This window comes from Cavia porcellus, unplaced genomic scaffold (genome assembly GCF_034190915.1).
Source record: "Cavia porcellus strain 051 isolate PalLab524CR breed Dunkin Hartley unplaced genomic scaffold, mCavPor4.1 scaffold_10, whole genome shotgun sequence".
Lineage (NCBI taxonomy): Eukaryota > Metazoa > Chordata > Mammalia > Rodentia > Caviidae > Cavia > Cavia porcellus.
In genome coordinates, this window is record NW_026947493.1 from 88,695,699 (window position 1) to 88,767,787 (window position 72,089).

At 37.8% G+C, this 72,089-nt stretch overlaps 1 protein-coding gene across 2 annotated transcripts; it reads right to left on the reverse strand.

Moving 5' to 3' along the window:
• Positions 1-7,283: 7,283 nt before the first annotated feature.
• LOC100712982 (zinc finger protein 431-like) lies at positions 7,284-42,815 on the reverse strand. Of its 2 annotated transcripts, XM_023561729.2 has the most exons (4): positions 42,669-42,805; positions 12,382-12,508; positions 12,121-12,181; positions 7,284-10,737 (listed from the first exon to the last, which is right to left on the reverse strand). In XM_023561729.2, exons 1-4 carry the CDS (start codon positions 42,669-42,671, stop codon positions 8,418-8,420), a joined length of 2,511 nt encoding a protein of 836 aa, XP_023417497.2. In that variant the 5' UTR covers positions 42,672-42,805; the 3' UTR covers positions 7,284-8,417. The 2 variants fall into 2 exon arrangements, with proteins under 2 accessions (XP_023417497.2, XP_063113855.1); XM_063257785.1 differs by lacking the exon at positions 12,382-12,508 and having other exon boundaries at positions 42,669-42,815.
• Positions 42,816-72,089: the final 29,274 nt, after the last annotated feature.

Genomic DNA, 72,089 nt, shown 5'->3' on the forward strand with positions numbered 1-72,089 from the left:
TCTTTGCCTTTGAATGGGAATATCTCCAGACAGGACTTTGACAACAGTACACTTGGACAGTCTAACCAACAGACAGAACATTCCCACTTGCTCGCACACGCTTTAGCTCAACATCTGAGAAATTTCAAGTGCTAAAAGAGAGGCCTTTCATAGGTCATACACAATATTGAGGTATTATCCATAAAACACAAGACTTAATTTTCTATCAAAAATAGATTCCAAGGTATCCTGAAATATGGCACAGATTTCTCAACAAAAGATGACATATCTGGATAAATTTAGCTCCAGGAGAAAGACAAGTGTCACTGAGAACAGAGAGTTTATTATCAGGGCCCTCTAGAGTCTAAAAAGCAAATGAGGGCTATCTTGGAGTGATAGTCTTCTGCCACAGATACTGTTCTTTGGAGTGACACACAGGACCCTATATTGACCAACTCAAGGGCCAGAAAATAAAACCTCAAAATAGACAACAGCCATTCAAGAAGACTTTAAGGCATTAAAGTAGGCCCTGAGGCAAATCCAAGCATTAGGAACCCCAGACTTAACATTGTTTCAGTTATGGCTAAGAAATAAGGAATAGTTTTGGGAGTGGGACTAAACATCTAGGCCTAGAAAACTGACCAGTTGTCTACTTTTCCAGGTTACTACATAAGGTGACATTGGCCAGTCTAGATGCCTGTAATTTCCTTGGCACTCATAGTCAAGGAAGCTTCTAAGATAACAGAGGGACAAATGCTCTTAGTTCTAAACCCACACCAGGTTAAGGCTCTGTTAGGACTCAAAGGATCACTATGGATGACTGAAGAACAGCTAAATAAACCAGTTCATTGTTATGAAGGCCCAGATGTCTCTCTTCAGAACTGTACTGTTCTATGTCCATCCACTTTCCTCTGAAATAACCAACAGATAGAACATGAGTTTGAAAAAAAGTCACACATATTTGTGTCAGCTTCTTCAATTTGAGGGACTAGGCTTTGAGAGGGATGGTTAGCACATGATTCACTGATTATAGCAGTTTCTTAGAGGATAGAATATACTTTCATAAAGATGTATTGGGGGCAGGATATGCAATGGCACTCCTGCATAGGCTGTTGCATCAGACTAGGCCAGGTACTTGTGACTAAAACGTAGAGCTTATTACCCTCACTTGTGCTGTCCAACTTGGTCAGGGAACGAGAGTAAGTGTCTGACTCCAAATTTCCCTTTCTGTTCCTAATGCACATGCAAGCATATGGAAAAAAGAGGAATTTTTCCTAGTCATCAGTATCTCAAACACATGGGCTAGAAATCCTCAATTGCTCGGAGGCTGTAAATACCCAAGTGAGGTAGCTGATGCCATAGCTGGGGATATTAAGCCTCCCTATTTCTTTTCTCAGTCAATTTCTAAGGCATATTTCACTGAAAAATTTCCTTGCAAAAAAAATTCTGGCCCATTAGTAGTTCTACCCATGGTGCCATTCCAGGTTTTAGATTAGGGACAAGATTCACTACAAAAGAGCTCCACACTATTCCTAATAAAGGATTAGTTTAAAAGGGAAAATGTTGCTTTGTGAGACTCTGTTCTTGCAACAAGCACAGTGGAAAATCATTAAGTTTCTATATGATTCCTTTCACTTAGAGTGCCATGTAACCCCCTCGAGGGCACGCAGACTCTGTACTGCCTCAGTTCTGTAACACTGCTACCCAGGTCCTAAAGATATGTCCTGTGATGCCCATAATCAGACTCATCCTTCCTCATTGCCTGAACCAGTAAAAAGGCATGGGTCTCCCCTGGAGATTGGCAATTAGACTTTTCCCATAGGCCTATCTGAAAAGCATATACCCACCTCCTGGTATGAATTGATACCTTTAATAAGAGGACAGAGGCATTACCCGAGGTCGGAATACACCTTGGAGGTTGAAAAAGTTCTCTTTAAAGACAAGATCACCAGGGGCTGGGGATTTAGCTCAGCGGCATAAGCACCTGCCTTGCAAGCAGGCAGTCGTGAGTTCCATCCCTGGTACCGATAAAAAGGAAAAAGACCAAAAAAAAAAAAAAAAAAAAAAAAAAAAAAAAAAAAAAGACAAGATCACCAGGTTAGGACTGCCTAAGTCTTTCCAGAGCAATAATGGATTCGAGTCACCCAGAGTTTTCAAAGCTCTACAAATTAGTTGCCATTGGCATATTGTATGGAGATCCTGATCATCAGCATCTTCAATATTTTCATAAAAAGTGAGAGTAAATATAGATGTGGTGACTCGAGGAGTAAATATGGGCAAGATACCATGAAAATATACAAGAAGAGAGTGTGAAGATGACTGTGATCAGGGAAGGGTTGGTAATTTACCTGCAATTGTTGGAACTACATAGTTTATCTGGAAGTGGTCTGGTATTGATAATAGGGACTACAGTTTGAAGCAAAGGCATATGGGTATGCTAAGCACAGAGAGATGGCATACTTAAAATTTGCCTGCATATAGATTGTGAAGGGTCTGAGAGAATTATGAATCCTGTGCCTATAAAAGCCTAGGTAATCATTTATGTCATTGTGTAAATTAAACCCAGATTATAGGGGTGAAGAAGTGGTATACTTCAATCCTTTAAGTTTCAGGAAGCTCTCTATTGCACTAGTTTTTGGGGAAGGAAACATAATAATTTTTATGTATCTTTTTCAATTCAGCAGATGTGTGAAAAAAGCTTACAAGAATTCCAAATTGTTGGTTAACAAAATCTATCAGTGCATTCCTTATTGATGATTCTGTCACACAAATGTTGGACAGAACAACTATCAAAGTCTTTGGTCAGAAGTAAAGTGAAGATGGTCAAGAAGGTGGATCCTGGAGTCTACAAACATGGTGTTAGTGAACATGTAATACACAATTAATTATTTGATCATGGTGAAGGATGTATACATAATCATCCAAATCAAGGCACTGATAGTTTTTTCAGTCTTCTCTATCTATCAGATAACATTACGTGTTTGAATCAAGGACAGCACACTTGGCCTTGCCTTACCAATGTAAGGGTCTAGTTCCTTGACATTTAAGATTCCAAAGAACATTCTAGTATTACCTAACATGTCAGATTATTCACGTGGTCATCCTTACTCTAAAGAAGAAAAAGCTCAGGCTCAGAAAGAGGAAGTGATCAAGCACAGGTCCTAGATGCTACCTCTGACTGACTAGACTTTTGTGGTCCTTTTTCCTGTCTGTGTGTCACAGTCTTCTTCAATTTTTACTTCAATACATGAAGATATCAAGGCATTTGTATACACATTGGGTAATGTGGAAATTTTATGGTTTGTCACTGAAGTCATTTCCCACTGTATTCTCCAGTTCTATCACCTTTTTCTAGAGAATCAAACTTTTTTGCAATTCTTATATGGCAGGAAGCTTAGAGAGCTTCACAGAAGGCAGAAATAATCTAGAACTGTTCCTTTATTTTGAATTATTTCAGTTCAACCAGCAGAGGAGCATAGAATAAGACATCTCATAATAGGATCCAAAATAACATGAGTACATTTTGGACATGATGGGATCAAGTCACAAAAGATTCTCCTTAGCAGATTACATGGAGATAGGTGGAATGACCGGATGAGTGAACGACTCATGAGTCATGGCATATGAGTCATAGAAAGTCAAAATTAGGAAAGAAGAGAGTAGCCAAATGCTTCAGTGAAAATAGTACTGATGTATACATTAAAATTACACAGTATCCAATCCACCCATTTTCTATGCAATTATGCTCTTCATGATACTGCTTTTCCTATAATACTCTTGTTCAAAAAGTATATCAAGGGCTTCATAAGGATGTCTTAGCAATCAAAGAATGTATTCATCACAGTCACATCTTATATGACTGTGATGATATTCACATCAATCTATTAGACTCCACTGAGTCACTCAGTAGACAAACACTTTGAATATTTCCAGACTATTGATTTTTTTCACTCAAACATGTCATTATTATTTTGAATGTTTGATATGTTTGTGTGATATGAGAAAATTATTTTAAGTGAAGAAAATGTATAGCAAAAGATTAAATCTCATTGGATCACACTATGAAGTTGACAGAATAAAACAATAAATAGATACGACAACTGAGGTTTCAGTTCATACTAATGTGGAAATTCAGTATTAACTAGAGATATCATTATCCTGTTGATTTTCAGCAGTCTCAAATCTGATATTTCAAATCAATAACCCATTGTGAGATTTAATATGTTCCCTAAAGTTTCTGTATGGGAAACTGAGTATCTAATGATAACCCCGGAGCTAAGGGACCACTAAAATGTGAGGAACATCTGAATGCTTTTCCTTGAATAATAGAATGATGTTATCAACATGATAATGGGTTATAATTAGCATAACAGCTTTTTAATCTCACAATGCTTACTTGCACTTCAGCAATGTATGGTGTAGAAGACTTCACTACATTTGTATGTCAAACTCTTCAAATTTCTTATTTTAAAATGTGTAGAGATTATATTTACTCTTTTTAGTTATATTGAGATTCTTTTTAGTTACTTTATGACACTCTGATATAGGGACAGATAATATAGAAAAGTACTCTGATTCTTGATTGAAGGTCAAGAAGGTCAAGAAAGCAGCATCTTGGGAGGAAAACCTTGAGAGCATACTGAAGTTGAGTGCACAGAAGTTCTTTAAGAAAGGATGATATATAAAAGAATTAAATCTTCTGGGTGGCATAGACAGCCCACTACAGGGTTTAAGTATCATCCTGCAATATACACATACATTTTTGCTTCTCCACAGTACCCAAGCTATGAGAAATGGAGATATTTAAAAATTCTCTAGATTGAAGTTGTTCATTGGTAAAACCACAGTAAATCAGAACTGCACCTTGAAAGGTATTTAGAAAGAATCAAAACACAATGTAGGACAATGACATACATATTGGATGTACTCACTTTCTAAGTGTCTGTTTACAAGGTTTTGAAAGTAGACTTGAAATTTTGTAATTCTTGCTAAAGAAATAATTCTGGCCTTCAGCACACATTTACAAATTAGATCTAAAACATGTAAAAAGGTCACACTTGAGACATACTCCTTAAAAATCTAATTGGATGTTCTCATTTCTAAGATGAAGTAGTGTAGACATCACTGTATTAATTATTAGGTGGTAAGGGAAGATGCAAAATGACAATTGGGTTACAGTATTCAAGAATGGAGAACTGATTCATGGAGAAGTTAAGGGAGCTGGTTTAATATAAGCCAGGTATTTGGCCTGAGTGATGATGTGACCATGCTGAAACGTCTGTCCTTTTTGGAAAAGAAGTGGCAAATGGGGAAGCTATATGCATTTGGAAATGTATCACACCAGCCTGCATTTGTGAAACTGAAGCTTCCAATCATATTGCAGATTCTATGCTGATCCTCTGATGAACTCAGAAACTGCATCCTCAACATTTTTTTTTCTATCTTCTGTAACAATTTTTGGATGTTTGTACGAGCTTAATCTTCCCAGAAAGCAGCAGGAAATCTGCTGCTGTGGGAAATCATTTTTTGAGCCTTTCTAACATTTACTTTTAAATTCAGCTATATGATCTCAAAATAAGTGGTGATCAAAACTTTTCTTTCTGTCAGTAATATTCTGTGCCTAATTCAGTTCATGACCTGTATGATTGTATTTTATCTTCTAAATGTTAACTGAAAAGATTGCTTAAATTTGTCCTCAAAATACTTTTAGTACTGTGTATTATTTATCAACATACCTCCTGGAGAACACATGGAACCTTATGCAATCCATATGCTGCTCAATATACAATGCAACTTTACAATGTTTTCTGTGTTATGAATGTCTAGGTATCCCAAAATACATGTTTCAGAACCTCATTCCCATGGTAATGGTATATGCAAGTGGGGTATGGAAATTATTTTTGTCATGAGCTAAGAATTCTGAAATGTATATCTATAGATATATATTATAATTTATATTTACATGAATAAGACACCTTATTTACTTCTTTGCCTTGGGGAAACTGGGCTAGAAGTCATCACATAAACAATGTCTTATTAGATATTTCAGTTGTCAATGGCTTGATACTGGATCTTCTGTTTCACATCTCTAAGGAATAACTCACGAATGAAGAAAGCTATAGAATTTTGGAATGGTCAGCTACATGCACTAAGGCAAGGTCTATAAATTTGGGTGAACAGTATGGTATAACAACAGCCATGCCAGGATTCAGATACCAAAAACATACGCATTTGCATTTGCTAATGCAGCTTGATAGATGTACATGTCCAGGTGCATATGTATTCCTACTTTCTTTCCCTCAATCACTGCCATGTATAACCAATGAAAGTGCATGAAATGGACAACTGCTTACATTAGTCAGTGTCAAAGCATTTAGACAGAGTCTATGACAAAGATAAAAGTTTATGTGGAATTAAAAACTAAAGAATTGTGAAATATATAGGTTGGTTCTCAGAGACCCACAGACATCTTTACATATTTTCAACAAATCTGCTAATAGATATTTAGGAAGCACAATAAAGTATGAAGTATATCTAGTTATTTATGTATTAGGTATATGCTTGAAGTGTATCATCCAATTCATTTTAAGGAGCAGGCATATGCATTTAATATTTTGATTCTTCTGACTTTCCCGCATCTCCTCACCCATCACCTTTAACCAGCTCCAGATCTCCTTACCCATTTCATTCTCATTAATATTATTGTCATTATTTATTTCATGGTAGTGACATAGAAAGATAATATTCATTGTAGGTAGTTGGTATATGACATCAAATACCTCTACATTCTCTTCTTCCCATTCTTGGCTCCCTGATCCCATCTCATTTGCCACAAAACTCTCTCTCCATGTTCTCCTCTATCACCTTACCAGATGCAGGAAGAAAATATGGTATCTGTACATAATGGAACATGATATGGCTATAAATAAGGATAAATTCAAGACATTGGTAGGAAAATGGATATATATTAAAAACATATTGTTAAGTGAATTATTAAATCAGAAAAACAAGCTTAAGTACTTTTAAAATGTTGAGTGTTCTGAACATGTATATAATAACTTTGTCAAAATCAGATGAACTAATGATAATGCCAGTATTTTCAAAAGTATATGCTCAAACAACTATTTTACACTTTTAACAAATTAAGTGTTACTTTACCTAAAATATATAATACTTTTAGCTTAACATACCACAACTTTTGGACCAACCAATACTGAATATTTTTAGAAAAAGTACATTACAAACTAAATCGCATTTATAAAAATCAAAGAAAGGAAATTTCTTTGGACACATCATGAAACCAGTCGAATTGTTTTTCTGAAATTTAATTATTTTCATTTCATTAAACAGAAAATAACAAAAACATATTGACAGTGTATCTGCAGTGTGTTATTGTTTATATTGTGAAATGATCACATTCTTCATTAGTAGCATTTACATCACTTCAGATATTTACCTTTTGGGTGTATGGAGAAAATACTAAAAGACAATTGCTAGCAAACTGTAATGCTACTTTATCAATTACTGTAATCACCATAGGGCCTATGTTACTTAGTATTCTACAAAACAGTTTTCTCATTAACATCTCTCAACTTTCCCATTAACACATATGGCAACCATCACTAAACTCTCTGCTTCTCTAAGTTGTCAACTGTAGAAAAAAACAAATATAAAGTTTAATTACCTATATATTACCATTATATGCACACTTCATATAATGACCTCTTGGTTAATTTATATTGTCACAAACAAAAGTTTTTAAGACTCAGTAACATTTCATTATATGAATAAACTTAGCTTCCCCAATCTAAGTCAATTGTTTGCATGTAAAATGCTCATTGAAGACCATGTACTGAAGACTTGAATGCAAAGGGCATTGTATTGAACATAACATTATGCACTTTCCAACCTCATCAGTACATCAATCCATTAAAATACTGGAACAAGTCTGTCTCTGAATGTGTGCTTTGAAACAGTATATCTCGTTCCTAATATATCACTCTTGTGTCTCTGTCATTGATCCCTAGCTTTCTCTTAAATCTCATTTTCAGCTTGTGCATTTTTTTCTCATGACAATCATAAAAAGTTTTCACACATTATTAGGTTTTCTTTTCAGTGGAGATTTTCTGGTGATTTTCAAGGAAAGTAGAAAAATGAATTATCCAATATTTATTACATACATACAGCTGCCCTCTCATAAATTTTCATGAAAAAAAAACATTCTCCACATTGTTCAAGTTTCAGTTCTCTCAGGTATGTAATATCTGTGTGCTGAAAGATTTTTAATATTACACACAAAGAAAGGCTTTTTTGCACTCTGCTTTTGTATTAGTGCAAGTGATATATATTCAGTTATATATTCAGAGTTCATTTCTAACCTTAGAATATTTTACTGTCTATGATGATTGTTAGAATTACTGAAGGTTTTTTCATATTGCTTACATATACAAGGTTTCTACACTGTGATTCCTTTCATGTCTCTGACAATGATTGTGTCTGGTAAAAGCTTTCCCACATTTTTTGCATGAGTAAGGCTTCTCCCCAGTGTGAGTTCTTTCATGTCTTCGACAATAACTGTATGTGCTGAAAGTTTTCCCACATTGCTTACATGTGTAGGGTTTCTCCCCAGTATGAGTCCTTTCATGTTCTTGACAATATCTGTGTGTGGTGAAAGCCTTCCCACAATGTTTACAGACATAGGGCTTCTCTCCAGTGTGAATTCTCTCATGTATTTTACATTGATTATGCCTGCTGAAAGCTTTACCACATTGCTTACATACATAGGGCTTCTCCCCAGTGTGAGTCCTCTCATGTATTTTATATACACTTTGTGTGCCAAAAGCTTTTCCACATTGCTTACACAAATAGGGTTTCTCCCCAGTGTGGATCCTTTCATGTGTTTGACAAGAACTAAGTGTGCTGAAAGCTTTCCTACAATGTGAGCATGCATAGGGTTTCTCCCCACTGTGAGTTAGTTCATGTCTCTGACAATGACTATGTGTAATGAAAGCTTTCCCACATTGCTTACATACATAGGGTTTCCCTCCAGTATGAGTTTGTTCATGTCTTTGACAATAACTATGTGTGCTGAAAGCTTTCCCACATTGCTTACACGTGTAAGGTTTCTCCCAAGTGTGAGTCCTTTCATGTTTTTGACAATTACCATAGGTAGTGAAACCTTTCCCACATTGCTTACATATATAAGGCTTCTCTCCAGTATGAATTCTTTCATGTATTTTACATTGACTATGCCTACTGAAAGCTTTACCACACTGGCTACATATATAGGGTTTCTCCCCAGTGTGAGACCTTTCATGTATTTTATATACACTGCGTGTGCTGAAAGCTTTTCCACATTGGCTACATACATAGGGTTTTTGCCCAGTGTGGATCCTTTCATGTCTTTGGTAAGAACCATGTTTGTTAAAAGCTTTCCCACATTGCTTACATGCATAAGGTTTCTCCCCAGTATGAGTCCTTTTATGTTCTTGACAACATCTGTGGGTGGTGAAAGCTTTCCCACATTGCTTGCATACATAGGGTTTCTCCCCACTGTGAACTCTTTCATGTATTTTACATTGACTTTGCCTGCTGAAAGCTTTTCCACATTGTGTACATACATAGGGTTTCTCACCAGTGTGAATTCTTTCATGTATTTTGTATACACTGCATGTGCTGAAAGCTTTTCCACATTGGTTACATACATAGGGTTTCTCTCCACCATGAGTTAGTTCATGTATTTTATACACGCTGTGTGTGCCAAAAGCCTTCCCACACTGGTCACATACATAGGGTTTCTCCCCGGTGTGGGTCCTTTCATGTCTTTGACAAGAACTATATGTGCTGAAAGCTTTCTTACATTGCTTACATACATAAGGTTTCTCCCCACTGTGAGTCAGTTCATGTCTCTGACAATGACTCTTTGTGCCAAAAGCTTTCCCACATTGCTTACAAGTGTAGTATTTCTTCCCGAGGTGAGTTTGCTCATGTCTTTGACAAAGCCTCTGTTTGTTGAAAGCTTTCCCACAGTGCTTGCATATGTAAGATTTCTCCCCACTGTGAGTTTGTTCATGACTTTGACAATACTTCTGTGTGCTGAAACCTTTCCCACAATGATTACACACATAGGGCTGTCCCCCAGTATGAGTTATTTTATGATTGCCTAATGATGTGCTATTATTTAAGGATTTCCAATGGTGTTGATGTACATCAGATTTGGATTCAGTGTGAGTTCTTTCATGGTTCTGAACATCATGGTAAGAATTCAAACCTTTGCCACATTGTACATGTATAGAAGTGCTCACCCTATTATGATTTCCTGTCTGGATTTGAAAATAGTTGGGTGCACTGAAGGCTCTAGCCTCTTGGTTATATGCAAAGGATTTCTCTTCAGAATTATTTTCTTCACTGTAATCAGAGAAGGATTTTCCACATTGCTTGTATCCATAGGGTTTTTCTTCAGGATTTGTCTTTGCAAGTTTCTGAATGGACTGTAAGCCAGCGGAGGTATTCCCATGTCTGTTACAATTAGAGAGCTTCTGTTCAAATCCATGGACTTCGTATGATTTGAGTCCAGTGTTATGTATGATGGGCTTGGTTGGTGATGAGGAACGAAACACAGGCTTTCCACATTCAAGGCTTTCATCTGGTCTTGTACCAAGGAGTTTTGTGTGCACATTTATATCAGGAGTCCTAACATGCATTGCTTCATGCTGATACCATAATTTATATTTACAGCATTTATCTACAACTGCATTTCTGTCAAAGAAAAAAACCCCATCAGTCCCATTTAAAAGTATTTTTGTATTAATGGTTTACTAAAAGGAGACCTGATTTGATGCCTCCTACCCATATTTAATCATCAATTTACAATAAACTCTAGATGATGGCTTGGAAACAGTGTTTTCCAAAACAGAAGTCATTTGGGGGAGTTGGAAGTGATATGCTTGAAATGCATAATGCCTTATTTCACTTGGAACAATTGGTGTATGTATCTACCATATGCTAATTATTTTTCATATCTTTCTCTTCATGACTCTTCCCCTCCCTATTTCCTCTCTCTAAAATGTCTGCTTCTTTTTTCTACCATGTTTCCTCTATTTTTTTAAATCTCGTATCTTGCATTTTTTGTACAAAATACAGCATATAATATTGACCTTTTTATTTTCATCTTATTTAATGTAACATGGTCTCCAGGTCAATCCATTTTTTGGCAAATGACATCATTTCACCCCTTTTATGGCTGAGTACAATTCCACCGAGTGTACATTACACCAGGTTTACAGTGCTGGAGACTGAACACAGAAGCTTATCACTGAGCTACACTCCCAATTATCTTCTTCTACTGAATCTTATTAATTATAAAGTTGACCAAGGCTGAGCATGAATGTGGTTCAGATTCCCAGTATGCTCAGTCCTGCACAAGCTATCCCATTTTTTCTTTTCTATTCCTCTGTAACTGGACATCTAGGATGTTTCCAGAGTTTCAGTTTTATAAATTTGAGTACTAAAACAAGGAAATGCACGTATCAGTATAATATGATTACTTTAATTTTGGAAGAATACAGATGGTAAATGTATAGCACAATGAAATGGGATTTGTATATCTATGTAAACAGAGATCTTGCACTTGGCTCTCAACTAAATATAATTTTTTATATGTATCTAATGCCTAGAATTTCATGCAATAAATTTATGATCTTGTGCATCAAAAGTAATTTATTAATTATTATGCTTTACATAATCCCTTTTACGACATAATGTTCATATTAACTACATTTCAGATATTGAGATTCTTTAAGTGTTTTACTGTCACATTCTAGATACTAAACATGTATGTATCTTTTGAGAAATTTTATGGCATTAAAGAATTTTGAACATGGCTTCTTTTTATAAAAACAAACATTTTTGATACAAATTCTCTTTACATAGCCCAAGTCAGCCTCAGACTCATTAAATAGCTCAGACTTGTCTTCAACTCCTGGCAGTCCTCCTGCATCAGATGCCCCAGTGCTGGGATTAAAGACATATGCTACCATGACTGTCTCACCATGTAATTTTTTGAATATGGCCTTATTTGTACAGTCTGCTTGGTTTTCATATTTTTGACTTTTGAGGGACATGCTTGTCAGTGCACATTACCTTAGAATTTTCCTGTAATTTTTGTGCTCATCTTCAATTTGCTGGTCATCCCAGTTTCTTTCTGAAGTGTAGAAAAAGAAATGTAATGATGAGTTACTACATTAGATAGAAATTATTAGCTTATATTTAGATTCATGATCTAATGTGACAATGACCAGGGTATTCTTGAAAATATTTCCATATTCCAAATAAATAAACTGCACTGATGAGCAATAACCCATGCTCTCTGACTGTGTAAATGAGAAATGGTATCTTCATTACCTATAGCAGTCACATTCCTAAAGTTTTCCCACATCACATCTCTGTAGAGCTTCTTCTGAGATGGATCCAATAAAATCCACTCCTCCACAGTAAAATTCACAGTCACATCTTCAAAGGTCACTTTCATCTAAATCATCAGAGATATATTTCCAGGAAGAAGAGTGAGTCTCATAACACAGATATCGAATCCACTGATAAGTTCAAATGACACAGTTTCCCATAAATGGTTACTTCATGTCTTGGACATCAAACACTTAGTTTTTATCTACTGCATTTGTCACACATGAATTTTATGCTAGATGGGAAGTTACTGCTACAGAAATAGCAGAATGAGAATACTGACTGGCTCTCTTGCAATTTAGCAAGTTTCATTTCTACAATGTCTATAAAGCATGTTTTAGGGAAGGAGCCTACTTAATCAAATGAGGGATAAAATGAACATCTGAGGGGTAGATGAACATCTAATGACTTTCCCTGAAAGAGGATCAAAAGTATATCCTTTCCTCCTCTGACTGTATTTTCATACTAGTTTCATAGACAAAACTATAATTAAACACAAAGCAAAATTTGTGAATGGTAATTTAAAGCAATGAAAATTTATGAATGGCAATTTAAAATATTAATAAAAAAATCACATTATTCATTGGAGAGAGTCTAAGAAATTAGATTAGTGAAGAAGTATTATTTTATAGCTCACTGCCATGAGATACTTACCAGTTAAAAAGATATAAAAATTTCTAGGGTGCAGTAAAAAGGGAAATGTGGGGATGGAAAAAGCAACTGAATGCCCTGCATCCAGCCCCAGCTAGGGTAATGTACCCAGCCCAGGGAGGGTGATGAGACTGAGTATCTCTCCTCAACCTCCAGCACACATCATGGCCTATACGCTCAGCCTAGGGAGAGCCTCAGGCAGGACTGACCATTGAGTCTAAAATGGAGGAGAAATGGTAAATTTTGCAGAAGTACTCAAAGAGACCTAAAAAAAGGAAGAGAAAACCATCCAGCAGGAACTAGAAAACACTAAAAGAGCAGCATAAGACTCTCTGCAGTTATGGAAAAACTATAACCAAGATAGAATTATTAATGTGTTTTAAAAAACTATAGTAGAAAAATATTTTTCAATGCCCAGTACCAAAAAGAAAAATATTCATATAGGAGAAAAGTGTTAAAATAGAAATGAGGGTAGAAATAACTAAAGAACTATAAAAAAAATTCACCAAGGCATATCCTTTTTGTACTGCTAGACAGCTATATACCACAATAAAAATTTGGAGCAGAGAAAAAGAAAAAAAATTCACCTATAAAGGCAAACCAATTAGAATAAAAAAAATTCTTACCATAAACCTCAAAGAGAGGGGCTTGAAATGATGTATGGCATGTGCTGATGGTGAGTAACTTCCAATATAACTTAATTTACCCAGCAAAGCTCTCTTTCAAAACAGGTGGAAAATATGGACATTTCATGAAGAAGACTAGCTCATGAGATATGTGAATGACTGCAAAAAGTACTCAGGAATATTTTAGGCAGAAACACTGGAAACTAATACAGATATTGCTTGTTTAATGAGCTACCTGATTTAATGATTCTTTGGACTTATAACTGACTTTACACTGTTTCTGACTTATGAACTACCACTCAGCCATATGGTCCATCTTCTTTTTGTATACTTTTGTACAGATTGATAGCATCTCAATGTCCTTTTTCTGTATAGTGTTTTATGTTCTGCTGTATACTATAGTAATGCAAACAAGAGTTATGCAAATAAAACCAGTCATCAAGTTGAAATCCCCTCTCACCACTTCTTGGCTTTGAAAGTTGTCATGTACACACACTAAACAATCCCACATTTAGTGATGAATTCATTTAATGAACTACTCACAGGACCAGAACTTTGTTGTTAAATGATTAGTGTCTGCAAAGCTAAAAATCCAGAATAAATGAAAACAAGGAACGCCAATTATTAAAAAACAACCAATATGACAGAAAAGGAAAGCTAAGAAGTTACTGACAGAGTAAGAATACCGTGATAGTAATTAAACAACACATCTCAGCAATATTTCTCAATATTGATGGCCTAAGTTCTCCAATTAAAAGACATAGATTGGCAGATTGCACCCATAACACAGAATCCAGTAGTATGTTGCATTCAAAAACTCTAACAGAAAACACTATGCATAGTCTAAAAATAAAAGGTAAAAAACTTTTCATGCACAAGGTCCCCCAAAACAAGCAGGGATAGCAAGTTAAATATCAGACAATGTAAACTTGAACGTACATCTAATTACAAGAGACAAAGGTTACTATAAACTAGTTAGGAGAACAATCTAACAAGAAAAATAGTGTTTATAAATATGCTTTGAGTACTGGAGCATGTAGCTTCATAAAACATACTGCTGAACATAAAAGATCAATTAATACACAATCATACAGAAATTTAACTGACAAACACCACCCTGGCATATGGACTTAATAGATATTTACAGAGCGTTGCATCCCACTGAAGAATAGACATTCTTTTCTGCAGTGCATGATACTTTTTCCAAAATAGAACACGCTAGTCCACAAAGGCTGCTCAAATGAATAAAAGAATCAAAATCATCCCTTGTATAGTATCAGAACACTGTAGAGTGGAAATAGAAATCAATGACAGAAGAAATTACAGAAAAGGCATTTGGAGAGTAATCACATACTCCTAAAGAACCACTGGGTTATATAAGAAATCAAGGTAGAAAAACAAACATTCCTGGAAATGAATGGGAACACAGACACAAGTCTGTAAATTTTGGGCCACCTGGAAACAGTCCTGGGAGGAATTTCAGTGCAATCAATGCTCACTGTATGAAAAGAGAACAGCTCTCAGCATATTCAGAAGCAAGAGGAAAAGCAATGGTGATGTAGACGGGACTGTGAGAAAGTACAAAGCAACATACATTGAATATTTGTAGCAAAGTGGACAAGACTCTCTTTGTCAATCTTACAGATGGATTTGACTTATCAACGTTTTCTTCCAATAGAATCTGTTCATAAGTCGGGGAGTTACTGTGCAGAGCATAATAAAGGATGGACTGAAGGGAACAAGGAGATAGATCGTCTACTAATGGGAAAGGTCCAGGAAAGGAAGGGGAAATAAGCAGAATAATTTTATGCCAAGTACAGAAACCGAATAACTTCAATAAATGTAAACATTTTGTGTCCTAAATGTGAGACTGGTGACACAACAATACCCTGGGCAAACAAGCATGGTGGCACAAGCCTGTAACCCTAGCACTTGAGATGCTCAGGCAAGAGGATGGCTGCAGCCAACCTTGGAGATAAGAGTTTTCTTTATTGGCAAAATTTACCTTTTGCAGAAGTCTTTGAGGTGGATTCCCAGGTCCTGCTCACTTCTGACACTTTCCTCAGTATCCCTTTCCTTTGCTTGAAAACCAAATAAATAGGGGTTTCCCAGAGAAGTTCTTTGTCTCACACCCTAGGGAATCTTGAATTATATGAAAGGGTTTTGATCCTCCTGGAGCCCTGAAATCATTACTTCTCTTTTATTTAAGCTTTTCACCATCCACTTGTTTAGGAGACTGGGGCTAGGCCAACACGCTGATACCTGATCTAGGACCTGAAATCCTTGGACTAAAAATTTTTAGCCTGAAGGAGTAAGCTTGCGCAGAGTGCAAAGTGTGAAAGATGGAGACCTTCACAGGAAGAAATTTCACCGGGGACATATACAGAAGGGAAGAAAAGCATTCCACAATAAAAAGGGTGAATTTTCTGTGTGAAGAGTGTATTATCCCGGAGTAAAAACATTGGGAAACCCATAGATGAATTTTAACTCTAATACAGAGTTTGCCACATAAGGTTCTGGCCTCATGTGTCAGAGTTATCACCCACAGAAGCATTCAGAGCAAAACTGGTTTGGCCTGAAAGATTCAAGAAAAGTCACACCACACAGTTCTAGCTGTTTATAAAAATGCTCAGGGACTTATGTACAAACAAAGGACTTTAAAAAATGCTACAAGAAGTAACCAAATATGATTATAATCCTCAGACAAGCATTATGGTAATTGGGACAAAGTTTGGGTTTCCTCAGACAAGCATTATGGTAATTGGGACAAAGTTTTTTAAAAATCTGAAAAAGCTATATCCTAGAGGCAAAATTATTTCCCCTGAGATTTTCTCAACTTGAAACCTGGGCCATTCAGTTTTAGATCCATTATGGAGCTCCCAACCAGTAGCTCCTGCTGCAGATACAGAAAAAAACAAAAGTTCTCAAGGCAGAGGCTTCTGTTCATCAGGCAGAGGCTTATCAAGGAGAGCTGAATTCCCAGGAACAGAAGCTTTTATAAAAAGTGGTCATTCACAACTGCCACAGAGGTTCTGGGAGAGACCAATTCAATAGGCAAGGCTTGGGAAAAACCAGCCCAAGTCTATCTAGACCTCTACAGACTTTTAAAGGATAAATGAAAGCCAAATGTGTGAGAACAGGGAGCTACCACGGCTGTCCACTCCTCTCACCACTGTTCTAAGACTCCCAGGTGTAGGAGGAAACAGGGCTGGTGGATGTGAGCCAAGGGGAACCAAAGAGCTTGGTGCGGTCTGGAGTCCCACCAGAAAAAGGGAAGTGGACAGGACCCAAACGCTTGCTTTGACAAAACGTATCAGTCACAGCAGGAAACAACAGGCTCAGGGCCCCTGGCTCAAGGAGCCCGGGACCTGCACCTGTCTCCCAGAGCCACCTGAGAGACATGGCTCACTTTTCTGAGTCTTGGTCAGCCCAAGTGCACAGGTGCCCACCCTTTCTATAAGTGCACATGGGGTCATTGCTTTTGCATCACAAATGTCTGCAACATTGGCAGCTGACAGTGAACTGGGCATAGTCAGAGTAACACAAGAGCCAGACACAAACTCGATTCACAAGTAGCACAGAAATTACCATGGTTCAATTGGCTTTTTATTTTAATTTTATGGAAAAAAAGAAGAGCTAAACATTATAACAGTAATGAGAAAATAACAATAGTTAATACATTGCACGTTGTTATATTTAAAGTAGTTGCTCAGGGTACAAGGCATGGGCAAAAAATTTTTTTCCAGTTGATATTAGCACAAACCTTGCTTTTCAATGAACTGAGGGACAATATTCCAAAGACTTGCATTTTTCCCCTTTTCCCTTTCATTCTTTCCCCTTTCACCAATCCTAGTTTTCTTTCTCTTTTGAACAATTTCCTCACATTTCACATCATCTATTGTACATTTTAGGTCTTATTTACTCTTTCACTTTCTCAAACCAATGAGACAATGCGATGTTTACACACATAAGTTCATTCAAGCCGCATACATTTACCTATAAAAGCCTAGAGTTCACCTTTCTTTATGCCTGAGTAGTACTCCATTGTGTAAAAATACCACATCTTCTTTATACACTCCTCAGCTGCTGGGCACTTGGCTTGTTTCCAAGATTTAGCTATTACAAACTGTGGTGCTATAAATATGGGTGCCTTTACAATTCTGGGTCTTTTCTATTTCCAAATAAATTTTAGAAATGTTTTCTCTAATTCTGTATATCAATGGTATTTTAATTAGAACGTCATTAAAGCTGTATAACGATTTTGGGAGTATGGCCAGTTTTACTATATTGATTTTTCCTATGCATGAGCAAGGGATACCTTTCCATTTTGATATTCTCTTTTATCTCCTTTTTCAGTATAATCTTCCTTTGTTAGATTGATTCCTAAGTACTTTATCTTTTTGGATGCTAATGTGAAAAGCCCAGTTTCCCTAATTTCCCTTTCACTGAGTTTGTCATTTGTGTACAAGAATGCTACTGACTTTTGAGAGTTGACTTTGTATCTAGCTATGCTACTGCATCAGGTTATCAAATCTAGAAGTATTTTGGTGGGTTTTGGGGTTTCCTACTTAGAGTATCTTGTCTTCTGTGAATAATGAAATTTTAACTCTTCCTTTCCTATACTTATTCCTTTTATTTCTCTCTCGTCTAACTGCTCTCCGTAGTGTTTCCAAGTCTGTATTGAACAGAAGTAGTGTTAGTGGATATCCATGTCCTGTTCATGATTTTACAATGAAAGCTTTCAACTTTTGTCCATTAGTACGATACATTTGGTTTGTCATAGGTGACTTTATCAGATTTGAGATAAAGACTACCTTTCAATTTTATGTATTTTTTTTAAAAATCATGAATGAGTGTTGCACTTTGTCAAAAGATTTGTCTGCCATCTGTTGAGATAATCCTATAACTTTTGTCTTTCTATTGATATGGTATATTACATTTATTGATTTGCATATGTTGACCCATCCCCATATTCCTGGGATGAATCCCACTTGGTCATAGTATACTGTTTCCAGCCCTTTGACTTTCATTTTATGAAGTTGTTTTTAGTTACATGTATTTTTTGTATGCAGCATATTGTTGGATCTTATTTCTTGATCCATCCTGCCAGTCCATGTCTTTTTATTAGTGAATTGAAGTGATTTACACTGATGGTTATAATGATAGGTATTGGCTTATTTTTGTCAGTTATTTTCCTGCTATTTGTTCTCTGATTTTCCCCTATGTTTAATTGCTTGCATTGTTTTTAAAAATACACATAAAAGTTACAAACAGATCTTTAAAATGGGTGTAAGTGTGCTATGCACGCATGGAGTCAAGGGGCAATTGCAGCCTGGGTGGGGAGCCAAAGGAAAGGCACCAGCTCTTACGGGTAAAATTACCTTTCAAATTATTTAAATACCTAATAAAGATATAAAAATCAAATTCTATAACAATTCAGTGCTAGCCTATTCTAGACAAAAGACTCAATCAGACTTAAATCATGTATATTTTTTAGTGACCACAAGAGCACAGCCAGTAAAATCAATAGTGATTAAAATCAGGAATGCACTTCTATCTAAATTGATAATAGTTTCTGATTGGTCTAAATATTTTTAATTTCTTTACATATATCTTTACTGTGGTGCCTTACCAAAAGATTTCACAAGTGCCATTAGAAAAAAAGAAAAACGGGTCTTCACAAGCGGTAACATTAATCCAAATTAAAGTAAGTCTTACAAAGGGTTCCCAGGAATGTTGTAGAAGACAAAAAGTTCTGAGCAGGTGACAGAGCGTGTGGAGATTCCTGAGCTGGAAACTACATGAAAGAAAGGGACACAAAAGTTGCCAGTATTAAGACAAAATAAAACACAAAAAACATATTAGTTATAAAGTTTTTATTCCACCCTAATTATTATGAGATCTTTACTGAATGACCTATAAAATTTTTTGTAGTCTTTTTATAATTACAAACTGAAAAAAATTTGAAAGAATTATAATTCAGTTTGGCTAAAAATATATTTGAGTGCAGTCTCATTTTATTAGCAAGTTGTATTATGTTTTTGTTTATCTCTCTCTCTAATCTGTAAACAGCTATTTTATTTGAACTCAACAAATTTTTTCTCTTTTTGCATTTATCTGTAATTTAATTTGGTTTACAGATAAATATAACCAAAATTATAGACAGGCTTCCACCAGTTACCAGTTGATCAAAAGTCTTAAAATTGGTTTTATAAATGTAATGCGTTTTGCTGTCTGTACACAATAATTTGAGAGTCTCTTTTTGTTCAGAAATAATATGTTGAAAATTATGATCAAGTTTTCAAAGTCGTCAATTTTGAAAAAAATAATTAACAACCTCTTAGGGTGAGAAGAAACTACTAAACAGGTCTCCAATTGATGACTAAGGAAGCAGCTGCCTGGAAATAATTAACCAGATCTTCTTCATATATATATTATTCAGACACCCCAATAAATGTATTTCAAAATATATTATTGTGAAATATTTATGCCGGTCATCATCAAAAGGTTAAATTTTCTAGAAATAAAAAATAAGGTTTTCTGATTTAAAGATGCTGTTGTACAAGGTATTTAATACTCAGATAAAATTATAATATTAAGATCATTTGCTATTACAATGTAATGTCATTAACCTCTTATTGATGCTCAACAGCTGAGGCTTGGAGACCAAAAACTAAAAAGGTAGATGGGGCAAGGCAGCTAATATATTGGCTCAGGCTTTTCAAGTCACTGAAGAGCTGGGACATAAGAGAACCTCTGCAGTGACATTTTGTATCTTAGTGAGTCCCTAACCTTCTGACCAAGATTGTTGGACCACAGAGCAAGGAGATCAATCATATACAGAGTGCCTAAGAAGAGTCACCAGGAGAGAAAATTTTCCCAGGCTTTCATTGAAAACAACTTGGTCAAGCAATGGTTGTGACTCATCCAGATGGCTGACACTGACCAAAGTGAGAGGTGCTATATTCAGTTCCAAGGTAAATTTTGAGGAGACTTACCTGAACTTGATAGATAGCAAGCAAATGTTTAATTAATAAAGGTCTCACTTTAACTTGGTCTTAAACATCCAGCAGAAAAGTACAATCACAAGATACATAAAACAAGGCCACAGCAATATGCAAGAATAATAGAAACTGGAATCACTAACACCTTTGGACAATATCCAGTTACTATTGTGATGAGTTAATGACTGACTACTGTTATGATTAATGGGCTGTATAGGGCTAAACTGCTGAATGCAGGGACCTGAAATCCTTGGATTGGGAATCTTTAGCTTGAGTACGTTCACTCAGAATAGAAAGTGTTCCAGAAACTGAAGGTCTTTTGCAAGGTCCTGCAAGCATAGCTCCACCAACTCCAACAGATCACCTCACTCACAACTACAAAACAGAAAACCGGGAAGTGTGTGGAGTGGCTGACGCTGCAGATCGATCACACATGCTAAGCTGGAGCAAGGCCAGCCTTGACAACACAGAGCACCCACGGCAAGCCTTGTGAACAGCTGCTTCAGCCCTGATGTGAGGCATCTGGGATGAGCCAGGCAACAAAGTTTAGGCAAAGGAGTTACAACCTGCTGAGGGTACAAATAAATGCACTTCAGTTGTTTGGCGGTTCTTTTTCTCCCATCAGGAGGCATCACCTGACCTCAGCTTTCTTCATTGTGACTCTCGTCCTCATTTTTTTATCATCCACCATCCTCCTCCTATGGAATTTTGAGAGCTGCACTGGACATGGCAATCAGACTCCATCAGTAGATTGGTCTAAGTGACAGTGGGTGTTGGAAAAACTGGCTCTCCATTTGCCAAAAACTAAAACTAGACCCATGTCTATCACCATGTACTAAATTAAAATCTAAATGGATCAAAGATCTGAATATTAAAACAGAAACACTAAATTTATTGGAAGACAAATTGGGTAAAAACCTTGAAGACATAGGGGTAGGTAGAGAATTCATGAACAGGACTCAAACTGCATGAAAAATACTTCCCAGAATCAATAACTCGGATCAGCTTTTATTAAAAAGTTTCTGCATGTCAAAAGAAATCTCCAGCATAGTGAAAAGAAAAACCCACAAACTGGGAAAAGATCTTAGTGAACTGTCCCTCAGACAGGGGCTTTTGTCTAAAACATATAAAGAATCAGACCCCCAAAATTCAAAGACCCAATCCAAAAATGGGCATCTGAGATGAATAAACAATTTTCAGATGAAGAAATACAAAAGGCAAATAAATACATGAAAAAATGTTCACCATCACTGGTCATTAGTGAAATGCAAATTAAAATCACACTGAGATTTCATCTTACTCTTGAAAGAATGGCCAAGATCAAGAAAACCACCAAGAACAAATGCTGGAAAGGCTGTGGGGGGAAAAGGAACTCTCCTACACTGTTGGTGGGAGTGTAGACTGGTGCAACCATTGTGGAGGTCAGTCTGGAGATTTCTCAAAAAGCTGAGACTGGAAGTCCCATTTGGCCCAGCTATTCCACTTCTAGGCATATTCCCAGAAGAACTGAAAGCATCATACCACAGTGATACATGTGCACCCATGTTTATAGCAGCACAATTTGTAATAACCAGATCTTGGAAACAACCTAAGTGTCCATCAGGAATGGATAAAAAAGTTGTGGTATTTTTATACAATGGAGTACTACTCAGCTATAAAGAATGATCACATTGAGATATTTATAAATAAATGGACGCAGCTTGAGACCATACTCATAAGTGAAATAAATCAAGCTCACATGTATAAATACCGAATAGTTTCCCTAGTGTAAGAAATGATAAGAATACATAAAAGTATGTGGTAATCATGATTCCCAATCCTATTGGTTTGAATCCATATAATGTTATCACTCATTAATTGCAATGGTTTTAACCTGGGTTGTTCAATTTTAGTATCGGTGATAGTACGAATAGCTATTCTGAAGAAAACAACACAACATAAAAGCTAGTGCTGATTTAATATCACCTTGTTTTGAAGCCCCATCAAGCTGTTGTACACCTGTTTCCACTGGCTTTAACATGTGGTATCTTACTGTATTTTACTATATGCAAAGAGATAATATAGAAACCATTGTTCTTTTTCTGTTAACTGGTTTTAAATACCCTGTAAAATTTCATTCTCTTGAATAGCTTCAGACTGTCTTGATATGCTTGATGCTATAGTATATGTCGTTATACTCAAATAATTCAAGGAAGGAGGCACTATGGTGACTACTATTATGTTAGATTATCTGGGTGTTAAACACAATGATGCTTAAATTGTTCAGTTCTGACCTGTGTTGTTCTAATACAATGTCCTCTTTTACCTCAGTCCCACCCTTTTTAAAATTAATCTATTTTTCTTACATTTTTTTTCTATTAAGGGAAAACTACATTAAAAAATAGTGGGATATATTATGGTAACTTTTTTTGTTTTCTATTAACCTGATATGAACCCCAGTATTGCTCTCCCCATCTTGTTCTATCAGATTTTACTATATTCTATTTTGTTTGATAGTATCAAGTTTGAGGGTATAGGCAACCACTTTGAAGGCAATAAGATTCACTAAGATGCCCATTATGGTTTGACTATTATCTTCTTTTGAAATCCTGTAAGGTCTCCAGTGTAGGTTTTATTAGTCTTGTTCTGTACTGTTTTGATCAATTCTATGATACCTGATGATATAGGCAACTTTTTGAAAAATAGCAAGAGGCACAATGGTAACCATTTTTGATCACCTGATATTCTATTTTTGCATCATGTACTATGCCCATCCTTCTGTCCTGACTCTGTTTTGTTTAGTCACGTTAGGTTTTATTTTCTCCCAAAAAATAATGAGAATTGTGGGAGTAAAAAAACCCAAAAAGTGTAATTATTATTAAAAAGAGAGGAAAGGAAGGTGGTCTAAGGGATATAACTGCATGTATGTTTGAGTGTGTAGGATGGAAATCCGTATTACTGAACTTTTATTGGATCATTGATCGGCACTGTCTGCAATCTCATTGTATGAATGTTCACATTATATGCTTTAATTTTATAATTTGTACAACTGTTTCAAAGATGACAATATGTAACCTATTAACTAGTGATATCTTACTGTATTTTTTTTCTTGAAATTCTGTATTATTTGTACCCTTTTACTGCTTTTTAAAATTTTTTCTTCTCTTTAAATAAAAAAAGTGTCTAGATTTGATTTTTTTTCAAACCTGCTTTACCACTGTGGTATCCGTGCTTTGATTATACATGCTCTAATTTCTCAAAAATTTGATTATTTTTGCCTAAAGGCTGCCAACTTCAAGTAACCATACAGATAAAATCAATGATAAATATGCTGATTCCTTCTACCAGGATCCACCAGATTAATATTATAATAAATATTATAATATTAATTATAATATTAATATCATAAGTACTAAACTACATCAGGACTTCCACTTTGGGTCATTACATTAGGTCTCTGGAGGGGGCTTTCACTGTGGTCTTCCTTTACATCAACCCATCTCAGCTCAAAGCAGTTCCAGTGAAAACTATGACCATACTCCCCTAACCATTGTTAGGGACAGGTTTCAGAGGGAAAATATTATAGACAGCCAGATTAGCTATGATTACAGGCAGTTAGGGCTGAACCTTCAGCACAAAAGACAGTTATGTCCAAAGATGTATTTACTAACCTCCAGGCTTTAAGAAAAAGACATTCAAACAAACAAATAAACAGGATAGCCCAGCACAGTTAACAACATGGAGATGAGCAAATGTTTGTGTATTAACAGGTCATAAAACATCACCATGAATGCCATCTTGGAATATAGATAGAGATCTTCAAACCCATGGTGAAATCCGTTGCCACCAGACCCATCTTGAATTCTACAGTGGACTGATTGATATTAACATGCTTGTGTCTTTTACTTCTATTCTTAGTCTGCTATAGGGGATACCAAATGCAACAATGTCTAGACCTATCCAATCCCAAGTCATGTTTCAGCTGCTGCAATTACAAAAACAAGGGGCTGGGCATTTATCTCAAGTGGCCTAAGTGCCTACCTGGCAAGTGTGAGGTCATGAGTTCGATCTCTGGTACCAAAAGAAAAAAGTTACAAAAACAAAAAAATTGTTAGAGACTAGGCTGTATGATGTAAAGAAAAAAAAGAGAAAAAAATATTGAGTTCAAATTAAAAAGAGCTGCTCATGGCTATGAAAAACAGACAAAGAAGCAAACACACAGCTTAACAGACTAGACAGATAAACATTATACAAAATCAGAATACAAATATGTTTTTGACCAAACTGAATTATAATAGCTTTTAATAATTTTCCAAGTTATAACTATAAACAAACTAATCGGATTTTGTTGGTCAATAAACAGACATCTCTTGCAAGAATTTGGAATAAAATTTTTTATCTATAATCAATATATATTTCCTGTATTTTATTTAAATACTAGCAATTTTTTTTTTTTTTTTTTGCAGTACCGGGGATTGAACTCAGGACCTCGCACTTGCCAGGCAAGCACTTATGCCACTGAGCTAAACCCCCAGCCCAATACTAGCAATTTTTACATCCCTTTTGTTCATGAAACTTTTAGCTCAGTTATCTCTAAACACTCTAACATGCACCCAGACCTTTGATTTCTATTTTCGGTTGTCATCTCCTGGGCATTTTGAATCACTGTTTTTAATTGTTCCCAGGTCAGTTTTAGCTCCATCCTTTTCTATTAGCTGTGCTGTGGTCTCTGAGGCATTACTGTCATAGGACTGAGCATCAATGTTTTGAGAGGTAGAATCAACTCTATTTTTGGATCTGGGTCTGTGATCCAGGCAGACAGCATGCTCTGGTAACAAGACAGGCCTCTTCGCGTTCTCTGGAAAGACACAAGCATTTCCTAGCATTTTTCATTGATTTTTTTGGCTGCTGTACTTCCATCTTGATAATTTAAGAAGTTCATAGTATATACTGCCAAGTGAAGTCTATTAGGAGGTGAAAATTTTGCAGAAAATTTTTCCTTTTGTTTTCATAATTGAATTTAGATCCCGTTGAACAATGTTTACCCTGTTGAATGGCATCTGAGGGAGCCCCGGTGACAGCAGCCAGCAGTCTATTGTAGCATTTCTTTCTGTGAGGGCCCTAGTAGTTGGGAATGAGAATGTAAATGACCAGTATGACAGGGAACATGATACAGTCAAATAGAAAACTGGAAAGCGTGAGATAAATTACAAAGATCTTCCTGGCTAGTATGACTGGTGGCAGTTTTAATGTGGCACATCACATTGTAAACATAAGCAGTATCTGAGAAAAAAGGTTAACTGTAGTGGATGAATGATCTTGTAAGACCTATATAACAGCTTGTAGTTTTGTCTTTTGTGTAGAAGAAAATCCCATTTCCTGTATTTGGGAAGCAGGAGCTTCTGTGTGTGGCTCCTGCCTTGCCACACTGGGCTGCAGGCAAGTTCTGTGCTGGCAGCAGCTTGCTGATCTGAGGGCAGAACTGATTTCTCTTGGCCTTGCTCCTTGGCACCAACACTTTGGTGGTAGTGACCACAACAGGGTCAGTCCCCACCTTGCTGCTGGGCATGGGCTGCACTGCTGATACCAGCCTCCCAGGAAATACAGCAGTCACCACTACATCTGTAACCATGGCTTCCTCCTTTTTTTACAAACAGGAATTTATAAAAGATTTCTAACAGCACAAAAAACCATGTTACAGCTATATATATATGACTAATACAATGCATATAGTGTCAGTGTACCAAAACTGAAAAACTGATATAAGCAAAAAAGACCTAAATAAATATAGAATTATACAGGTTGTGAATTTTAAACAAGTACCCCCAAAGTAAACAATTTTGAAAAACAACAGCTTGATAATTTACATTACAAGATACTAAGACTTACAACCAAGCCATAGTGAGAGAGTTATATGAGGGAGCTTGTCTGTTACCAGCTCAATGAAAGTCAAATGTTGAATTTTCAGAGTTTAACAGGTTGATCACTGTCCTATTGGTCATTTGAAATTGTCTGTGAGAGTATTTTTAAAACAAAGATCAGCAAACCATAAATCAGGACCCCCCCCCCAAACCACTAGGACCCTTTCACACTCCTGCCCTGTTAAGGGAGGCTCTCTGAGCTGCAGCACCTCTAAGGTCAGCCAGGCCGTGGCAGGCCCACACAAGGAGCTTCCTGAAGTAGGCTGGCCTTTTACAACAGTTTTGAACCTACAGCAAGTGGCTTAAAGATATCTTTGTCTACACTTTGTTCAGAGAAATGGTTTTGTTGAAGGGACAGATAACAGTTGCACTGCCCTTATGGGCACAGCACAGCAATCTTAGGCAAAATGTCCCTGGTCTCCATAGCTGAAATAAGTAACTTTGTTTTTTGTCTTTTCTCTAGTCTGTGGATGTCTAAAGTGAATGATACTTGTTGCCAAGGTAGACCCTTGTGCATAGGAGGGGCCAATGTAGCATTTATTTGCATGCTTAAAGGCCAAATGTTGAACTATTAACTTAAAGGATGACTATTTTATGAAGGGTAGAACTCTCAGCCTGTGACTTAACAAAATTTCCTTGAACTGAGAAGGTAGAAATTGCCACTTATGGGTCAGTTAATGTTACTGGGTTGACTGTTGTTCCACCATCTTTTTCCTGCTTGGAAATTGATTTTTAAATGATCGTCTGAGCCAAATTCTTTGTGGTTGTAAGGCCACCTCTAATCAAAATCCACAAAAGGGAAGTAAATACAAGAATCAAAAATACAACAGACCCATATACCTTTGTGATTCTTAAGACTCTGTTTGCCAAATGCTTAACTACTGGTAAAATCAGTGCACCTCTTTTTTTAGTATCTCTCAAGCTTGTTTATTTTTTGGACCCCAGTGAACCCATAGTTTATTTTTTATTTTTTTGGCCCCAAGTTTAATAACTAATGCTGTCAATATCAGTACAATCCTGTGATGAACACTGGCACTATCAACCCTCTTCTCCCTCTGCATGCACAGTGAGAAATGTTCCTCACCCACTGTTTCTTCACACACTAGTCCCTGCTCAGGCACCATAGGTGGTGTCTGGCTTCAGCTATAGATGTTTTTTGGGGGAAAGGATAGTGAGAAGATGGAAAATAAAAGGAATGAAAGCTGAGGTCAGCTAGAGCCCTTTTTGGATAAGACAAAAAGGAACTGCTCAAACACTGTATTGCATTTATTTAAGCATTTTGCTTAGCAATTGATTACTTACATTGTCTTGGGGATGGGTGTTCTCTGAACTGAAGCAGTTTGCCTCTGGCACTCTTTGTTTTTGGATCTGTCCTCATTGACCCCCACGTGTAACCAAATTTTAGCTTTAGCTGCTCCCCACACAACATTCTGGATGTACTTTTATATTTTTTATACCATCCAACTTTATAGCCCAGCCTGGCCTATATCTCAAAGCAATTATCCTGCTTCAGTCTCCTGAGTTCCAGGACTACAGGTATGTACCATTCCACCCAACTTTCTGGATATGAAAACTGTTGTACTCTAAGAAAATAGCTTCGTTATATGTGTATTATAGCAAACCTGTAACGTGGCTTACTAAATGTTTTTTTTAATCCTTTTTCCCTAACTGATATGTTAAGTGACCTAATTGATATGTTGAGCAACACTCTCCTCTGTAAAGAATTGCAAGAATCTCACCTAATTGATATGTTAACCATTGTTGCCCTCTACAAACTATAGAAGTTGTGCTAAAACAAGCTAACAAGGGTTGTTAATCACTGTTAGGCACCTCTATTCTCCGCTAAAGAGCTAAAGAAAACTAGAATGGCCCATTAATTTACACTTGTTTAAAGTAACCTGCTTGTGTGTAGAGAGATTTGCATTTGAGTTTAACCCTTTACCTGACCTTGACACATAACTGCCATTTTCTGTTCTGTATGGCGCCTTGCTGCCTCCCTCTCTCCTCACCTATCTATCTAGGCCATAAAGAATTTGGGTTTCTGGTGACCTCTTCCTGACCCAGTGATGATCTGTCATAAAATGAGCCTGCCCCAAATTTTAAGAACTGTTTAATTTCAAAGAAATTACCGGGAAATACTATGGCCCAAACCCCAATCGGTGCTTTCCTTTTGTTCTGTATGCATCAAATGAGTTAGAGATCAGATCTTTGTAAAACTTAAGTTTCAGCTTCTTGTAACTCTTGACCCCTTCACACCCACTAGTGAAAATGAGCTGTCCTGGGATAATTAACTGTCCACTTTCTTCTCCAAATATTGCTGCAGATGTGCCACTCCGAGATAATGTCAGTCTGTAGGATGGGAGTAATTTGAGAAACACCAGGAACTCCCGAGATTGTCAGAGCTAAGTGGACAGCAATACAGTTTCCAGACTCGGGTCAACAAGTTTGATGGCTCTGCAGGTTTCTTTGTTTCTCCCCCCACCCTTTTCCTCCAGCCTCCTTTTAAAGTCCTCCCTTCAGTCTCTGGGGCACAGTCTCCAAACTGGCTCCCAGAGACTTGTCACCAGGCCTGGAAATAAAGCCTTTGCTACCTAAATTTTCGGACTCTTGTTTCCTTGGGTTTTATACCAGGGCATGAGTTATAACAAAAACTACTGATGATGCTTAATTTAACCAAGCACTGTGATCCTGGTAAGGAGAAGTGATAATAAAACCCCACAATAGCTAGCTTGGTGATTCAAACCTGTGATTACTTCACTGTGGGACAATGATGCAAGTGGTTCACAGAGTTCAAACCCAGTATCTAGATTAATGAGATACAATCTCACAACTAAAATAAATTTTAAAAAATACAAAAGGAATAGACAGATTTAAATATAGATTTTAGTGAGTGACCTGTGTTCAATTTTGAGTGTTTTTCCCACAACTTTTAGATAAAGTGAAACAACCAATTTTCAACCAACAAGGACAGATATGGTTTTTTAATTTCCAAATTTCCCTAACAAAAAATGAGGTGAACTGATCAGTAAAAAGACAAAGCTTACCAACCTAACTTTTCCGGAATTTCTCTTTCCTTCAGGCCTGTGATTATTTTAACCTACATTCAATACTGTCCAACCTACCACTCAGTTTTTAAGGTCACTAAGACACTGTGACCTAAAGGAAAAAGTCTTCTCTGGTTCAGGGGAGTTTGCCACTTTCCATCATTCCCTTCTTTCCCACACTGTAATCACTCCCCTGTGTTCTTTTCAATATAGATGACCTTTCTTAGCCTAACACAATGAGGCCTAAGTTTGGGCAAATATGTTGTGAGATGCTGTTCCCTGAACATTTACCAAGATGAACATCATTAGGAGGTTTAGACACTTCCATAGTCCTCAGAGAACATACCCAACACTCACATCTTAAAGGACGGTAAGATGAATTTGGCCAAAGTTTGATTCCTTGATTCTTTGGTTCAAAGGAAAAAAAGGATGGCAAAGCAAAGTTGCTGAACTCACCTAGCAAGGATGCACTAAATGATGGTAGGCACCAGGGTAAGAATAGCATTTTGCAACTCACCCACTGTAAACTCACCTCCAATCATGCCATGCTTCCTAAGAACACATTCGGCTACTGAAATCATATAGGAATTAATATACTGGTAAGGATCAAAATCTAGTCAAATTCTAAACACGTGACATTTGGGGTATAATTTAGATACCAATTATAACACCAGGTCTGCGAATGTACTTTTTTAAAAGTCAGGGCACCCACCACACCACAATGTCACCCCCATGAACTTTCTGAGCTGGGAGTCTTCCATCCAGCCTGTGATGCTCAGTGCACAATGAGAAATGTAGCTTCTGCATAGGCAACACTCATCTCAACTGGACAAAATGGGATGTTTAGGTCTTGGAGGGGTCTCAGCTCATTTTTAGACTGCAAGGCCACATCAGCAGCAGTCAATATGAGGAAGTAAACACTTCAGGTGATGTAGGGGGCCCTGATCTTGCCCAGGCTGGTTCTGTCGTCTACTAACCAGATCTTACGCCTCCACCACAAATCCCAGTTCTGTTGGCAGTACATTCAGTATTACCAAGACGAAGGTTCCCCCAGTGTTGTTCCCAGGCAGCTTGCAAGAAGCTGAGTCCACACAGCAAGTGTTATGAGCCAGCTGGCATGGCTGTCAGCAACACACTGACAGTTTCTGACCTGGGTGTCTGACCAAGCAAGGTTTTCTTTTCTGGCCAGCATGCCTGATGGAATAGCTCACAGAAATTCAAAGTGTCTTTACTGATGCTGTGCTGCTTCTTCCTGCCTTCTGAGTCAAAAGGAACAAGAGAGAAAAATTTGCTACTAGGGGGAATGAAGCCCACATGTTATACTGCAGCTAAAATGTACTTAGGACAGATTTCTTACCACAATATTTTTATTTATTTATGTATTTTTGTTTTTTTGAGACAGTGTCTCGCTATCCAGTTCCAATTGGCCTTGGCTCACTTTGTAAGCCAGGCTAGTCTCAAACTTACAATGATCCTCCTGCATTAGTCTCCCAAGTGCTGGGATTACAGGTGTACATCACCACACCTGCCTTCCTACCACAATAATTAACTTTACTTACACTGACAGAATCATAGACCTGAAGCAGATTTTCCAATATCATTTAAGAGCTGCCGTTATCTTCTCAATGAGTTCTTCCTACGATTTTGATGCAAAAAATGGGGCAAATAGTGTGTTTTTGCACTTTCAGATTGAAGTCACCTGGAGAAAATGCCCAAGTCTAAAGAACTTTATCTATAAAATGATACGATACAATAAACAATTTAATGACAGCTACAAGTTTTAGAGGGTTGAAATTTGAATGAGGTATTTTGCTACATGGCATGGGAATTTTCACGCTTTCCTATTTACTTATTTACAACAAAGTAAATAAAAATGTGCTTTTTAATGGAATAGAATCACTTCATAAATAAAGAAACAAGAGTAATGTACTATAATGGGAATGAATCAACTTGTAATTTTCAAATATCTCAGACAGGCAACTTAGTTCATGCAAAGTCAAAAAGAAAATTTAAATTACGAAAACTGGTAATATTTCTAGTCATAAGTGTCAGAATGACCCACCATCCATCACTTGCTTGTGAAGAAGCAGGAACGCCTAAGAAGTTAACTTTGCAAACTTTCTGTAGTACACAGTCCTTTCCTCACATGTTGAAAACTTCTCCCAACAAATTAATTATACCACAGGAAAGATCAGACTTAAGAGTCATAAGATAGTTGGCTTCAATGACCAACCTGATTGCTTTCAGAGATGCCCATCATATTAGTAAAGCACATGTGTGTGGGAGTCTTCATCAGTTACAAAGAAACTGCTTTGGGAACTCTAGTGTTCCTTGGCCCCTTCCTTTCAGACTTTCTCTCCCCTCTTTTACATGGCTATTAAGAATTGATCCCCTGTCATTTTCCATTTTATTTTACAATGCTGTTTCTTTTGAGCCAGGTAAACTTGGTCCAATATCTTTAAAATAATAGGTAATACACTTTTCTTCTTCAGTTGTACACATGACACACATTGTCCAATCAACAAAAAACATTATAGAAATAGTTTGCCTCATTCTTGGACCTGAAAAAAGTCTACCAAAACGAGCCTTTTTCTAACATTTCTTTCTTACATATTCTTTGTACATACTAACTACTGTCTGATAACAGCAACATTTTGATGTAAAAACCAAGCATTTAAAAAAAAAGCCTCATGGAAACCGGCCAAATTTCTGAAAGCAGATCCCACCATGTGCATCTGAGATACTATCACTCAACAGCTCTGCAGCTTGTCACCTTTAACAATTATTCTAGAGTTTTCAATGGCTGTAGATGCCAAGGGAATTGTAATGTAAAAGAGTTCTTCAGGACAAAATGTACCAAGGAGAATTACAGTGTGATTTGTTTTTTAAACATGAGAATCATCATCAATTCACTGACTTTTAAATTTCTGCTGTCAAGTTCCCATTATTTGCCTACTTCTTGCCAATAGTACTAAGTTAAATAAGATAAAGCTACTCAATCCAGATCTTTCAGCACTAAACATGAACCTTCATCTTAATTCTCATTTTTGTGAGACAACAAATCAAATCAGAAGTCTCCTCTTTTTCCTGTGCATTGCTGGTTACTTCACCATTTTAGCTGAATATTGCTGTGCCTAGAATTTACATGTTTTGATTACCTTTTGAAAACCATCGTGTCTTCACACACCTACACCAACAGGTCATCTTTTCTGTAATGTCCTAAGCATCTTAAAAGTCCCTCTCTTTTTCAAAAAGTGTAAATATCCAAAGGTTGAATCTTCCTAAGGCTGAGTCATATCCTTCAATTTAAGTTAATCACTTGAATATTTATTACAGGGCATATGAGTATATTTTATGTATATTCTAGTGACACTTATTCTGGGTATTCGCCATGACCTGTCAAACCAGAGAAGTAATGAGAAGACATATAGAATATTATATTGTTGAGGAACACGCTAGGGATTATGACTCAAGAGCTTCTAAAAGTCTTCAAATCTCTCAAGTGAAAATACCTTTTAAGTTAAAAAACATGGTTTCGGCTGGGGAGCCCAGTTAGATTCCGGATAGAATATGGTCTGAAATGTAAAAAGAGCAAAGTATGCTTAACATGTGAAATATTAAAAAGTAACTTCTTCTAACTACCCAGTTGCGCAAAACATCAAGGCCTCCCACTGGATTTGTGGAAAGGCCACAAAGTTGACAGAATTAATTATTAAAGACAAAGATCTAATTATGGGAATATACAGTATATTCTATGAGCTTCCATTAATGATGAGATGATCAAAATTTTATAATTAACACAGAAGAGAACAAGGAGTTTGGAATCTCCAGATGAAGAATGCAAGACTCCCCCGTCCTTGCCCCCACACTGTAATGGATGTTTTCCATTAGACTGGCCGTGGGGTCTTCGCTTTTTCAATGGTAGTAGAAGGTGACTTTTCCTGAGTCCTGTGATGTATTCCAGGGAAAAACAGAAACAAAAACAAAAAGAACAGAATGGCAGATTGTGAGAACATGAATTTGTAGCCAAATACAGCAAAAGTGGATTACTCTAAAACCTAAATTAACTGGTATAAGAGACAAAATGTTCTAACAGAATAGCATGATTATACTTGGGGGCTTAGGTATTAACAAGGGGCAGAATCTGAATTCAGTGAAATAGTTGGAAACACAGTTGGTTTTTCCTGCAGTGAAGAATTTGTTGCAGATGAAGAGCGATACTACATATTTGCTATAAGACGTTTTGCAGGTAAAAGCTGTAAACTACTTCTCTACTTGTGTGCAACATTTTCCACTGTTCATACTACAATCCATTTCAGTCCCAGGTCTCAAATCTGGCACCTCATTGCTTTAGGACAACCACACCTAAAACCAATACATTTTCTATGTCTACCTCATATATCTATTTTTCCTCTACATTCTGTTTTCTCAACAGGAAGAACAAGCTCTGTACTATTAAGACATCTGGCTGTGAACTTAGGCTTACATCAAACAAAACACTGCTGTAGATACTGGGCAATCAGTTTCAGAACATTCATGCAAACTGACTGCATATCAATTACACTTGTAGATGCAGATTCAGAAGATCCCATAAGGATTAGCCACAAAGATATATAGATATTTCTGGCAACACCTTATGTAAAAGCATATAAATACTTCTGAAAATTTCAGCACAGTGTAATATCACACAATTCTATCTACACACATTCAACACATTTCGAGCTTTTTCATAGATATAACAGTAATTCTTCAAAGGCATTTTTTGTCATATATAGTCTTGACTTTGTACCTTTATTCATTTATGTGCCCGAAATGCCTAAGTCAGTGCAAATAGACAGGGTCTTTTGGACACACCACTTTTGGTTTAGTGCACCAGGATTCTGTCTCCCTGAGTAAATAAAATCATAGACCAACCAAGCCATGAAGGAGGTATGGTAAATTAAGGAGGTATTTTAAATTAATTTATATACTCTCTGTTCAATTAGATAACGTCTGTAGAGATCCAGGTCTTTATCTGAATATACAAGTCCCCTTCATTTCATCTCCAACTGTGTAATGTCAGGATAGTAGTTTTTCCATCTTCTGGTACTTCAGCAAAACTCATATGACAAATGGAATAATCGTAAGATCATTTGAAAGATAAAATAATCTAATGTACAAACAATGTTCTGCATATAGAAGTACTTGCTCACTAAGTGTATGATAACAAGGCATTCGATATATGTGGAACTTTGATGTGGTTTCAAGAGGAACAGTTCTAGCCATAAACACACACAATAGAAGCAGGTTTTGATTGCATAGAAGAAAGAGGTGACATAGCATAGTTTGAGTTTTTCAGAGAAAAAGGTGAGAACTGTACTGTACAGTGAAGTGATAAATAAAGCTGGAAAATGATCTGGCGGGAGTATTTCCTGCCTTATGACACCCTGATTATAAATAATGTCAATTATTTCCCAAATTATATTCCCAAGCAATTCTTTTACATGTCCAATGTATCAAGTATAAATTTAATGAACAAGTGAGAATATGAAATTACTTGGCTGAGAATCAATAGAATGGCCTTAGCAGCAGTCACACATTGGAGGTTAGGGAAGACAGATGGCACTGCCAAAATTTATATCCATTCTGGAGAAAAAACTGGAGTGGAATTCACTTAACATGTACTGCACTGGGCCATCATTATAAGGTCAACTCTTCCCGTCGCTCCTTGGTGATAGTACGCATTTCCTGTGACGACACTTTAAGCTGCCTCTGCAGCATTCTCCTTCCATCCTGTACGTACTGCTTGACTTTGCTCTCTGGGGTAAGCAAATTATCACAAGACTCTGATATCATCAGTCTTTTTTTGTTGTTGTTGTACCAGAAACTGAACTCAGGACACTGCACTTGCCAGGAAGGTGCTGTTCCGCTGAGCTATATCAGCTGAAAAAATTCCCCACGGGATATTAGCAAGTAGAATGTAGCACTTTATCAAAAGTCTCATACATCCTAATAAAGTGGGTTTCATCCCAGAGATGCAAAGATTGTTCAACATATTTAAGTCAATCAATGTAATACATCACATAAATACAAGGTTGAAAACCATATGATCATATTAGTAGATTCAGAAAAGTCTTTTGACAAAACTCAGCATCCCTTCATCATAAAAACCCTGAAGAAAACAAGTATAGGAAAATCATACCTTAATATGATAAAGCCTATTTATGACAAACTAATAGCCAGCATCATCCTAAATGAGGAAAAATGAAAAGCATTTCCCCTAAAATGAGGAACAAGACAAGAATGTTCAATATCTCCCCTTGTATTTAATATAGTACTTGAAACATTAGCTAGAGCAACAGGCAAGAGAAAGAAAAAAGGCATACACAAAGGACAAGAACCCAAATTAACATTGTTTGCAGAGAACACAATATTCTGCATAGAAGACCCAAAGAACTCCATCAAAAACTCTTAGAAGCAATAATACACTTCAGCAATGTAGAAGGATACAAGATCAATACACAGAAATCATTAGTATTTGTGTACACAAACAATAAATGGGATCAAAAGGAAATTATGAAGATAAAGATATTCATAATAGATTCAAGAAAAATGAAATACCTAGTAATTAACCTAATCAATGACATGCAAGACCTCTACACACAAAACTACTGAAGGAGATTGTGGAGAACATCAGAAATATGTTTCTTGTTCCTTGATAGGTAGAATCAATATTTTCAAAATGACCATACTCTCAAAACTGTTATACAGGCAAAACTGTTATCCCAGGCAAATGCCAACAGCATATTTTATAGTTCTTGAAAAACAATCCTAAGATTTGTATGAAACAAGAAGAGACCCAGAAAAGCAAAACCAACATTGGGCAACAAGAGCAAAGCAGGAGGCATCGCAGTAACGGACTTCAAGCTGCATTACAAAGCAATAGTAAAAAACAACAACAACAACAACAACAACAACATGGTATGGTAATTGAACAAAAAATAGACATGTGGGTCAACAGAGCAGAATAGAGGACACAGAAACCTCTCCAGACACATTCAGCTACTTGATCCTTAACAAAGGGGCCAAAAGCACATGTTGGAAGAATGACAGCCTTTTCTACATGTGGTGTGCTTGCAAAACTGGTTCTCTCTGTGCAGAAGATTGAAACTGAAATTTTATCTCTACCATATGCTAAACTGAAACAAATCAAAGATCAAAACATTAAAACAGAAGCACTAAATCTACTGAAAGGTAAAATAAGGAAAATATTTGAAGACATAGATATAGGAAAAGATTCTCCAAACACAAATTGAAAACCATATGATCATATTAGTAGATTCAGAAAAGTCTTTTGACTTTCATATAGGATGGCAAGAATTAACAAAGGGGATCATATCAGACTAAAAAGCCTCTCTATTCAGCAAAAGAACCAGTTCAAGAACAGAATGGGAAAAACTGCCAGCTACACAGAGGACCAAATTAAGAATATACAAACAACAGAAAATATTAAGCCACCTAAGATTAATGATCCTTCAAGAAATGGGCAAGACAAATGAACAGACATTTTGCAGAGGAAGAAATACAAATGGTCAGTAAATATGAGAAAAAATGTTCATTTCTGGCCATTACAAAAATGCAAAACTGCTAGACACGGTGGCTCATGCCTATAATCTCAGTATTTAGGAGGCGGGGGCAGGAGGATCACCAAGAGTTTAAGGTCAGACTGGGCTACATAAGTAAGTTCAAAACAGTCTGCACTATGCGGCCAGCCCCTGTCCCCACCCACAAATCAACCAACCAACTAACCAACCAAAAAAATGTGTCTTCAGAAAGAATGGCAATCATTAACAAGTCAAACAATAACAAATGCTGGTGGAGCTATAGTGAAAAATGAATCCTCTCTCATTACACTTTCTAATTGTATCTCTTTTCCAAATATGCCTTAAACCTGGCATTCTCGATAGCAGAATAGTATGCTGTTATATATATAGATACTACATTTTCTTTATCCAGTAATCTGCTAATGGGTAACAGGTTGTTCCCAGGATTTAGTTATTATGAATTATGTTGCTATAAACCGTGGTATGCATGTATCTTTGTAGCAATATGTCATAAATTCTTTGGAGAAGATATCTAGAAGAGAGAGAGTGGGGTTATATGGAATTTGTAATTTCAGTTTTTTTGAGAAATCTATATACTGACTTATGTAATAGTTGTATTACTTAACATTCATCTCAAAAGTATATTAAAGGGTTGGAGATACAGCTCAGCAGCACTGTGCCTGCATGGCAAGTGCAAGATGCTGAGTTCAATTCCCAGTATAGAAAAAAAAACGTACTAAAGGCCACTGTGAACTATATAGTGAGAGATGCTGCCTCAAAAAAATGAAAATTAATTACTCAGCTTTTTAAAAAAAGAGTGCAGCAAAGAATATTGCTATACACCTACAAACATAGCATATTGGGACTATGAAGCATGGAAAAGTCAAAATTTCAAGGTCAAAATGAGCAACTCAGCAGGACTTTGTATCATTAGGCATCAAGATAAAATCAGAAGCATATTTTAAATGATCCTTGAAATTCAGGTAGTAACAGCACAACTTTACTGAGACAGAAGTAAAAATCATTAAATTAACACTATACAGGCAGATTACTATAATTCCAAAGTTTAACTAACTTCAGAAGTGCAAAGTATAGATTACTCATTCTAAGTCACTTAACAATATTCATGCACTAGGTGTTAGATAATTTTAGGCCATTTAAAAAATACAATAAATATTTCCAAACAGAATAGGCTTTATAAAACTTCTGTTAGAACATACGCAATCCATTTACTAAGTACAGATTTGTCTCAATTGTAATACCGAAAAATTTCAAGTTGTAGACAGTGAATAGATTTACAAATCCCATTTGTTTTCAATTTTCAGTGCAGGGTAGGAGAAGGGAATCCAGGGATTCAGATCCCTAAGCATGTGCTCTGCAACTAAATCACATTCAAGCTACCCACAAGAACATTTTTTTTTTCAGACAAGGTCTCACTATGTAGCACAGGCTCTCATTGGACTCACCAGGTAGCCCAGGCTGGCCTTGAATTCATGGTGATCATCCTGCCTCAGCCTCTTGAGTGCTGGGTTATAGGCATGCACCACCATACCTGGCCTGACCTATAAAAAGATATGCTCAGCTAGATAAAGTCTCCTGTATCTAATAAAAAGAGGCGATCAGAAGAGCCAGTCATGGTGGTGCATACCTGTAATTCCAGCACTTGGGAAACTGAGGCAAGAGCACTGCCATTAGTTCAAGGCCAGCCTGGGCTACATAGTGAGATCCATTCTATACATACATACATATGTACAAAGTCTCTGTAGAAATTTCATCAAGTTAGTGTGATCTAAAACCAGGCAACATGCTTACGAGAAAAGGCTGTAATGTTAACCTATGCATACAGACTCTTTTTTTGTCTTTTTGATATAAAGTTTCACTAAGTAGTTCAGGTTGTCCTTGAACACAATTTATAGCCCAGGATGACCTCAAACTCATAGTGATCCTCCTGCCTCAGCCTCCAGATTGCTGGGATTACAGGCATGTGCCACTGCACCCAGACTGCAGATTTTTAAAGGCAGTATAAACCATTAAAAAGTAAATTTCAGGGGCTGGGGATTTAGCTCAGCGGTATAAGCGCCTGCCTTGCAAGCAGGCAGTCATGAGTTCGATCCCTGGTAATGATAAAAATGATAAAGACCAAAAAAAAAAAAAAAAAGTAAATTTCAAAAGTTAATTAAACAACAGCATCACAGCTTGGCTGGAGGCTAAATCCCTGCATACCTGATGCCCTCAGTGCAATGTGAAGTACTACATACACACAAACACAAATGGATACGTACTTACACTTATAATACACATTCAGACAGCCACAATTCTATAAGTGACATTTGCATATTTTATTAAATGTTAGGGAGAGTCCAGCGTCAGTGGCTGTGAGTCACGGCACAAATCTGTAACCCCATGCTCACAAGGCTGAGGGAGGACGAGCACGTCAAATTAGAAACCAGCCTAGGTGACAAAATGAGTCCATGGCCAGTCTAAACTGCACAGCAAAACCCTGTCTCAAAAAGACACAAAAAAAGGGATAGCTCAGCATCAGAAACATAAATCAACAAAGCAAACTTCATATGATTATTTGACTCAGCATAAAAATGGTTTCTGAATCTTAGTTTCAATTAATTATTTCTTATAGGTCTCTAATAACGAGACAAAGGCATTAACAACTAGATAAAGCAGACATACCACAAAACTATCATAACTATCTCTAAATGGCAACAAAACAGAAATAAAACCAGCAAACGAAAGACAAAGCACTGCTTTGCGTGCATGTGTATGTGTGTGTGTGTGTGTGTGTGTGTGTGTGTGTGTGTGTGTAAACACTACTTGAAATGTATTCCAGTTCAGTTTCATGGGAGAACCCACTAATACAGCACTCAACACAGGGTACTACCTGATCAGGTTCATATTCTACAGAGAAGCACTTTACAAACTGGTAAAAGAATGAGGCTACACATTCTGCTTGAATCACCAAGCTCCGCAGAAAATATCCTGCTCAACACAGGCAGCTCAAACTATAGTGTATTGAACTGGCGCTGAACATACATAACTGAGCAAACATTGCTGGAGCCTCCCTCCTTCAAAACTCATAAACATACTTGCAATACAGTTTCTCTAATACAGTTTAATGTATTAGAGAAAAGGTATGAAATACACAGCTTATTTCATAGTAAAGTACCAAACACTTCATGTAGTTTATTGAATATGCTACACTGAAAATCACTGGATGCTTTTGCTTGTGTCCTGTCACTCAGCAGAACTCAGTGCTGCTGCCCAGCTTCTGAAGCAGGTACTGTACCACAGAGCAGAAGTGCCAACATTATAAAACTCAAAATGCAAGTAAATTTTACATCGAGTTCTTATCACCTTTTACTTTACTGTTCAGTGCTGGACTGAATTCGGGCCCTTGCACATTATACAAGTTACTTTAAACTGGACACACAGTCCCACTGATTGTACTTTATATCGAATCTGGGTCTTGCTGTATTATCCAGCCTGGCCTTGCTATTGCACTAATCCTATTTTCATGGTGCAGTTGGCTGAGATGACAGGGGGCAGCACCATGCCTCACTGAAGGTTTATTTAACCAAGCATAGTAATCCTGTGTTATAGTAGCCAGTGAGGAATCCCTAACACTTGCCTCTCATCTCAGCACTCTAGAAGGCTGAAACAAGATCAAAAGTTTTCTTCAGCCACGGCAATGTACTGAGATGTGTTCTCAAAAATTTAAAACCATTACAAGGTGTGGAGAATGCAGTTCAGAGAAAAACTCCTGTACGATAAAACATTCTGTACCATGAAACATCAACCACACTAAAAGTCTGTTGCATCCTGGAGAAATCTTATTCCATCAAACTTTGATGATGCTATTCACCAATTTTTAAGACAGACAAGTCAAACAGTTTCCTAATTTACATTTTTTCCTCAAAATTAAGAGGGACATGTGTACTGGCACACACCCCTAGATTCCATAGTGAGCATGCTGAGTCATAAAGATTGCCACATGTTGGAGGCTAACATGATCTGCACAAGAAGGGCAAGAGCAGTATGAATTACATAGGAGCACCCTAACGGAAACAAAACAAAACATACATTGACTAGGCAGCCTCATCAATGCTAGAAGACTTATCTATCTAAATTTTACTAAGTCTTCTTCCTTAACGCCATCATATTGGACTTATCCTCTGATTGTGGCAGCACACAGTTCTTAACTGTCACACTAGCAATCGGACCTCAAGGAAGACCTGTCTATAGTGGGTGTGGATTTCACCATCACCCTCCACTTCTCTCCCACTTTTGTTCTTTCCATTTGTTCCTCCCTGCAGACAACCCTCATATCACTAACCACACATATGGCGGCAGAGCTGAGCCTTTACTCTGCTACAATATTCCATTAATATACAGTCCACCTCAACCAGCATTGCAATTCCTAAACAGGGCAAAGGGCAAATTATCTGAGATGCTACCACTCTCCTTTCCACTCCTACCAAGACATGCCGAGTCTAATGATTCTCACCCTGTATGTGTAAGAGGTATCCTCCTCTGGAAGTTCTACTTAGCTGTACTTTCCCGGCCTTGCTAATACCGCTATATGCCTTCCACATCTTTCAGCATGCTGCACCATGTAGGAAGGAAGGCCCATTTATATGCGGTCCCTCTTGTTAGCAGAGGTGCCAAGTACATCTTTAAGATGATAACTGTTTTTGCAGTGCTGTGTATGCAACACGGGGGTTCATCACATGGCTGTCAAGCACTCCACCAAAGGAAGTCATCGCCAGCAATATTGAACATTATTTTCTGGGCTTTTGTTTGTGGTTTTGTCTTGTTGTTTGACTCAGGGTCTCACTATGTTGTCCTTGACTTCGTGCTGGAATTACAGGTGTGCACCACCACACCTGGTGAGCCTTCCTTTCAATTATTGTGGCATTACTCACTGTTTGTCTTGAGTTTGGCAATGGGGGCATATACTGGAATTTTGGCAGCTTATTCTCCTCACAGAGCAGGATCAGACTGAGGCGCTAAGGTGTGGCGCTGAGGACCTGTGTCCCACACATTCACGGACTGGAGGGCGCCCAGGTCTGCTGGAGGGGCGATGGGACAGGGATCCCGCACCCCACAGCCCCCCAGCTTGACTCCCCGCGGGAATCAAAATCAGCTCCACAGCAGGTGGAGATGCAGCTGAGGCTGCGGCTGCCGAGACTGCACTCCAGGCTGCGGGCGGCTGTGGAGAGATGGGTGCTGGATGCCCACAGTCAGCTGCCCGGGACGGGCTGGAGGGCACCGTGCAGGCGGGTACTATGGAGGAGGAACAGACTCCAGGCAGCGAGGAGTTCCGGGCGCCATTGCTGTCCCCCGCCTCCATCCACACCGCAGCCCGCGCTCCGCCCTGCCCACAGCTGGCGCCATCCCACAACGTCACCATTGCGTGGCAGGAGGTTCCCGGGATTCCCACGCAGCCTGCAGCGGCCGGAAATCGCACAGCCAGGGGGTACTCAGCAGGGCGTTTCTCAGCACTGCGCTCAGGATCTGGACTCTGGAGCCCGGAAACACGGCTGTCCACCCTCGGGCCACTTGATTGGACAGGTCAGGCAGGGCGCCCCTCAACGCTGATTGGCTCCTGCTCCAGCGCCCACCCTCTGGAGCTGAGAGTGACAACTGAAGCCAGTACCCACAATATTTTCCATTCATTAAAAGTAGGAAAATAGCAGACGTGTAGGTCATAAACACGTTCTGCAGAAAGATTTTGGCCTGAGGAAACCAAGAGGAAAAAGGGACAAAAAAGGAAAAATTAAAATATCCCCTACAGAGTAGATTGGACTACCCTGAAGAAGTATGATAGTAACTTCTTAATTATGATGGGGTTTTTTTGTATTTCCACACTTGCATCACATCCATTCTTACTTGTCAAAAACCTACTTTGTTTTTGTGAAAGGTTCACAGGCAAACTGAGAATTGTTGTGAGACTGAGTCCTGGGACCTTGTCCTGCTTCATTCCCCAGATAGCTTTATCTGCACTGTACACTGCTCCCTCAGGAATGTCTGAGTTCCTATTGTAACTAGCATTGCAAATGGGAACTATACAACTTAGAATTTTTTCCCTTTGGGGTCAGATTTCTTTCAGACTTCTTCAGACCTAGGACCTAATTGACCGGAGCCGCGGAAGACAGGAGGCCAAACTCGAGCAGGATCAGCTCTCAAACTTTATTACGTACAGCGAACCGGACCTAACAAGGTCCGCCACCCTCAACGTTGATTCCTCTTCCGCCCGTTGGGGGCAGGAACAACCTCTTATAAGGGGAAGCAGTATCCAATCACAGAGAAGCGCGCCTAACAAGCTGATAGGCTAGCGTCACGGGTAACTGGGCAGATATGACAATTTGGCGGGCTTGTTCAGGCCGGGAAGAACCCGGAAGCAGGAAATGGGCGCCATCATAGGCGGCTTCCCACATCTCCCCCTTTTTTATTTATTAAAATAGGATGGTCTGTGGGTCCCTCCAAGGTGTCTATGACCTTGTTGCTGTTAGACACCTAGGAGTGGGCCTACCTTGTAGGCCGAGGCATGAGAGAATGTAGAGGTCTATACCCTGTTGTGCATCACCCTGTTTTGTGCATATCCTTGCGCCAGGACCATGCTCAAGGTGAGTGGTTCATTTTTTCGCAGGGCCAGGCTTTTGTGAACCGAACCTGGATGCATATAGACATTCATTCCTGCCTTCCCCCCAACCTTTGGGGCGGATGGCACTGCAGTACCCTTGGTTTCGCATCTCAATGCCAATAATTTGACTCCGGGAGGGACCCCTGGCCTTATAGGCCATGTATATCTGAGTGGAGCCTGTCTTAGGTTGACCGGGAGGGCTTTTCCCGTCTTACCCGTCATTGGCTTGCCCACTCAGCTCTTATAGCTGATGTTCTGCAATGTGAAGGAGATATGCGGCAGCCTGCTGGCCTGATGGGCCACCTGCTGCCATTTGCATGGCTGCCATGGCTGTGATCTTAACCTGCTGCTGAGCTTGTATGAGGCGATCTAACAAGCATTTAATAACAACAAGCCCCACTAGGATGGGCATGGCAATTAGGATCCAAAAAGAGGTAATCGTGGGACAGAAGGAAGAGAAATGGAGGGTCGACTGGAGTTAAGCGGGTGGGTCATAATCAAGGACTGTTTGATTGATGGTGTAAACCCTGGGTGAGGCGGGCGAGGCCACCGAAAAAGGTGCCAATGTAGGCGGGTGGTGCCAAGGACCCCAAAGATATTGTGGTGGTTCTGTGGAATCTGAGCATATCACAGGGGTGATTAATAGGAACCCACAGAATAGAAAAAACTCCAAACCAGACATTTTAGTTTGTAGATGGTCTCGGGCGCTGAGCGTCAGTCCCAGAAGGGTCGAGTTGACTTGTGTCCGCGGGCTTATCCTCCTGTGCTTTATCAGGAACTGGTGGGGAGTTTACTGCTCGCATCAATCTTTCCGGGACCCACAGCGGTTCGCAGCCTGGTTCCTGTGGGAAGACACAAACCGCACCTCGGGTCCAGCTAATCACTGGATCCGGGCCCATCCATTGTCCTGTAAGGACATCTTTCCATCTAACCAGCCCTTTGTCGGTTGGGGACGGATTGCTATGTTCCATGGCAGGGGAATGATTATGGTAAAGAGTGCCAATGATATTCTCCCTTTGGGCATTAGGGCGTGGCCTATCCCCTCTTTTTGCTTTTGTAAGACACCCTTGAGTGTCCGATGTGCCCGTTTAATGATGCCTTGTCCTTGAGGGTACAAAAGTTTTGCTGGTGTAAGCAGGACCATTGTCTGTTTTTAATATATTGGGCTTTCCCCAAGCAGCCCAGGCTGCAAGACAATGATTAATAGCATGGGTGGCCCTTTCTCCAGGTTCTGCCGAAGCAAACATAACCTGAGAAGCGGTGTAACCAGGGCGGTGCCATAGGTTGTGGTGGCAGCCCAGGGAGCAACTCCTCTTCCAGCCACGGCGGTGCAGTGGGGCCTGGCGCCCTGAAAGGGGCGATCGTGGGTCGCGAACTTGCCAAAGGGCGGAAGGGCTTAAGCTCCTCCCGTAAGGTGGAGTAGCTCGGGCAGGGTGGTGTTATCTTTCCGAGCCCTAAGTTCCTCTTTTAACGGTGTAGGAGGGTCATGCTTAGCAAAGACGACCTCCTCTTCTGAGCCTTCCGAATCCGAATCAGAATTAGAGCCCTGAGGGTCCTCCGGAGACCCACAATCGGCAGTGGCTCCGGGCTCCTCTGAGCATTCCGATCGAGCTCAAAAGCCTGTCGGGCTGTATTAGCGAAGCGAAAGCAAAACAGATGCAAAGGGAAAAGAAAAGAAAAAAAAAAAACCCAGCGTCCACTCATGTGGCACTCAAAATCTGTTAGGTGCGTCCACCCAACCCAGGTGACCCAGTACTCACCTGTCCCGGGAACCGCTGTATCTCACGTAGCTGATCAGGGTGAAGAGAAGAGGCGCTCGCGGCCTTCCGTTGTTATTGGGCCAGGTCCTCCGTCGTACCGCAGGTGACAGCAATCGCACCTCCCGGCCGAAGAGGCACGTCGCTGAGTCTTTTACCTTTTTCCCCGTACGGGGGCCACCAGATGACCGGAGCTGCGGAAGACAGGAGGCCAAACTCGAGCAGGATCAGCTCTCAAACTTTATTACGTACAGCGAACCGGACCTAACAAGGTCCGCCACCCTCAACGTTGATTCCTCTTCCGCCCGTTGGGGGCAGGAACAACCTCTTATAAGGGGAAGCAGTATCCAATCACAGAGAAGCGCGCCTAACAAGCTGATAGGCTAGCGTCACGGGTAACTGGGCAGATATGACAATTTGGCGGGCTTGTTCAGGCCGGGAAGAACCCGGAAGCAGGAAATGGGCACCATCATAGGCGGCTTCCCACACCTAATGGCTCCCCAACTTCTCCAACTAGAGCAATGGACAGAATATACAAATCTTGGCAGCAGAATATCCAGTCCAATTTCGTTCACTAAGTCATGGATAGAGGATGTCAATGTCCATGAAGGGTGAAACTAGCATGAAAGTATCATTCTTTTGGTTGTTTCAAAGATCTGGCTATTACAAATTGTGCTGCTATAAACTTGGGTGCACATATATCACTGTGGTATGATGTTTTCAGTTCCTCTGTGAATATGCTTAGAAGTGGAATAGCTGGGTCAAATGGGACTTCCAATCCCAACTTTTTGAGGAACTTCCAGACTGATTTCCACAGTGGTTGCATGAGTCTACACTCCCACCAACAGTGCAGGAGAGTTCCTTTTTCCCCACAGCCTCTCCATCCTTTGTTATTGGTGGTTTTTTTGATCCTAGCCATTCTTTCTGGAGTGAAATAGAATCTCAGTGGGGTTCAAATTTGCATTTCTCTAATGACCAATGATGTTGAAAATGTTTTCATGTATTTATTTGCCATTTTATTTCTTCAGCTGAAAAGTGTGCATTCATCTCAGATACCCAGAATTGGATTGGGTCTTTGAATTTTGGGGGCCTAATATTTTTAAATTCTTATGTGTTGTAGATAGATGTCCTTTGTCTGAGGGACAGTTAAGTTTTTTTTTCCCCCCCAATTCATGGGTTTTGTTTTCACTCTGTTGAAGATTTCATTTGACATGCAAAAACTTCTTTTTCTCATACTACAAACACAATGTTTTTAATTCTAGAGACAATGTGAACAGCAGCTCTCCTATGGTTTTAATATTTTTTTTAGAAGCAACACAGAATTTCAAGAGAAAAAACATACAGTAAGAGTTCACCAGTTAATACATCACACATTGTCAACTTACAAACAGCTGTCCAGATTACAAAATTAAAGCATACAAAGTGGAGATTAATACAGTGAGATTGCAGTCAGTTCTGTTCAATGATCCAAGAAAAACTCAGCAATATGGTTCTCTTTCCTACACATTTAAATAAACTTGCAGTTATATCCTTGAGATCACTTTCCTTCCTCTCTTTTTTACACTAACAATCGCGCATTTTAGTTTCCATTACTTCCACAGTTTTTTTTTAACTTTTTCTTTGAAGAGGAAAAGAAAAAAAGATTGAAAAAAAGGCCAAAAAACAAAAAACAAAACAAGACGTACCAAAGAAAGACCCAATGTGACAAAGCAAACAGGGTCATTTAGATCAGGAGGATGGACATAGCATAAAATGAAAAAAAAGAGGGGGGGATTACTAGGTGATCAATAATGGTTACTATTATGCCTCTTGTTATCCTAAAAAGAGTCGCCTATATCAGCTAGTATAAAAGAATTGAACAAAACTGTACATAAGACCAATAAACCACATTGGACAGCTTACAGGATTCCAAAGAAGGTAATAGTCAAATAATAACGGGCATCATAGAATATCTGGTTGCCTTCCAAATGGTTGCCTATACCTTCAAACTTGATACTATTAAGTGAAATAGAATATAATAAAATCAGTCAGAACAAGATATGGAGAACACTACAGGGGTTCAAATCAGGTTAATAGGGAAACAAAAAATTACTATAATCTATCGCACATTTTTAATTTAGTTTTCCCTTAGTTAAAAGATACTAAGAAATAAATTATTTTTTTTAAAAAAAGGTAAGAAAAAGGGAGGGAGACTGAGATTAAAAAAAAGAACATAACAATAAAACAACACTGGTCAGAATTGAAAAATTTAACCATCATTGTGTTTCACCCCCAGATAGTTTGACATTAATAGTAGTTACCATAGTGACTCTTTCCTTGAAATATTTGAGTCTAACTTCGTATAGTATAGCATCAAATTTATCAAGAAGTGTGAGACCGTTCAAGAGAATGAAATTGTTGCAGGGTATTTAGAACCAGCTAGCAGAAAACCAAACATCAATTTTTATATTATCTCTTTGTCTATAAAAAACTTGCTCATACTATCGCATACATTAAGATATAATAAGGTACCACATGTTAGAACCAATGGAAACAAATGAACAAAAACTTGATGGGGCTTCAAAACAGGATGATATTAAATCAGCGCTAGCTATTACGCTCTTATTCTCTTCAAAATAGTTATTTGTAGTATCACAGACAATAAAATAAAACCACCCAAATTAAAACCATTCCAAGTAATGAGTGAAAACATTATATGGCTTCAAACCAGTGTTACTGGGAATCATGATTACCACGTACTTTCATCTATTCTTATTGTTTCTTACACTAGGGAAACTATTTGGTATTTATACAGGTGAGTTTGATTTATTTCACTTATAACTATGGTCTTGAGCTGCATCCATTTATTTATAAATGTCTCAATGTGATCCTTCTTTATAGCTGAGTAGTACTCCATTGTATAAAAATATAACTTTTTTATCCATTCATCAGTTGATGGACACTTTATTTGCCATTTGTATTTCTTCATCTGAAAATTGTTTATTCATCTCTGATGCCCATTTTTGGATGGGGTCTTTGAATTTTGGGGGTCTGATTTTTTTTAATTCTTTGTATGTTTTAGACAGAAGTCCTTTGTCTGAGGGACAGTTCACTAGGATTTTTTCCCAGTTTGTGGGTTTTCTTTTCACTATGTTAGAGATTTCTTTTGATGTGCAGAAACTTTTTAATAAGATATGATTCCAGTTATTGACTCTAGGAAGTATTTCCTGTGCGGTTTGAGTCTTGTTCATGAATTCTTTACCTACCCTATGTCTTCAAGGTTTTTACCCAATTTGTCTTCCAATAGATTTAGTGTTTCTGTTTTAATATTTAGATATTTGATCCATTTAGATTTTATTTTAGTATATGGTGACAGGCATGGGTCTAGTTTTAGTTTTCGGCATATGGAGAGCCAGTTTTTCCAACACCATTTATTAAAGAGACTGTCATTCTTCCAGTCAAACTGTTTGGCCCCTTTACCAAAGATGAGGTGGTTGAGTGTGTTTATAGTTGTGGTTGTATCTTCTAATCTATTCCATTGATCTTCGGCTCTGTTTTGATTCCAGTACCATGTTGATTTTACTACAGTTGTTTTGTAGTATAACTTCAAGTCAGGGATTGTGATGCCTCTTGCCTTGCCATTGCTGCTTAGAACTGTCCCTGCTATTCTAGGTCTCTTCTGGTTCCAGATAAATTTTAAGATTGATTTCTTGAGATCTATGAGGTATGTTGATGGTATTTTTATCGGGATTGCATTGAATCTGTATAACAGTTTTGGGAGAATGGCCATTTTCACAATATTTATTCTTCCTATCCATGAGCAAGGGATGTCTTTCCATTTGCTGAGATCATCTTCAATTTCATTTTTCAATGTATTATAATTTTCCCTGTACAGGTCTTTCACTTCTTTAGTGAGAGTAATTCCTAAATATTTCATTTTCTTGGTTGCTAGTGTGAAGGGTGTGGCTTCTCTTATTTCTCTCTCAGTGATTTTGTTGTTAGTATATAAGAATGCTATTGATTTTTGAGTATTGATTTTGTATCCAGCCACATTGCTGAATTTATTTATTATATCTAGGAGTCTTTCAATGGAGTTTTGGGGGTCTTCTATGTAGAGTATCATATCATTTGCAAATAGTGATAATTTAACTTCTTCTTTTCCTATCTTGATGCCTTTTATTTTTCTTTCATGTCTAATTGCTCTGGCTAGTATTTCCAGTACTATATTAAATAGGAGCGTTGACAGGGGACATCCTTGTCTTATGCCTGATTTTTAAAGTAAAACCCTTCAATTTTTGGCCATTTAGTATGGTACTGGCTGTTGGTTTGTCATAGATGGCCTTTATTATGTTGAGGTAAAGACTATCTATTCCAATTTTATGTAAGGTTCTTATCATAAATGAATGTTGTATCTTATCAAAAGCTTTTTCTGCATCTATAGAAATGATCATGTGATTCTTACTTTTGACTCTATTGATATGGTGGATTACATTTATTGATTTACATATATTGAACCATCCCTTCATACCTGGAATGAATCCCACTTGGTCATGGTGTATAATCTTCTTGATGACTTGCTGCATCCTATTTGTCAATATTTTATTGAGAATCTTTGCATCTGTGTTCACTAGGGAGATTGGTCTGTAGTTCTCTTTTTCAGTTGGGTCTTTCTCAGGTTTTGGTACTAGAGTAATATTTGCTTCCAGGATTGACTTAGGAAGGATTGCTTCCCTTTCAATTTCATTGAAGAGTTTGAGGAGTGTCGGCATTGTGTCTTCTTTGTATTTCTTGTAGAATTCTTCAGTGAATCCATCTGGGCCTGGGCTCTTCTTTGTAGGTAATGACTTAATTACATTTTTTATTTCATGATTAGAAATTGGGTTATTCAGCAGTTTTACTTCTTCATGACCTCGCTATGGTACTTCATATGCTTCTAGAAATCTGTCTATTTCTTCTGTGTTATCTAACCTTTGAGAGTAGAGGTTTTTGATATACGTGTTGATGGATGATCTTCTGTATTTCTATTATGTCTGTAGTGATTTTACCTTTTTCATTCCTTATTGCATGAATTTGAGCTTTTTCTTCACTTTTTTAAAATAAGGTTGGCTAGGAGCTTATCAATTTTATTTATTCTTTCAAAGAACCAACTCTTTGATTCATTGATTCTTTGTATTGTTTTCTTAGTCTCTATTGCATTGATTTCTGCTCTGATTTTTATTATTTCCTCTCTTCTTTTGGCTTTGGGCTTGACTTGCTCTTCTTTTTCTAGATGTTTGAGGTGTAGCATCAAGTTATTTATTTGTATTTGTTCTGTTTTCCTGATGTGGGAACTCAGTGCAATAAATTTCCCTCTGAGGACAGCTTTCATTGCATCCCACAGATTCCGGTAAGTTGTATTTGTGTTTTCATTTGTTTGTAGGTATTGTTTAATTTCTTCTTTAATTTCCTCTGTGACCCACTGATTACTCAAGAGTGTGTTATTCAGTTTCCATGTGTTTATGGGATTTTTGCAGTATCTTTTATCATTAATTACTAATTTCATAGTGCTATGATCTGATAACATGCAAGGGATGATTTCAACTCTTTTGCATTTCTTTAAATATGTTCTATGAATTAATATATGGTCTATTTTAGAGAATGACTCTTGTACTGCTGAGAAAAATGTGTATTCTGTTGTTGTTCGGCGGAATACTCTGTATATGTCTATCAATTCCATTTGTTCATAGGTGTGATTCAGTTCTTTTATCTCTTTGCTGATTTTCTGTCATGTTGATCTGTCCATTGGTGTCAATGGTGTGTTAAAATCTCCTGTTATAATTGTATTACTGCTAATTTGGTTTTTCGTTTCTGATATTACTTGTTTTATATAACTGGGTGCTTTGGAATTTGGTGCATATATATTTAAGATAGTTATCTCTTCCTCTTGAAGTTTTCCCCTAACCAGTATGTAGTGACCTGCTTTGTCTCTTCTGATCATTATTGTTTTGAAGTCCACATTGTCTGCAAACAGAATAGCTACCCCTGCTGTTTTTTTGGGTTCCTGTTGCATGAAGTATTGTTTTCCATCCTTTGACTTTCAGTCTGTGAGTATCCTTTTGGATTAGATGGGTTTCTTGTAGACAGCATATGGTTGGATTTTGTTTCTTGATCCATTCTGCCAGTCTATTTCTTTTAATTAGTGTATTGAGACCATTTACGTTAATGGTTATAAGTGTTATATATTGGTTTATTATTGACATGTTATATTTCTGCTGTTGCATCTTTATCTTTCTGTTCTATTTAATTGTCTGCTTTGTTAAGTGGTTTTTTTCTTAAGTGTATCTATACTGTCTTTCAGTATTCTTTGCAGGATTGACTTGGTGATCATGAATTTCTTCAGCTGTTCTTTGTCGTGTAAGTATCTTATTTCTCCATCAATTTTGAAGGACAGTTTTTCAGGGTACATCAGTCTAAGTTGGAAATCATTTTCCTTTAGGGCCTGAAATACTTCACTCCATGCTCTTCTTGCCTTTATTGTTTGTGTTGAGAAGTCTGCTGTGATTCTGATAGGTTTTCCTTTATATGTGATCTGTCTTTTCTCTCTGACAGCTTTTAATATTCTATTCTTTTGTTTGATTTCTGGAATGGTGATTATTATATGTCTGGGTGTAGTTTTATTTTGGTTATGGCTATTTGGAGTTCTATATGCCTCATTGATCCTGATATCATTTTCTAATTTAATGTTTGGGAAGTTTTCAGCAATTACTTCTCTAAATATCCTCTTGACATCCTTTGTATTGTCTCCTTCTTTTTCATTTATCCCTATCAACCTTATGTTGTTTTTCTTTGCATCATCTTGCAGTTGTTGTATTGTTATTTCTTGATTTCTAGTTATTTTTAAAAGATCTTTTCTTTCCTGTTCACTGGCTGCAATCATGTCTTCGAGGTCCGAAATTCTATCTTTGCATTCATTCAGGCAGTTTTTACAACTTTCAATGTTGCTTTTGATTTCCTGTATATCTCTTTGCATCTGTTTTATATATTCTGTTTGTTTCTTATATTGTTCATCCAGAGATCCTATCCTTTTGTTTAGTTCCTCCAATTTTTTAGCTGTGTCTTCTTTAGATATATTCAGCATCTCCTTCGTTTCTTTTATTATCTCTTCTTTTACCTGATATATTATTTCTAGTTTGAATTCCTTCAAAGCTTCCCGGAGCGGCTTCTGTATTTCTGTTACTATTGTTTCAGGTATTTCAGGTATATGGCATGTATTTTCTTTTATGTACATGGCTCCTAGGCTTTCTTCTGATGGATTGGATGTTTGAGATTGCATTTTGGTCTTTCATTTTGTCATTTTCCTATATTACTGTGTTTCAAGTGTTGTTCCAGAGTTTCCCCTGGTTGTGTTGTAAATTGACACTTATGTCCTGGGCTTTTGGGACTCCTCTTGTAGTAGCTCCCTCCTTGGGTAGTGGAGCCCCTGGATTAAAAGAGGCTTGCTAGGCTCCTGTCAGGTAGACCTAAAACTTCCTCAATTTGCACAGTTTCAGGGCCGGACCGGAGTCGCCTCCAGTCAGCTGGATGCTCATCTTCCGGTCCCCAGTGGTGGTAGTATGGGCCCTGGGTGGGAGAGATGGCAGCAAGGCCGGCCTCCGCTTGGTTGGACACTCACTTTCAGGTCCCCAGCGGTGGGAGTATGGGCCCCGGGTGAGAGAGGCGGCAGCAGGGCCAGCTCCGCTCGGCTGGACGCTCACCTTCCTGTTGGGAGCCGCGGCCGAGCCCGGTCGCCTTACTTGGCGGACGTGAGGCCTGTAGGAAAGAGCAAAGCCTGAGCTAGATTACCCCTCCCATCGAGTGTGCTAAGATGGCGCTTATCTCCTGCTTGGTAAACAACCCGCCCTGTAAGATCTCCTGCTTCCTGCTTGGTAAACAACCCGCCCTGTAAGATCTCCTGCTTCACAACCCGCCCTGTAAGATAGTCTGCCTAGTAACAACTGAACCCTATAAAAGTGAGTGCCTCTCCCGCCAAAGAAAGAAGAAGCAAAAGAAGCAGAAGAAGCACGCAAGGAGCCGCGGAGAGCGGATCGGTAGAGGCTTCGGGACAGACTGTAGGGAGAAGTACGCAAGGAGCCGCGGGGAGCGGACCAGAGGAGGCTTCGGCTGGGAGCGATCCCAGGGCAGGCTGTACGGAGAGAAAATAAAAGAAAAGGTTGTCCACTGCCAGACTTTGTCGTGTGTCCTTCCTGCCGGCCGGGAGTGACATCGACACCTTCCCAAAAACTTTTTAATAAGACAAGATTCCAATTGTTGATTCTGGGAAGTATTTCTTATGCAGTGTGATTTTGTTCGTGAATTCTCTGCCTACCCTTTTTATCTTCAAGATTTATACCTACTTTGTCTTCCAGAAGACTTAGTGTCTCTGTTTTAATATTTAGATCTTTGATCCATTTTGACTTTAGTTTAGTACTCAGTGATAAGCACAACTCTAGTTTTAATTTTTGGCATGTGGGAAGGCAGTTTTTTCACTACTACTTATTAAAGAGGCTATCTTTCTTCCAATGAACATGTTTGGCCTCTCTGTCAAAGATAAGGTTGCTGAGTGTATTTGTTGTTGTGGTTGTACCTTCTAATCTATTCCATTGATCTTCAGGTTTGTTTTAATTCTAGCACCTCCTGATTTTATCACAATAGCCTTGTAGGATAACTTCAAGTCTGGGATTGTGATGTCTTCTGCTTTTTGTTTATTGCCCAGAATTGTCTTTGCCATTCTAGGTCTCTTTGGTTCCAGATGAATTATAGGAATGATTTCCCTGGATCTGTGAGGTATGCTGATGGTATTTTCATTGGAATTCCATTAATAGCAATTTTGGCAGAATGGCCATTTTCATAATGTTTGTTCTTCCCTATCCATGAACAAGGAATGTTTTTCCATTTTCTGAGGTCCTTTGCCTATTTCTTTATTAACAGTATTGTAATTTTCACTGAAGAGATCTTTTACTTCCTTATTTTGGATGCTATTGTGAAGGGTGGAGTTTCTTTTATTTGTCTGTCCATGAGTTTGTTGTTTGTGTACAGGAATGCTATTCATTTTTGAGTGTTGACTTTGTATCTAGCTACTTTACTGTATTTAGTTATTACATCTATAAGTCTTTAAATGGAGTTTTGAGGATCTTCTATGTAGAGTATCGCATCATCTGCAAATAAAGATAATTAAACTTCTTTCTTTTCTTTCCTTAATCTTTTTATTCCTCTTTCTTATCTAATTCCTCAGGCTCTTTCCAGCATTATATTGAATAGGAGTGGTGATAATGGACAGCCTTGTCTTGTTCCTGATTTTAGAGTGAAAACTTTCAGTTTTTGCCTATTTAATATGATGCTGGATGTTGGTTTGTCATAGATGGATTTTATCACATTGAGGTAAACACCATCTATTCCAGCATTCTATAGGGTTTTTCTCACGAATGAGTGTTGGACTTTATCAAAAGCTTTTCCTGCTTCTATTGAAATGATCATGTGATTCTTGTCTTTGCTTTGATATGGTGTATTATATTTATTGATTTGTGTATGTTGGACCATCCTTGCATTCCAGGGATGAATCCTACTTGGTCATGCTGTATAAACTTCTTGATAATTTGCTGCATTCTGTTTGCCAGTATTTTATTGAGGATTTTTGGATCTATGTTCACTAGGGAGATTGTCCTGTAGTTCTCTTTTTTGATTAGGTCTTTCTCTGGTTTTGGTATTAGGATAATATTTGCCCCCAGGAATTAGTTAGGGAAAATTGTTTCCCCTTCAATTTCCTTGAAGAGTTTGAGGGGTGTTGGCATTAATTCTTCCTTGAATTTCTTGTAGAATTCAGAAGTGAATGCATCAGGACCTGGATTTTTCTTGGTTGGTAAGGTTCTAATTACATTTTTAATTTTGTTAACTGAAATTGCGCTATTCAGCAGTTTACATCTTCTTGATCCAGTTTTGGTAAATTGCATGTTTTTAGGAATCTGTCCATTTCTTCTGTGTTATTGAACCTAAGAAAATAAAGGTTTTCAAACTAGATGTTGATGATCTTCTGTATTTCCACAGTATCTGTAGTGATTTCACCCTTTTCATTCCTTACTGCATGAATCTGAGTTTTTGTTTCCTTTTTAAAATAAGATTGGCTAAGGACTTTTCAATTTTAATTATTATTTCAAGCAATCTACTTTTTAATTCATTATTTGTATTGTTTTCATACTGTCTATTGTGTTAATTTCTGCTATGATCTTTATAATTTCCTCCCTTCTTTGGGCTTTACTTTTTCTCCTTGTTCTAGATGTTTGAGGTGTACCATCACGTTGTTTAATTGTATTCATTCTGTTTTCCTGTTGTGGGAATTAACTGCAATAAATTTCTCTCTAAGGGTTGCTTTCATTGCATCCCACAGGTTCTGTGTTTTTTTTTTTTTTTTGCTTGTAGATATTGTTAAATTTCTTTAATTTCCTACATGATCCATTGATTGTTCAGGAGTGTATTAATTTCCACATGTTTATGGAGTTTTTGCAGTTTCTTTTGTCATTAATTTCTAGTTTCATAATGACCAACACTCCCTGGTGGTTTAGGGGTTAGAATTTCTAGTTTCTTGGCACTATAATCAGGTAATATGCATGAGATAATTTTGATTCTTTTGCATTTACTTAAGCATGTTGTATTGGCTAGTTTGTGGACTATTTTAGAGAATGTCTCTTATGAAGCTGAGAGGAATGTATATTCTGATGGTGTTGGGTAGAACACTTTATACATCTACTAAGTCCATTTGTTCACAAGCTTGATTCAGTTCTGTTATTTCTTTGTTGATTTTCTGTCTAGTTGATCTGCTTCTTTGTGTCAATGGGGTGTTAAGGTCTCCTGTTATAATTGTGTTATTGCTTCTTTGATTTTTAATTTCTGTTAATATTTGTCTTGTATAGCTGCGTGCTCTCCAAAATTTGGTGCATAGACATTTAAGATTGTTATCTCTTCTTCTTGAAGTTTTCCCCTAACTAATACGTAGTGAGCTTTTTTGTCTCTTTGGATCATTCTTGGTTTGAAGATCACATTGTCTGCAACAAGAATAGCTACCCTTGCTTTTTATCTTGGGGGGTGGGTTTCCTGTTGCATGAAGTATTGTTTTCCATCCTTTGGCTTTCAGTCTATGAATTTCTTTTTGGGCTAGATGGGTTTCTTGTATACAGCATATGGTTGGATATTGTTTCTTGATCCATTCTGCCAGCTTGTTTCTTTTAATTGTTAAATTAAAGCCACTTATATTAATGGTTAAAAACTGATATATATATATATATACATATATATATATATATGTATATATGTTCATTTTTGTCATGTTGTCTTTCAGCCATTGATTCTTTACCTTTCCTCTTTGCTTAACTGCCTTGATTAGTGGTTTTTTATGTGGTGTTTTGAGTCATGGTTATTTTTATGTCTATCTAGAATATCTTTCAGTATTCTTTGTAGGGTTGATTTGTTAGTTATTAAGTTCTTCCCCAGTTACTTGTATCTTATTTCTCCATCAGTTTTGAAGGGCTGTTTTGCAGGGTATATCAGTCTGGGTGGGAAGTCATTCTCCATTAGGATTTGAAATACTTCACTCCATGCTTTTCTTGACTTCAGTGTCTGTGTTGAGAAGTCTGCTGTGATTCTGATGGGCTTTTCTTTGTAGGTAATCTATCTTTTCTCTGACAGATTTTAATATTCTGTTATGTTGAATTTCTAGGATGTTGATTATTATATTTCTGGGTGTAGAGTTATTTTGTTTATGGCTAATTGTAGCCATAAACAAATTCTATATGCTTCACTTATCTGTATGACAGTTTCCCATTTTGGGGAATTTTTTGGCTATTACTTCTGTAAATAGTCTTTTTATATCAATTTTGTTGTAACCTTTTTATTTACATCAATGTTACATTGTTTTCTTTGCATTGTTTTGCAACTGTTGAATTGTTATTTCTTGATTTTTTTATTATTTTTAAAAGATCTTTCCTGTTCACTAGCTGCAGTCTTGTCTTCAAGGTTTGAAAGTCTATCATCACATTCACTCAGGCAGTTTTGCAGGCTTTTGATGAAACTTTTGATTTTATGGATATCTTTGTGAGTCTGTTTCATGCATTCTATTGCTTTCCGATATTGTTCATTCAAAGTTTCCATCTTTTGCTGTGCTCCACAATTTTTAACTTTATCTTCTTTAGATGTGATCAGCATTTCTTTTATTATATTTATCATTTCTTCTTTTACTTGTGAGATTTTTTTCTGATTTGAGTTCCTTTATAGCTTCATGTCATTATTACTTTACTTCAGTTGTTATCATTTCAGAATTTGGTGTAGGGCTTACATTTTCTTCTATATCCATGTCTCCTAGAATTGCTTGGGATGGGCTGGAGGTCTGTGATTGCATTTTGCTCTTTTGTTTTGTCATTTTCCTATATTCCCTTGGGGAAGTTGAATAAAGTCCCTATTGTTTCTTGGATTGAGGATGGCTGTATGTATTGCAGGGAGTTTCCTCAGTTAAATGGGGGGTGTTGGGCAGTCTTTACCATCCACCCAGTGCACCCCAAATGAGAGGGTGCATGGGTGGAAGTTCAGGACATCCCACAGGGCTCACTGAAACTCCTTGGCTGCTTGAGGTCACTGAGCAGGACTCTATGAGGTTCTGAGCAAATTCTAGCAGCTGCACAGCTAGGTAGAGATCACTGTGGAGGCCTTCAGGTTGTGCCACTCAACATGCAATGGCTCCTGGATACCTGGGGGCTGCTCTGTGGAGCCCAACCAGGACCCAAGTGATGACCCAAAGGTCCTGGACTGTTTGGGGACACTGGATGGGACCCTAGTAGGTTCTAATCAAAGACCCATGGCTGCACAGTTAGACAGAGTTCACTGTGAACTTCAGGTCATGCCACTCAACATGTAGCAGCTCCCAGCTTAATGGGAGTTGCTGGATGGGGCCCAAGGAGGATCCAAGGGATAATCCAAAGGTCTCAGACTATTTGAGGACACTGGGTGGAGCAACTGACTGATTCAGAGGACAGGATGAGTTGATAGCATCTTAGGTACATAAACAACTGAATGCTTCTATTTGATTGATTTTGCAGTCCTAAGGCCAGTAGTCTGAGAATCTATTGAGGATAATAATATGCAACAGAGCAAATGTGGGGATTTCCTTTTGTGTCTTGATTTTGAAATCCAATATTGTTGTTGTCACAGTTTTGTTTGTTCCATTTTATTGTTTTTATTTAGTGAATGTTCTGTTTCAATTGGTTCGATTCTGTTTTGTTTTATTTGATTTTATTATATCTGATGGTATGGGCTGCAATTTTGAAAAAAAAACAAGAGACATTATGTAGCTATTGATTTCCTATTGTTGGTTTTTTAGGTCCTGTATCACTTTCATTGTTCTGCTCTGATTGGCTTTATTTTGTCTTGTTTTGTTTGATATTATTCTCTTTAAAATAAAAATAAAAACAAAAACATGAAGTCATTGAGAAAGACATCAAGAAAACAGTACCAGTAAGTATACCATCTAAAACTGAAATACAGTGAAATTAACCTAACCATGGAAATGGAAGAGAGATTCCAGAAGATCTCAAGAATGAAGAGATATCACCTAACATATATCACCACGAGAGATACCAGGTCAAGCAGACCCTGGGCACATGGGCACACACACACACACACACACACCTTTGAAGTATTCAGTGAGACCTGCAATGTGGAAGACTGAAGCAGGAGTGAGGAGTCAGCAATGGGCTCTTGATAACCCAAGCAATAGGAGGACAACTCCAGCTCCCACATCCAGACACCTTGTCTGGACCTCCATACCCAGCCCAATTCCCACGACAAACTAGCCTGGGGCACACAGCACGTTACAGTTTGGGATCTGACTTGGACCCTATGATGGGACTCTAAACACCAGAGGCATTTCATTATGTTTATTCTGCTTTCTTTGTCAGTTGATGATCTCTTTCCTGTCTGGTTGCCTTGTTTCATTTAGCATTTTTGATCATTTGTGTCTTTATATTCATCCCCTTTCCTGATCTCCTTTTTTCCCCTGTTTTGATTTTCATTGTTAGGATTTTTCTTTTTTCTTTTGGTTTCTTCTACTGAGTCTTTTGTTTTCCTTTGCTCAACTACCTCCTGAATGTAAACTTTCAAGTGAGAAAACATCATTTTCTCCTTTGTTTGCTGCTTCATATTCTGTTTTATTTTTTCCTCTGTTGTTGTCAAATTGTCCAAAGCTCAAGTGGTCACACTTTGACCTGTAGCCTCAATTCTCCTATATTTGATCTCACTCATCTCAGTATACTGTTCCCTAATCACTGTAACCCTCCCACTCTCACAGAAAGGTAAAATCACTTTACTAAAGGGAAAATTACAACATACAAGTACATGTTATATATTTGATTTTGCTGTATCACTTAGAGTTTGCTCCTGTTGTTGGGGGAGCAGATTAATGTTTACTATAGTTTGTCAATAGTTAAGCTGAACTTGAAACTGTTATTCTTACTAACCATATTACTTGATACATAATGTCATAAGTATAATAATCAATTTTTCTCACTTATATGATAACGCTGTGATTGTATGGGATCATAATCAGTCCAGTGCCAAAGGATTTGGTGCTGAGGCAAACACTAACTTTGTATCCTTTACAAATTGGAAAGGTAGGTTCTTAGGAAAGCTATAAAGTATCACCTACATATAGAGGACATTCCTGAAGAGCAAACATACCCTAGATAAATCACAGTAGTAATAATAAAGCTTGTACCATAAGAAATTGGTAAGCGTCAATATAGAAAATAAAATAAAATAAAAAAGAAAAGAAAGAAAATGACAAGATGCAGAAGCAAAATGCAGCCCCAGACCCCCAACCCATTCAGGACAACCACAGAGTACAATCAGAGAGATGAAATTGAAAGTCATACACTGGAGCTTTCTGAAATGATAGCAACAGAAGTGAAAAATAAAGTGAAGGGGGCTACAGAGAAAACAATTTCTCAGATAAAAAAAGATGCTTAAAAAAGGTATTTGATCAGGCATAGATAGAATTTTGAGCTTATAAAAATGATGGAAACTAAAATGTCCAACATAGGAAAGAAATGGCATCCATGAAACAGATCCAAACAGAAATCCAAGAGGTTAAACTGTCCCTTGAAAGTGTATGTAGCAGACTGAATGAAGGAGAGGATAGAATATCAGTGCTTGAAGACAGAATTGCAGCTAAACACCATGAAAACAAGGATATTTTTAAAATAGCAAGAGATCATGAAAACTCAATCCAACAGCTACAAGATGAAGCAAATAAGAATAACATAAAATTGACCGGGGTTAGTGAGAAAGCTGGAGATAGCTCAAATGCCACTTAAAAAACTCCTCAAGGAAATAATGGCAGAAAACTTCCCCAATATGGATGAAGAATTTGACAAAATAAATGAAGCATACAGAACCCCAAACACCCAAGACCAAAATAAACTACTCCTAGACAGACAATACTCAAGATTCCAGAAATTCAGCACAAAAGAATATTAAAAGATGTTAGAGAAAACTAAAAGATTACCCATAAAAGAAGGCCACCAGAAACATGGTAGACTTCGCAACACAAGCCCTCAAGTCAAGAAGAGCTTGGAGTGAAGTATTTCAAGTTCTGACAGAAAATTACTTCCAAATCATATTGATATACACTGGAAAACTATCTTTCCAAATTAGTAGAGAAATAGAGACTTTGGAATATAATAGCATCATGAGGAAGACAAGAAGGAAAGAAGTAGGTCCCCTGAGCCCAGGAAGAATCTGAAGTGCAAATTAAAGCCCACAGAGAAAGAGAGTGAAAAGAAAAATCTCAAGGAAGAAGACAGCAATAGCTTTTGGTGCCTTTGCCCTGAGCTGAGACTCACTGCATGAGAGGAGCTGTTAGAACCCGGGGTTATGTGGTCAGTGGTAACAGTGTGGGATGGTAATCCCTGAGAGATGCAACAGTGGAAGGCAACAGTGGACATGGAGGATTGCACTGGCTGGCACTGAGTTAAGAGGACTGATCCTCCCAAGGAGAGACTGTGATTGACTGGGAGCCATTTTGGAAATGGGCAGTTGATCTCAGAACCCAGAATGCTGCCAGCTTTGTCTAGCAGCTTCCAGCTCAGCATAGACCCTTGGAAATTGCTTGGACTTCAGAGCCCAATGTGCTAGTCTCATAGAAGACCTGCTGAGTTTATCCACTACTCTGCCACAAAAGCAATGGAGAAATAAGATATTTCCATGACAAGGAACAAGTGAAAAATTCATGAGCACTAAACCAATCCTGTGAAGAGCACATAAAGATACTCGAGACATAAATAAAAATGACCATAAGTTTAAAAACTGCAGTGGAAGGAAACAACCAGGCAGGACAAGCAATTAAACAGAAGGGAAAAGTAAGGAGGCAACACCAGGTAAATAACATGACAAAGATAAACCAAAACATATTAGTTATAACCGTCAATACAAATGGGTTCATATCACCAATCAAAAGAAGCAGAGTGACAGAATGGGTTAAGAAACAGGATCCACCCCTCTGCAGAAACATGGGGCCACCCTGGCATGATCTAGTCACCTCAGACTGCAGCCACTGGGCCAGCCCCTCTGCAGGAATGCCTGACCCAGTCTGGCAGGCCTGGGTTGCCTAGGACTGTTTCTGTTGGTCCCACACCTTGGCCATGAACACCTGGGACACCCAGGCATGCCACTGGGACCCTTTGCTGGAATACTTGAGGCACCGCAGCATGACTGAGATGCCTCGGATTGCCACAGTGGACCCATCCCTTGAGGAATCCACACCTCCTGGACCAAGTATTACAGCTGATATTTGGATTCAACCCCTTCTTCCGGAACCTTGGACTATAGTGAATTACCGTGCTGGCTGGATGGGAGACTCGCCCAAACAGCCTCCAGTCATTGTGGTGAGTTAGACCCTAAAATAGAGTTCTGCAGTGGGTAAATAGGAATGGAAGTGAAACTCCCTTCAACTGTAAGACCTTGATGAACCTGGAAAGACAGTGAATAATCCCTCCTCCTTACAGAGAACATCAGACAGGTTAAGGAGTGCACCAGTAAGACCTCTGCCAACTTGGAGAAAATTAAAAGAGTTTATGAGAGCCCCAGTGACATAGTAGGGCCTCAGCTGACACAAGCACTATGTACAGGGAGAACTGGTGACCTGCAACAACCTGAAGGCATAGCAACAGCAGGAACTAAGAGTTGACCTACATCAATACTTCTAGGCTAGTTAGCCCAGAAAGAATGTAGAACTCACCCAACAGGCCCTGTAGGAGGAATTCAGATGACTGGCTCTCCTCTACATTGTGGTACTCAGCAATTGGACAAACATCAACCACAGAGTAAGACCCTAAAATTCACATTACAGATAGGTGAGACTGTTGGGATTGAAAGACCAAATGTTTATCCAAAAGGTGAAAATGACAAAACAAAAAGGTAAAATGCAATCTCAAACATCTAGTTCATCAGGAGCAAGTACAGGAAACATTGAAACATAGGACTTTAAATGTCATACAACAGGGCCAGGGATTTACCTCAGTGGCATAAGTGCCTGTGTTGCAAGCATGAAGTCATGAATTCAATCCCTGGTACAAAAAAAGGCATACCAGCAGTCTCTAAAAAGATAGCAAATGAAAAAAAGAAAAGAAACAAATCCATGAGGGTATAGAGGAAATCAAATTAGAAATAATGTGTTACGTGAAGACAGAAATAAGAATCTTAGTAAATAAGTTGCTCAACATAGCTAGAGAAGAAATAGATAAAAAAATACAGGAGCATTAGAAATTGATTGAGACTTTGAATGAACAATGCAGACAACAAGCAGAATCCATGAAACAAATTCAAAGAGATATTCAAGAAACAAAAAACTCTACTGAAAACTGGCAAAACCATTTAAATGAAGCTGAGGATGCAATTTCAGACTTTGAAGACAAGATTGCAGATAGGTGAAAGGGTAGAACTTGTAAAAACAACAAAACAGCATAAAATGACAATCCAGCAGCTTCAAGACAAACAATATAAGACTAATAGGCATCAGTGAAGATGCAGGAATAAATGCAAATGACATAACTAAACTGTTCACAGAAGTAATAGAAAATTTCCCACACATAAGGAAAAAATCTGATATACAATTAAGTGTGGCATACAGAATACCAAATAGTTACAACCAACATAAATCTACAACAAGACATATAAGAATTAAGATCCCAGACATACAGCATAAAAACAGAATGCTAAAAGCTGTTAGAGAAAAGACACAGCTCACCTGTTATGGAAAGCCTATTACAATCACAGCAGACTTTGCAACACAAACTTTCAAGTTAAGATGAGCTTGGAGTGAAGTATTTCAAGCCCTGAAAGAAAACAACTTTCAACCCAGACTGATGTACACAGCAAAACTGTCTTTCAAATTTAATGGAGAAACAAGATACTTCTATGACAAAGAACAACTAAAGGAATTCATGTCCACCAACCCAACCCTAGAAAGAGTGCTGAAAGACATGCTAGATAGAGATAAAAATGACCATAATCTCCAGAATAACAACAGAAAGAAATCACCAGGCTGGACAAGAAAAAAAAAAAAAAAAAAAAAAAAAAAACAAGGGAGAAAAGCAGGAAACCAACAACAGGAACACAACAGGGCAAAGTCAAGCAAGTACACATCAGTGATATCCATAAATGTAAATGGGTTCAATTCACCTGTCAAAGGAAACAGTTTGACAGAATGGATCAAAAAACAGGATCTCACATTATGCTGTGCACAAGAAATGCATCTGATTCAAACAGAAACTCATAGATTAAAAGTCAAAGTGTGGAAAACATTATTCCATGCAACAGGAACCCAGAAAAAAGCAGCAGTAGCTATTCTGTTTTCAAACAAAATGAACTTCAAACCTAAAAGGATTAAAAGAGATAAAGAAGGCCACTACATACTTGTACATGGAAAACTACAAGAGGAAGAATTAACAATTAAAAATATATATGCACCAAATACAGGAGCACCCAACTATATAAGATAAATACTAATGGACATGAAAGACCAAATACACAAGAACACAAATTTAATAGGATACCTTTACACCCCACTGTCACAAACAGATAGATCAACTAGACAAAAAGTCAGCAAAGAAATAACAGAGCTGAATCATACCTGAATGGACTTAGTGGATGTTTACAGAGTGTTCCACACAACCACATGAGAATATATATTATTTTCAGCTACAGCATTCTCCAAAATAGACCATATAAAGCATTCTTAACTAAATGGAAAGGGAGTGAAATTATCCCATGCATAATATCTGATCATAGTGCACTAAAACTGGAAATCAATGACAAAAAACCTGCATAAATGCATGGAAATTAAATAACAACCTTCTGAATAACCAGTGGGTTACAGATGAAATTAAAGAAGAAGTAAAACAATAACTACAATACAATAAAAATGCAGATACAACATACTGTAACCTATGGGACATAATGAAAACAGTCTTAAGAGAGAAATATATAGAAATAAATAGTCATATAAAGAAAACGGAATGTGCACAAATAAATAATTTAATGCTACATCTCAGGCTTCTAGAAAAGGAAGAACAAGTCAAAACCAAAGCTTATAGAAGAGAGGAAGTTGTTAAAGCAGAAATTAATGCAATTGAAGCTAAAAAAAACCAAAGAATTAATGAATCAAATAGCTGGTTTTTTGAGAGAATAAACAAAACTCATAAACACCTGGGCAACCTTATCAAGAAAAGGAAAGAAAAACTCAAATCCATACAATAAGGACTGAAAAGGAATTTACCACATATACCATGGGAATTCAAAAGATCATGAACATCTACTTTGAAAATCTCTACTCACATAAAGTGGAAAACACTGAGGAAATGGACAGATTTCTAGGCACATATGAACTACCAAACTCAATCAAGAAGATATAGCAATTTTGAAAAGCCCAATATCAGCTACTGAAATTGAAAACATGATTAAAAACTTACCAACAAAGAAAAGCCCAGGTCCTGATGGATTCATAGTTCAATTCTATAAGAAATTTAGAGAATGTTTAATGCCAATACTCCTTAAACTATTCATTGAAATTGAAAGACAAGCAGTCCTCCCTAACTCATTCTTGGAGGCAAGTGTCACTCTGATACCAAAACCAAAGAAAGACCCAACCAAAAAGGAAAACTATACACCAATCTCACTATCAACATTGATGCAGATTCTCAATAAAATATTGGCAAATAGAATGCAGCAAATCATCAAGAAGATTATACACCATGACCAAGTGGGATTTATTCCAGGAATGCATGGTTGGTTTAACATATGTAAATCAATAAATGCAATGCACCACATCAACAAAACCAAAAATAAAAATCACGTTATCATCTCAATAGACACAGAAAAAGCTTGTGATAAAGTCCAACACTTTTCATGATAAAAACCCCACAGAAACTCGGAATAGACGGTATGTACCTCAATCTCATAAAACTCACCTATAACAAACCAACAGCCAACAGAATACTAAATGGACAAAAACTGAAAGCCTTCACTCTAAAATCAGGAACAAGACAAGGATGTCCATCACTCCTATTCAATATAGTTCTGGAAATATTAGCCAGAGCAATCAGACAGGAGGGAGAAATAAAAATAGGAAATGAAGAAGTAAAATTATCATTATTTACAGACGATATGACACTCTACATAGAAGACCCTAAACACTCCATTAAAAGACTTCTAGAAGTAATAAATTCAGCAGCGTAGGTGGATACAAAGTCAATACTCACAAAAATCAATAGCATTCTTGTACACAAAAGATTCACTGAGAGAGAAATTATGGAGATATCACCTTTCACAATAGCATCTAAAAAATGAAATAACTAGGAATCAACCTACCCAAGAATGTAGAAGACCTATATGCTGAAAATTATACTACTCTAAAAAAGGAGATTGAAGAGGATATTAGAAAATGAAAGGATATTCCTTGCTCTTAGTTAGGAAGAACCAACATTGTGAAAATGGCCATACTCCCAAAACTGTTATACAGATTTAATGAAACCCCCATCAAAATACCATTAACATACCTTACAAATCTATTCCTAAAATTCATTTGGAAACAGAAGAAACCTAAAATTAGCAAAGGCTATTCTGGGCAACAAAGGCAACACAGGAAGCATCTCAATTCCTGAATTGAAACTATACTACAAAGTCACAGTGATAAAATCAGCATGGTACTGGCAAAGAAATAGACCTGAGGATAACTGGGACAGATTAAAAGATGCAAGCACAACAACAAAGACACTCAGCTACCTGATATTTGAAATCCTTTTTATTAATAGAAAAATTTGGAGGACTCAGAATTGTACATGCCTCTTTTAGCACCTCAACTGTGATCATCTACTGACACAGTATGCAAGACTTTAACACTGTCAGAGCTAAAGAGTTGATTTCCAAAATGTGCTGAGCTCCAGGGCTCCTGCCCATTGACCTACGAGGGAGACCAAAGACAAATCTTTGTCCTTGGCAAAGTGTAGAAATGATACCTTGCTCAGAATAAGTGATTCATGTTACACTGTTAACATTGGTATTAGATAAATGGATACAGAAAATGTGGTATTTACACACATTTCCCACACTTTCCACAATGAAAGATAAATTTGAAGCATTTGTAGGAATATAGATATTCCTTGAGGACATAATTTTAGGAGCAATACATCGAACACAAAAGCTTAAGTATGACATGGTTTATTCCTGTATGAGAAACCTAAAGTATAAATCAAGAGCAAAATCAAAGATAATAGGAAGAAAGAGTATAGATCTTTCTCAAAGGGGAAGAGGATCAAAAACTATGAAGAAGAGGGAAAGGAGGGAGGGATAGATGATGAAAAGAAGTAAGGGGTGTTATTGTGTTTGTTATGTTTCTCTTGTTGCTAAGACAGGACATGTAACACCTACAAAGCTAAGGGAGGAAAGGTTAATTTAGCTGACAATTTGTAGAGGTCCCAGCCTAAAATTGACTGGCTTTATGATAGAGTGGCACATGGCAGAGGAACAAAGTTTCATGACAGTGGAAAACAGCAGAAGCAACAAGCAAGAGACAAACCTATTTCTGTCCCTTATATTTTATCCTGACTGCTCACCCAAAGGTGGGTGCAGCACTCACACCCTTGATCTCAGCATTGGACCACGAATCAATAAAAAGCTCTAGATTCAGTTACCTCTGAAAAGTCCATTTTCCCCACCATGACTACCTGAGGCATAAAGGAGACTTCTAAACACAAGTCATAATAGTTATGGACTTGTATCAACTCCAACTGCACACAGAGAGTAGAAACATTATGTATTGCAAACATGTACACAAAAAAATGGAGATCAAGAGTTGGATAGATGGGGTAGGATGTAAAGGGAAAGGAGATGGGAAAGAGGGATTAAAATGTGTTATGTTCATGTACCAATTTCTTGCAAGAAATTCAATCATTGTATAGTAAACACGTAGAAGTTTTAAAAGTTCACTTTTTTATAACTGAGTAAATTTTCTGCTTCTTCCTTGCACATTATAGGTAGAAAAATAAAATTTTTGACATCTTATTTATACAATGGATATCAATTACACCATAGGATGCTGTTTTTATCTTACAGATATGGAGCTCTAGAAACTAGTAATAGTAGCTATGCAATTGAGTATCATGATTATGTAAATGTCTGTGCGAATAAAGAAAACCTTTAGAAACTTTTGAGGTGAGACTATTCATTATATCATACATATTTAGTGGATATCTGAGATGGAGGACAGGTCTTTCCTGCCCTCAAATCTAAGGCTCCAGTTTAACAAAGACTTTAAACCCCTTATGACAAGCAGGCACAGTGAGACATTAGTGTAATTTTACCACTCAGGTGATTGAGGCAGTAAGATCATTGCTGGTTTGAGGCCACAATGGGAAACAAAATGTGGTGGGACCCTAAGAGTGGGGAAGTACCTGAAGCTCTGGCAAAATATCAGAAAAAGGGTGGAGAGTGGACTAGATCAGTGGTGACAAACCTATGACACCTGTGCCACAGTGGACTGTTTGCTATCATTTAATGTCTAAATGGTTTGCCATCACTGGACCAGATTGAGGGAAAGAGGGACAGGTTCCAAGCAGAGGGGCCTTCACCCAAACCAGCGTCAGGGGTCCCACTACTGGAAAACTTCAGCATGGCTCGTTGTGACTCTGTGAGGACAGAGAGAGAGGTGAGTTGGAGGCAGTGAGCAGGGCCAGAGTGGAGGGGTGAGTAAAACCAGTGCTCAGAGCCTGACTTGCCTCTGAGGGCAGTGCCAGAACACTGTGGGGCAGGTATGGAGTCAGTTTTGTTTTGGAGTGAGACCACCCTGAGCTGAGGGCAGGAATGCCTGTTTCAGGCAGATAGAGTGTTCCTGGCCACAATGCTATGGTGTGTTCAAGCTTCAGCCTGGACACATCCTGCCCCAAGACATCATGGACTTGGGGCCATGCCTTGAGAGCTACTGCACATCTCAGTCATAACTTTCCAGGAAAGACAGAAAACACAACCCAGAGAGGTGGAAGTGGAGCAAGGCATGAGGAGGGGAGCCTTCAGGGTGGGTGGGAACACCTGTAGGAGTGCTGAGCACTGCTCTGGGCCAGGCCACTCCAAGGCCAGAATGCACATGAGACTGAGGTTGTGCAGGACACTGATAAACTTGGGCAGCATGTTTAGGGGACAGAGGTGGGCTAGGAGAGGTGTGTTAGAGACAAGGAGAGGAAGACAAGGAGAGCCCAGAGACTGCATGCAGATGCCACACCAGCCAGGAGGATGAGCAGCTGAGGGAGGCAGGTTGGATGTGAACCTGAGTCCTGGGGGCCCTGCAACTGGACACCTTACCCCTCAATGAAGAGGACAGAAGCCCCCCATTCACTGCAGATATATCTGGTTTCATGAGAAAGTATGATTTTTAAACACTTCATAGTTTACCCTGAGCATCACTTGGCAGTGCCCTTTTTTACAGACTGACTCTCTGAAACACAGCTTGGACAGGTGTCATTGAAACCAGTTGATTCTCATTTGTGCAAGATACACTCACATCTGTTTATCTGATGTGTATTGATTATTTTTGAATGCTGTTTAAATTTAGAACATTGTATTTCTTTTTGATGTTTGCTTCTAGTAAAATCTAATGTTATAGCTTTTTTCCTAATTCATGTTTATTTGTGAAAAATAACATAAATGTGAGCCTACAAGGTATAAATAATCAGAGTAAGTACATAATTTATATACTTATCCAGAGCTCAGTGATATTCTTTTACAATATTAAGTGGACAAATTTGGGACACTGAGACTAAATAGGAATACATCGTGAAAATGTCTGGAGAAAAAAACCTGAAAAGAGAAAAATGTTAGCAGATTAGAGAGCAAACATCTGTGTTATGAAATGAAAAGATAAAGGCATCTTATTGTCAACAATTCATAGTAGAGAAATGATAGGACTTGAAAGGAAAAACAAACAATGTATTCCAATAGTGGTCAGTGATTTTAATAATCCAACGGGTAGGGTGAACAGAATTGAGCAACACTTATGAGCTATCTTGTGATACAAAAAAAGACTTCTGTCTAAAACATATAAAGAATTAAAAACTCAGACCCCCAAAATTCAAAGATACAATACAAAAATGGGCATCTGAGATGAATAAACAATTCTCAGGAGAAGAAATACAAATGGTAAATAAATATATGAAAAATGTTCATCATCATTGAGAAATGCAAATTAAAACCACACTGAGATTCCATCTCACTCCTGAAAGAATGGCCAGGATCAAGAAAACCAGCAACAAAAAATGCTGGAGAGGCTGTGGGGGAAAAGGAAATCCCCTGCACTGTGGGTGGGAGGGTACACTGGTGCAACCATTGTGGTGGTCAGTCTGGAGATTTCTCAAAAAGCTGGGAATTGAAGTCCCATTTGTTGCAGCCATTCCACTTCTAGGCATATTCCCAGAAGAACTGAAAACATCATACCACAGTGATATATGTGCACCTATGTTTATAGCAGCACAATTTGTAATCACCAGATCCTGGAAACAACCCAAGTGTCCATCAACTGAGGAATGGATAACAAACTTATGGTATTTTTATACAATAGAGTACTACTCAGCTATAAAGAAGGACCACATCGAGATATTCATAAATAAATGGGCACAGCTTGAAACCATAGTCATAAGTAAAATAAATCAAACTCACATGTATGAATGCCAAATAGTTTCCCTAGTATAAGAAATGGTACAAATACATAAAAGTACAATGGTACAAATACATAAAAGTATGTGGTAATCATGATTTGAAGCCTTATAAAGTTTTCACTTGTTAATTGGAATCGTTTTATTCTGGGCTGTTTGATATTATTGTCTGTGATGATATGAATAGCGATTTTGAAGAAAACAGGACATCATAATAGCTAGTGCTGATTAATATCATCTTGTTTTGAAGTTACATCAAATTGTTGTTCTTCTGTCTCCATTGCTTTTACCATGTTGTATCTTATTATATGTAATAGTATAAACAAAATTTTTTATAGGCAAAGGTATAATATAGAAACCATTTTTCATTTTCTGTTAGCTGGTTCTAAATATCCTGTAATACTTTTATCCTCTTGAATGATTTCACACTCTCTTGATGTGTTTGATGCTATAGTATATGAAGTTATACTCACATATTTCAAGGAAAGAGATACTATGGTAACTACTATTAAGTCGGGTTATCTTGTGGTGAAACTCTAGGCTGCTTAATTGTTCTTTCTGACCTGTGTTGTTATGTTATGTCCTCTTTTATCTCAATCTCCCCCTGTTTAAAAATTGTATGTATTTTTATTATTTTTTTAATTAAGGGAGAAATTTAAAAAATTAGCAGTATATATTTTAATAATTTTTTGATTTCTATTAATTTGATTTGAAGCCCTGTATTGCTCTCACCATCTTGTTTAGACTGATTTTACTCTATTCTCTTCTGTTTGATAGTATCAAGTTTGAGTGTATAGGCAACTAGTTTGAAGGCAATAAGATTCACTATGATGCCCATTCTGGTTTGACTGTTATCTTCTTTTGAAGTTCAGTAATGTCTACAATGTTTAGGTTTGATTGATTTTGTTCTGTACTGTTTTGTTCAGTTTTATTATTCCTGATGATATAGGCAATTCTTTTTAAGGTAACAAGAGGCATTATGGTAACCACTGTTGATTACCTTGTATTATGTTTTTACATCATGTACTATGTCCATCCTTTGTTTTGACTGACTGCTTTGTTTTGTCACATTTGGTTTTATTCTGTTCCAAAAAAGTAATAAAAACTGTGGGAGTAATAAAACCCAAAATGTGTAAATGTTAATGTAAGAAAGAGAGGAAAAGAAAGTGCTCTAAAAGACACAACTGCATGTGTGTTAT

Bases quoted from the DNA above. Each gene is read 5' to 3' on its own strand.
- LOC100712982 (XM_023561729.2), bottom strand. The intron at 12,182-12,381 runs GTAATGAAGATA...TCTACACTTCAG, and splicing joins TAGGAATGTGACTGCTATAG to AAAGAAACTGGGATGACCAG. The intron at 10,738-12,120 runs GTAATGTGCACT...TTTCTTTGACAG, and splicing joins AATTACAGGAAAATTCTAAG to AAATGCAGTTGTAGATAAAT.